This window comes from Plecotus auritus (genome assembly GCF_963455305.1).
Source record: "Plecotus auritus genome assembly, chromosome: 9".
NCBI classification, from domain to species: domain Eukaryota; kingdom Metazoa; phylum Chordata; class Mammalia; order Chiroptera; family Vespertilionidae; genus Plecotus; species Plecotus auritus.
In genome coordinates, this window is record NC_137783.1 from 95,818,920 (window position 1) to 95,891,008 (window position 72,089).

Consider the following 72,089-nt stretch of genomic DNA (forward strand, 5'->3'; position numbering starts at 1 on the left):
GGAAAGCTTACTCCTGACTTTTGACAAGTTTAGGTTGGACTGCTGCCAAAAAAGATTTTCGAAGTGCATAATACCAGTGTTTTTTATATACTCAAGGAGATGACTTTAACATATGTCATAAAGTCCTCCCTCAATACACTGGACATAAAATAGATTGTTATTGTGTATTATTAATGGTACTATTCCTATTATTATTTATTATTATTTTGAGGTTGTGTTTTAATGAACATGGGAAAATAGTATCCTAGAAGACTAAAGTGTCCCATCTCGTTATGCTTCATCTGGAGAGTTTAGCGAATGGTAGGACTAGCTTTACTTGATTTTGTAAACGCTTAGTTAATTGCTTATTTTGCCCATCGGACTGCACACTACTTGAGGGGTAATATCTGTTAAGTCTCACATTCTCAGCATCCCAGTTCAGTGCCTGTTATATTATAGGTACCTGCGAAACATTTGTTGAGGGAATGAATGCTTCTGTATATTTTTTCTATAGGTAAGTTTGTGATTAAATGCATCTTTAAAATCTCTAGGAAAATTGACAAAGATAATTTTACATGAAGAAAAAGTACTTTGTATAAAAAGTTTCTATTGTGTGATTAAACTTCAGTTAATATATCTTCTTTCCCACACCAGAATTTTTTTGAAGTCATGCATTTTTAAAATATATATATTTTATTGATTTTTTTTTAAAGAGAGGAAGGAAGAAGGATAGAGAGTTGGAAAAATCGATGAGAGAGAAACATGGATCAGCTGCCTCCTGCACACCCACCACTGGCGATGTGTCCGGAACCAAGGTACATGCCCTTGACCGGAATCTAACCTGGGACCCTTCAGTCTGCAGACTAACGATCTATCCACTGAGCCAAACCGTTTAGAGCGAAGGCATGCATTTTTTTCTGTTTTATTCAATGTCCTATCCTTAGTACCTAGATATGCTTAGTACCTCAATATTTGTTAAATACATTGATGGGTGAATTTCAAGAGGATCATTATCTGGCTCTATTAGGCATGGCAGCATATGCAGATAATACCTATAAAATTCATTATTTTGTTATTTCAACTTTATTAAAGACATGACAGGCACTTGCTGAATAATGGGGGTACATTTTTTTTTCATCCAATATTTTATTCCTATTTTTGAGGATCAAGAAACTCAATTGTGTTATCACAGTTGGTCAAGTTGTGCTTAAAATTTTCTAAATCAGGAGATTTAGGTGATTTCTCAGGAAGGGTATCATAAAATGAAAAACATACTTAGGAAAGATCTATTTGACATTGTTATCTGCTTGCTTTTTTTCAGTTTTTAATTTTTTGAGATCATGTATAAATTTTTCATTTCTAAAATTTTTATTAGAATATAGCATAATCCCTGGCATTGATGTTCACAAAGTATTTATTTAGCATATGCTATGTATCAGGCATACCATTAAGGTCTTTTTCTCACTAATGAAATCCTCAAAAATAACTGTATTTTACAGAACATTAAGTTAATCTCAAAAAGGTTAAGTAACTTGCCCAAATTCACACAGCAAGTAGGAAATAAAGACTGGATTGTAGTTGAGGCCCAAATGATCATTTTCTTTTCTTTTTCCCCTGGTATTACTCAGTAAATATCAACTTACTTTATTTGGGTTTATTTAACTTGTGAGTAATCAGAAATAATTAATATCTAAGATCTATATTTACTGTGTGAAAGACATACAAAATATTTCTTATTTAATTTTTTCAGTAATCATGACAAATATAGAGTTGTTGTATTTTCACATAAAGAAAAGAGACTTGCCTGGCTAGCATGGCTCAGTGGTTGAGTGTCGACCTATGAACCAGGAAGTCATGTTTGATTCCCGGTCAGGGCATATGCCCAGATTGTGGGCTCGATCCCCAGTGTGGGGTGTGCAGGAGGCAACCAATTAATAATTCTTTTTCATCATTGATGTTCCTCTCTCTCTCTCTGAAATCAATTAAAAAATATTTTTAAAAAAGAAAGAAAAAAAGAAAAGAGACTCAAAAGAAATTAGCCTATTTGACAAAAGGATAGAGGACTAGACTCCAATATTAGGTGTTTGACTTAAAATCCATTCTCTTTCTACATTGGTCTAGTTTTGACACCAAGAAATCAGCCAGAGCATTATGCTAAGCGAAATAAGCCAGTCAGAGCAAGATAAATATCACAAGATCTCACTCATTTGTGGAATATAATGAACAACATAAACTGATGAACAAAAACAGATCCAGAGACAGAGAAGCATCAATCAGAACGTCAAATCTCAGAGGGAAGGTAGGGGAGGGCGGGGATAAGGGCGATAGATCAACCAAAGGACTTGTATGCATGCATATAAGCCTAACCAATGGATACAGACACCAGGAAGGTGAGGGCATGAGTGGGGGAAGGGTGGCAGGCAATGCAGGGGGAAGGACCCATATGTAATTCCTTAATCAATAAAGAAAACAAATCAACCAGGAAGTTAGTGCAATAATTCAGATGTGAGAGAAAAAAAAAGTGGCTAGAATATAATAATGGAGTTGTAAAGAAAGGGAATAAGGGAAGGATGATGGCTTATGTAAATTTTTTAAGAATGTTTTAGCATGACTCAAAGTAGTGTAAGGCTCAATACATCACAATGACTTCCCAAAAGTCTAAAATACAAATTTAATTCAGAAAATCTACTTGCTAATTATTGTTCTAGTATCACTTTCCTGATTTCATTACAGCCTACCATGAACTGCAAAGCTTATTGAAACATCTGCTTAAATTCCTTAGTGGATAGCATTGCCTTTTTCATTCTCAATATTTTATACCAGAGGCCCAGTGCACAACATTGCTGCACTGGGGGCAGGGAGGTTCCTCAGCCCGGCCTGCACCCTCTCGCAGTCTCGGACCCCGCAGGGAGTGGGCCTAAGCCGGCAGTCGGACATCCCCCAAGGGATCATTAGTGCTGCCATGAAGATAGGAGAGGTTCCTGCCACTGCTGCTGCATTCACTGGCTGTGATCCCAGCTTCTGGCTGAGTGGCGTCCCCCTGTGGTAGTGTACTCACCACCAGGGGGCAACTCCTGCACTGAGCATCTGCCCCCTGGTGGTCAGTGCACGTCATAGTGACCGGTCATTCCACTGTTTGGTTGATTTGCATAGTAGGGTTTTATTATATAGGATAAGCCTATAAAAATAGCATACATATTACAATACAGGCTTGTAGAAAACAGCAAAATCTATTTAACCATTTATTTTAGGTATGCTTTAGGCATATTTCTGAAGTAGAAAGTCTTATCCTTTAATTTGATATCTCTATCATTCTAAATTTAAACTTACTCTGAACTTCACAAAAAACATGCCTACGTGATCTGTTAAGCCAATAATAATTTATCTTGTAGTAATATAAATCATGTACCTCTGGAGAAACAAAAGTAAGTAAAACACAGTTGTTGTTCATAGGAAACTGATAGTATCTTAGTCAGGTAAACAGATTTGACCTAAGGTGAGGTCTTATAGAAGTACTTAAAAGGCACAATGGAAAAAAAAGGAGAGAGGAACCAGTTGCTTCTTATTCTTGTAATCTTCATTCTTAAAACTAGAATTGGCTTTTGACTCATTGTATATTACCTCTTCTAAGTTATATCAATTTTGTACATACATTTGATAATGTCTTCCCAAGTTAAATTATATTAAAGGTTTCCTATCATATAAATTTGAAACTTTCACAAGATAGAAAATCCTAGATAGCCCTAGCTGGTTTGGTTCAGTGGCTAGAGCGTCGGCCTGCAGACTGAAGGGTCCCGGGTTCCATTCATTACCAGTAAAGGGCATGTTTACTTGGTTGCAGTTTCCCAGCCCTTGTCTGGGTGCATGCAGGAGGCAACCAATCGATGTGTCTCTCACATTGATTTTCTCTCTGTCTCTCTCCCTCCCTTCTACTCTTTCTAAAAATCAATGGAAAAATATTCTGGGGTGAGGATTTATTAAAAAGAAGAAGAAGAAGAAGAAGAAGAAGAAGAAGTAAAGAAAAAGAAAATCCTATATAAATACTGGTCTCTGACTACCTCTTCTTTTGCATTATTCTAAAATATATACCATCATGTTAACCATATTACAAAAATGTACAGTTCAACAATGTCACATACCTGTGTCTCTGACTTCACATAGCATTTTCCTTCTATTTGAAATGCTATTCCTCTTTTTTTCTATATAACTCAAAATCAAGTTTTCTTGTAACTCTTTTAGTTAATATACATCTAATTTTAGCTCAATAACTCACATTTTCCACAAATCCTTCCTGACCCTAGAATGTGATTTCAGTGTACATATCCTGTGCTCGCTAACAGTATATAAGGCTAATACTGAATTGTTGAATTAGCTTTCTATGTTTCATAATAAATTACCACAATTTAGCACTTTAAAACAACATTCATTTATCTAACAGTTTCTGTGGGTCAGGATCAGAGCACAGCTAAGCTGGGTGCCTATGTAAAGATATAATCAACATTTCATCAGGAGACTCAATGGAAAAAAATATAAGAATGCTCAGTTGATTTTTCTCATTCATTTCCTTGTGGCTGTACAACTAGTGCTGCTTACTTCTTCAAAGACAGCAAAAACAACAAGGTTCTAGAGCAGGGGTGGGCAAACTTTTTGACTTGAGGGCCACAATGGGTTCTTAAACTGAACCGGAGGGCCGGAACAAAAGCATGGATGGAGTGTTTGTGTGAACTAATATAAATTCAAAGTAAAGGAGCGGAGGGGAGAGCAAGAGAACCCTCTGCTCTTTCGGCTCCATGGGCCGGATAGAACAGCCGAACGGGCCGGATCCGGCCCTAGGGCCGTAGTTTGCCCACGGCTGTTCTAGAGCAAGTCTACTAGCCAGAAGGAGTCTTATGTAACACTAGAGGCCCGGTGCAGGAAGATTCCTGCAAGAACAGGGCTTCCAGAGGGCTTCCCTCTTGCCACCGCCACCCCTCCCGCCCCCTCTGCTTTCCTTCCCAGAACTGCCGCCCCTGCCCTGCGCTTTCCCTCCCACCACCACTGCTGCGGGGCACTTTCCCTCCCGCCGCCGCCCCGTGCTTTCCCTTCCCCCCCCGCCGCCTCTGCCCCCAACCCCGCGCTTTCCCTCCCGCTGTCGCTGCTGCCCCATGCTTTTCCTCCCTCCGCCACGCCCCCACTCCCCGCGCTTTCCCTCCAGCAGCCGCCCCTCGCTTTCCGCTTTCCCTCCCTCTTCCTTCTCTGCTGTCTTCAGTCTTCACTCCATCTGCATATGCATATTAACCACCATCTTTCATTGGGTTAATTTGCATACTCGCTCTGATTGGCTGGTGGGTGTAGCGGAGTGATGGTTAATTTGCATGTTTCTCTTTTATTAGTGTAGGCTAGAGACCCAGTGCATAAAATTCTGCCCTCTGGGTAGGGGGGGTCCCTCAGCCCAGCCTGTGCCCTCTCACAGTCAGGGAGTCCCGTGATGGATCACCCCAAGGAGAAAAGCCCCGCCTGCCTGGCGGGTCTCTGTAATGGATCGCGCCCACCCCCCCCACGCACACACACAGAGGGAGGCCCAGGCAAACCACTAGCAGCACCGCCACCGGGTAAACTGGGACTCCCTCTTTGGGGTGATCGACCATGGGGCTCCACAATTGATCACCCCAAAGAGGTAGGCCCTGCCCACCTGGCCAGGGCTCCACGACGGATCACCTCCCCTGACGGAGGCCCCGCCCACCTGCCGCAGCACCATTGCGGGTAGCCTGGGCCTCCCTCTGCAGGGCGATCATGGGGAGATGGCGGGGCCCACCTGACCAGGGCTCCACAATGGATCACGCCCGCAAAGAAAGGCCTAGGCTACCTGATCGATCACCCTGCAGCTGGTGGCTTGGGCCTCCCTCTGCAGGGTGATCATGGGGAGATGGCGGGGCCCCTGACCAATTGCATCACACCCACCTTGGCTGGCCTGGCGCCAGTGGATATCATAGCACGGTCGTCTGGACAGTCATTCAGTAGATTTGTATATTACGCTTTTATTATTATAGATGATGTAATCACACATGTCACATCCTGTCACCCTTGCTATATTTTGCTAGTTAAAAGCAATCCACAGGCCCTGCCCATATTCAAGGAGAACATATTAAACAAGGGTGCACACCAATGTGGGTATCATGGGAGCCACCTTAAAGTTTGTCTGCTATGATTGTCATCACTGATTTATAAGCCTGTTTCCTCTGCTTGCCCACAAGCGACTTAATGTCAAGGAGCATGTCTTTGTATGCCCAGTAACTAGCACTCTATGTTTGGTATATGACACTTAAAACATGATTCACTGACTGGAGGTCCACTTCTGACACACATTATTTTACGACACTTTAATCAAGGAAACATGACAAATTCATTACATAGATTTTTCCTAAAACTATAGCATTTTTGTTATAATTGTTATAGCCATTTGTAAAAATGATCTGCAATAAAATGTGTGTGTTTACTAGGAAACTAAGCAAACGTAAGCAACCTGAGCCAATGGATGAACAGAAAGTGTATGCCATATTAAGATATGGTCAATCTATTAACATATATTTTAGAAAATGCATTTTGGAATATCTTAATTTTTAATATGTCTTGGTATCCAAAACAAAAATATTGTGACTATACTAAGTAAAAGGCAATTTATTTTCCATAAAAATATTTAAAACTGTAGCATCTAAAACCTAATGAATATAACATTATGATAATAGATAGCAAAGTGTTATGGATAATATTAACCCTTTGCCCTCATTTCTTGGTTACCACTATGATAATGTTATGTCTGAGTTTTTTAGAAATGCATTATTAGTGTGATACATGAACTAAGATAGCAACAGTACTATGCATTCTTGTTAACTATTTAAAAAGGAAAAGAGATGCTGTGTATTCACTACCAGAGAATAGCTACCTGTATAATATGTAGTTGCCATAGCAATTTAGGTAATTAACAAGCTTGGTTTGTATTACCCAGATGCTATAGGAGATTCACGTACAGAAATGTAAATCGTGCTCTGAGGCTGTCCTGTACGCTCCAGAGGGGGGAGAACATTATTTTACAGAATCCCTCTCTGATAAATTAGCTAATTAAAAGTTGTGTTGATGGATTTTAAATGCTTACATATACACTTCAGGTGAAAGTGGTACCTTTTATGAGAACAGAGAGTCTACATTCTGAATTTGCATTTACAGTATAATAAAGAAGTTCAGCTTTAAAATGTAGTTACATTAAATAACATCAGTAGAGTATTGCAGCTGACACAAGAAATTAATTTCCTTGATTTGTCATTAACATTTGCACAGTGGTAGCTGTGAGTCAGTTGATGTCACTCAGCTTCCAGGCAACAGAACGGAATGTACTTTGGGCTCTAGAGGTTTCATTTATAGCTGATGGGACCACCTGACAAAAATTTTCATAGAGCTGAGAGCCTCAAATAATTGACTACACTTCTTAATAGTTTTGCTATATAAAAAGACCCACTTTTTACATTTGTTTTTATTTATTTATTGTGCTTTTTAAGACTTCATCAACATAACTGTGCTTACAGAAATACATACATATTGGCTACTAAATAGCAATTTAAGTTTAACTTATTTTATATGATTTGGATCAAAAACTTGGTACATGGTTTAAACATTAAAAAAAGAAAAGATATGCCAATCTATTTCATTTTTTATCTATTACAAATGTATATAAAATATCCTCCAAATGCTGCTAAAGTAGGCAGCAAGAACTTTGAGAAATTAATCTTTGGTTTGTCTCTGAAAAATAACACATGTTGCACTGTAAAAGTTTATTAAAAAATTGGTACAACAAAGAAGTGTTGCAATGTTTCAATGCCTTTACGAAGTTCAATAACTAATGATGGATGCTGAAAAATGTGTAAAGCCTATGTATATTATGAATAAAAAAAGCAGTTGTAGTATAAATAGCCCATTCATTTTTATTAATGAACTAGAGCCCGGTGCATGAAATTCATGCATGGGGGGGATGTGTCCCTCAGCCCAGCCTGCACCCTCTCCCATCTGGGACCCCTCAAGAGATGTCCGACTGCCTGTTTGGGCCTAAAAGGGCAGTCGGACATCCCTCTCACAATCCAGGACTGCTGGCTCCTACCTGCTCGCCTGCCTGCCTGCCTGCCTGATTGCCCCTAACTGCTTCTGCCTGCCAGCCAGATCACCCCCTAAACACTCCCTTGCCAGCCTGATCGACACCTAACTGCTCCCATGCCGGCCCAATTGCCCCTCACTGCCCTCCCCTGCTGGCCTGGTCACCCCTAACTGTCTTCCCCTACAGGCCTGGTCACCCACAACTGCCCTCCCCTGCAGGCCTGGTCACCCCCAACTTCCCTCCCCTACAGGCCTGGTCACCTCCAACTGCCCGCCCGCCCCTGCAGGCCTGCTCCCCCCACAACTGCCCTCCCCTGCAGGCCTGGGTCCCCCCCTAACTGTCCTCCTTGCAGACCTGATCACCCCCAACTGCCCTCCTCTGCCAGCCCAGTCACCCATAACTGCCCTCCCCTGTAGGCCTGATTGCCCACAACTGCCCTCCCCCACTGGCCGGATCTCCCACAACTGCCCTCCTCTGCAGGCCTGGTCCCCCAAACTGCCATCCCTTACAGGCCTGGTCCCCCCCAACTGCCCTCCCCTGCAGGCCTGGTCACCCCTAACTGCCCTCCCCTGCAGGCCTGGTCCCCCCCAACTGCTCTCCCCTGCAGGCATGGGTTCCTCCCAACTGCCTTTCCCTGCAGGCCTGGTTGCCCCCAACTTCTCTCCTCTGGAGCTTTGTCACCCCTAACTGCCCTCCCCTGCAGGCTTCATTGCCCCCAACTGCCCTCCCTTGCAGGCCTGGTCCCTCCCAACTGCCTTCCCTTGCTGGCCATCTTGTGGTGGCCATCTTGTGTCCACATGGGGGCAGGATCTTTGACCACATGGGGGTAGCCATCTTGTGTGTTGGAGTGATGGTCAATCTGCATATTACTCTTTTATTGGATAGGATAGAGGCCTGGTGCACAGGTGGGGGCCGGCTGGTTTGTCCTGAAGGGTGTCCTGGATCAGGGTGGGGGTTCTCTTGGGGTGTGGGGCGGTCTGGGCGAGGGGCCTGTGGTGGTTTGCAGGCCGGCCACGCCCCCTGGCCACCCAAGCGGAGACCCTGGTATCTGGAGTTTATTTATCTTCTACAATTGAAACTTTGTAGCCTGGAGTGGAGCCAAGCCTTCTGCTTGCTCCTTGGTGGCAGCCATTTCTGTTGGAATTTATGTATCTTCTATAATTGAAACTTTGTAGCCTTAAGCGGAGGCCTGGGCCAGCCAGGGTGTGAAGAAAGCTTGGCTTCCTCCATCGCTGGGGGCAACCCTAGCCTCCTGCTCTTTCCAGCTCCGTGGCTGCCGCCATTTCTGTTTGGGTTTATGTATCTTCTATCATTGAAACTTTGTAGCCTTGAGTGGAGGCCTGGACCGGCAAGGGCAGGCAGAAAGCTTGGCTTCCTCCATTGCCAGGTAAACCCAAGCCTCCCTCCTGCTCTCTGTGGCTGTAGCCATCTTGGTTGGGTTTATTTGCATATTTGCTCCTGATTGGATGGTTGGCATGGCTGGTGGGCGTGGCTGGTGGGTGTAGTGGAGTGGTGGTTAATTTGCATATTACTCTTCTATTAGATAGGACTAGAGGCCCGTTGCAGGAAGATTCCTGCAATAATAGGGCTTCCTGCAGTGGTCCCCACTGCCCCGCCTGTTTCCCTCCCTTCTCCACCACCCCGCCTGCTTGCTTCTCCGCAGCTTTGCTCCCTTCTGCAGCGCTTGGCTTCCTTCTACATTATCTTCAGTCTTTGCTCTGCACCTGGATATGCAAATTAACCGCATCTTGGTTGGGTCAATTTGCATACTCGCTCTTTATTGGCTGGTGGGCATGGCTTGTGGGTGTAGCAGAGGTACAGTCAATTTGCATGTTTCTCTTTTATTAGATAGAATAATAATAGCATCAACTTACTGAACACTTACTGAACTTAGACATACTGAGAGCTAATTGTGCATTGTCAAGTGCTCATTCCATTATGAGGTACTTTTTATTACAAATTTACAGATTAAATGTAGTGAATGAATGCTGTGGCATTTTTGCTTACCAGACTACCATCCTCCAATTTCCCAGATTGGCAGCAGCCATTGGGGCAGAAACCTGCATTTATGATGTGGCGCGATGAGTTAACACAGTGGTCGGCAAACTTTTAGTCAACAGAGCCAAATATCAACAGTACAACGATTGAAATTTCTTTTGAGAGCCAAATTTTTTTAACTTAAACTTCTTCTAACACCACTTCTTCAATATAGACTCGCCCAGGCCATGGTATTTTGTGGAAGAGCCACACTCAAGGGCCAAAGAGCCGCATGTGGCTCACGAGGTGCGGTTTGCCAACCACTGAGTTAACATATCTCTGGTTCTCAAATAATTATGGATCCTTATGACTGTAGCATTTAAAAACCAATGAATATAACATTATGATTATAGATAGTAAAGTGTTATCAATAATATTTGCCTTTTGCCCTCATTTCTTGGTTACCAGTTTCATGAATCAATGAAGAACTGGCTCAGAAGCTTGGTTTTATGTTCCCCCCTTCCCTTGCCTCCGAACTCTTTCAGGGTTGGAGTGACCTTTTGGCCAACATCTTGCAAAAGTATTTAAAATCAGATACTACACCCACTTGCAGCAAGGGATAGAGAGCAGATAGGGCACACAGCAGACTGGGAAGAATGCGGCTGGGGGAGAAGACACATGGGAGAATTAGGGCTTTGAAGGGCTTCTGTATCCACCAGGGAATGAGAGAGCCACATGCATGTCTGTGGATGGATATATACCCAGGAAAGACCTGAGAGAACTCTATGCTTGTACCTTTGGCTACCCTGGACAGGCAGAGGAAAAGGCAAAGGCAGAGTTATAGGCATCTTGGCTAAACATTGAAGGAATGCCATAGCTCAAAAGCAATCTACAAAGAAAAAGAGAACATATTTTCTTTGTTTTGTTGTGTTGTTGGTTTTTTTGCTCCAGAGGTCTCAGGAAATCTCTATCAGGTCATTGGCTGACTGCTAAGCTAATAGAATGGAGACTTCAGTGACCACATATGAAAAGAAACATAGTCTTTGCAAAAATAATTTGGAAAAGGTACTTAACAAATGGATGACTGCAGACAAGCAAAGAGTAACAGTGCAAAACTAGTGAGGGTGGGGAAAGGAGGATCTGATTTTTAGCATTATCACATTATAAAACGCAAATTTTCCCTGTTTTAACCAAAAAATAAAAATCTGAGACTAGGAAAGTAGAGCCTATTAACAACAAATAAAAATAATATAAAAACCACAAGACAGAAAAAAGAAGGAAGGAAGGGAGGAAGGAAGGAAGGAAGGAAGGAAGGAAGGAAGGAAGGAAGGAAGGAAGGGAGGGAGGGAGGGAGGAAGGAAGGAAGGAAGGAAGGAAGGAAGGAAGGAAGGAGGAAGGAAGGAAGGAAGGAAGGAGGAAGGAAGGAAGGAAGGGAGGAAGGAAGGAGGAAGGAAGAAAGGGCAGAAATCATCCTTGAAGAAACCCAGACATTGGAGGTAACAGACAGAGATTTCAATCAATTCTTAATTATGTTTAAAGGGTTAAAGGAAACCACTGAAAAAAGAGTCAAAACAACACAGGAGAATAATTACAGAGCACACTAATTTATAAAACACATAGAGATTATCAATAAAGAAATATAAATTATTTAAAAAGACCCAAGTAAATATTCTGAGCTGAGAAGTGCAAAGCTGAAGTTAAAACTTTATTTCAGAGTTCAACAGCAGACGTGAGCATGGGAAGAAAGAATTAGCAGCCCTGGCAAGTGTGGATTAGTTGGTTGAATGTCATCCCACACACCGAAAGGTCGCTGGTTCAGTTCCCAGTCAGGACATGTGTTTTCTCTCTCACAGTGATGTTTCTCTCTCTCCCTCTCCCTTCCTCCTTCTCTGAAATCAATGCAAATATATTTTTTAAAAAAAGAAAAATAAAGAATTAGTAGACTTAAACATAGGCCAACTAAAAGTATCCAGTCTGAGGAATAGAAAGATGAAAGAATATGAAAAAAAAAAAAGAACCTAGCCAAGGGATCTGTGAAACATCATCATAGTTAACAACATATACATTATGGAAGCCCCAGAAGGAAGAGAGAGAGAGAGAGAGAGAGAGAGAGAGAGAGAGAGAGAGAGAGAGAGAATTTTAAGAAATGATATTGAAAGATTTCCCAAATTTTATGAAATGGTGAATCTACATATCAAAAAAGTCAGGAACTCTATGTATGCTGAACATAAAAAGATTTACCCTGAGACACATTATAGTCACACTTTCAAAAGACAGAAAGAGAATCTTCAAAGCATCAAGAGAGAAGCAAGGGCTATTTAATAAAATTAGTAATCAGTTCTCAGTAGAGACCATGGAGAGCAGAAGCCAGTGGTTGACATATTTAAAGAGCTAAAAAACAAAAACTGTTAACTAAGAATTATATGTTCAACAAAATTATTTTTCAAAAATGAAGATAAATTAAGACATTCCAGATAGGAAAAATTCAGAGCATTTGTTGCTATTATACCTGCTCTACAAGAAATGATAAAGATAGTCCCTCAAGATAAAATAAAAGAACACTAGAGAGATACTCAAATCCATATCTATATATATAATCTATATATATAATAGAGAAATATGCTAATTAACCGGGACACCGTAATAGATCGATAGGACAGGAGGAGGTTGTGTGCACAGCGTTGGGGGCAGGGCGGAAGGGGCCTCCGTGTGTCTGCACTGGGGGAGGGCCTGATCAGCAGCTGCTGTGGCTGCTTCAAGGGCTGGAGAGGGAGGCAGGGCAGGACCAGCAACTCAAGGGTGGGCGGTGCCATGTGATTTCAAATCGCACACTGGGCTCCTAGTACAGAAATAAAGAATAACAGTATGGTGATTGCTAGGAGGGCAAAGTGGAGGCAGTAGGTGGGTAAATGATGTTGGATGGAGACTTGACTTGGGGTGGTGAACATACAATACAGTATACAGACAATGTGTTGTAGAATTGTACACCTGAAACCTGTATAATTTTGTTAACCATTGTCACTAGAAAGAAATTCAATAAAAATAAAATAAGAGTAACAGCAAAGGTAACCATATAGTTAAATTAAAAAGCCAGTATTATAATTTTGGCTTGTAACTCCTTTTTTCTATATGATTTAAAAGACAAATGCATAAAACAATAATTATACATCCATGTTAATGGGCACATGGTGTACAAAAATTTGTGATAGTAAGGGAGGAAACAGAATTGCATATGGGCAGAAAATTGTATGCCAATGAAGCTAAGCTTCTATTAATTAAAACTAGCTTTTTATACATTTAGGATGTTAATTGTAATACTCGTGGTTACCCCTGAGAAAATAACTAAAAATATAGAGAGAAAAGAAAATGAGGAGGAAATCAAAATGATACACTATAAAATGTCTGTTAAATACACAAAAAAACATTATTGGGAGAACTGATGAACAAAAATAGATATAAGGCATAAAGGAAACAGAAGCAAATAAAAAGAAATGGTAAAAGTAAGTCCTCTCTTATCAGTAATCACTATAAATATGATTGGATTAAATTCATCACTTAATGAATTCAAAGGCAGGGAAAATAGAATGTTTTTTAATTATCCAACTATATGCTGTCTACAAGAGAAGCACATAAAATCCAAATATACAAGTAAATTGAAATTGAAAATCAAAAGAGATATTTCATGCCCATAGTAACCAAAAAAGGATTGGCTGGCCATACTAATATCAGACAAATTACTTTAAATAAAAATATTGTTATGAGAGGCAAAGAAGGAAATTGCATATAGATAAAATTATCAGTCCATCAATAATTATAGAAAACTCAAAAATAAATTAGACTACATTAAAATTAAGTACTTTTGTGCATCAAAGAGAACTATCAAGAAAGTTAAAGACAACCCACATAATACGAGAAATATAATCAAATCATATATCTAATAATGATCTAATATTGGAATATATGAAGAACTCTTACAACTCAACAACAAAGGACCAACAGCCCAATTAAAATATAAGCAAAGGACTTCAATGACTTAAGTAAATATTGTCTCCAAAGAAAATATATAAATTGTCAACAAGCAGATGAAAAGATGCTCAACATCATTAGCCAGTAGCTAAATGCAAACAAAAACCACCATGAGAGAATATTTTACATTCACTAAGGATAACTACCAAAAACATGGAAAATATCATGTATTCATGAGGATACGGACAAACTGGAATCTTTCTACACTTGCTGATAGAAATGTAAAATGATGCTACCACTGTGGAAAGCAGTTTGGCCATTCCTCAATAAGTTAAACACAAAATTACCATGTGTTTCAGCAATTCCACTCCTGGATGCATACCCAAAAGAATTGAAAACATATGTTCAAACAAAAACGTGCACATGAATGTTCATAGCAGCACTATAGCCAAATCAAAAAAATCAAGTAAATGAACCAAGTGTCCATAAATTGATGAATGCATAAACAAAACATGGTACATCCGTATACTAGAATATCATTCAGCCATAAAAAGGAATGGAGTGTTTTTAAGTACTAAAACATGAATGGACCTTGAAAACATTAGGCCAAGTGAAAGAAACCAGACATAAAAATCCACATGTTGTATGATTCTATTTATATGAATATCCAGAATAGGCAAATCCACAGAGACAGAAAGCAGATTAATGGTTGCCAGGGACTGGAGTAGGGGAAAACGAGAAGACTGCTTTAAGTGTACAGGGTTTCCGTTTGGAATGATGAAAATATTCTGAAACTAGGTAGTGGTGATGGTTGTACAACACTGTAAATGTACTAAATGTTGCTAAAAGTAAACTTGGGATATGCATATTTTACCACAAAAAATATTTAAAGCAAGTTAGAAGAAAAAATGAAAATAATTTGGTAGTTTCTTAGAGGAATGGAGCATAGAGATACCATTGATTCAAAATCAGAATAACAAAATGAGCCCAAGTAGTTATTAGCTGGCACCATATACTTACAAAAAATTTTATGGGGACTAAGTAAAACAAAAATATGTAAAAAATTACTAGTGTAGAACTTGACCCATAGTTTATTTTCTATAAATATTGATTTACTCTAAACTTATTTAGTTAAAGCTATCTATTTTGTTATTACTTTTTGGTCATTTTTGTATAATTATCAAGTTATTTCATAAAGCATGTTAATTACAAGTGCTGACTCTGCAGTGACTGACATTGTCCAAGTTTAAATCTGGGCTTCCTTTTTTCTGTGATCTTTAGAAAATTTGCTTTAACTCACTCTGCCTGTTTGCTTATTTATAAAATTAACAATCATTTTATAAATGATTTATGAGTAATGAGCAATAGGGTAGAAAAATGTATAACAAATTTTAACACAAGTCTAGGCTCTTAAATCATCATTCAAGTATTATTATTAATAATAATAACAATAGAAATATATTTCTATTGTCACATTTTACTCCTGCTTTGTGATAAACAAAGAAAGTAATTCAAACTTTGAATGGGAAGATATATTAGTTATTTTAATTAAATTACTTATATCCTTCCTGTCTCATTCCAAATAAGAAAATGTCCTTCCTATCTGGTTTCCATACCTTCTGTTTTGCTTCCTGACACTTGTATCATCCACCCTTTTATCTCTGCTTTAGCTTTACAATCTAGTGACATAGGCTGTCCATCTTTTTATGCCCCTTGTTTTTCAGGGCATTATCTATAACTAGTAGCCCTGCACACAAATCCATGCACCAGTAGCTCACCAGTAGCTCACTGCTGCCCTCCAGTAGCTCTCCACCCACTGCCCTGCCCTCCTGTAGCTCTACCCATCCCCTTCTCCCCAACCCCCCTCATAGCTTGCTGCCCTGCCCCCTCCTGTAGCTCTTGACCACCCTCCTGTAGCTCTCCCCATGCCCCCCCGCCCCCGCTCACCCCCATAGCTTGCTGCCTTGCTCCCTCCTGTAGCTCTCTACCGCCTGCTTGTAGCTCGCTGCCCCACCCTCCTGCTGATCTGTGATCCGGTCGTTATGTGGTCAGTCATTACGCTTCATGGCATAATGACCATTTGCATATTACATCTTTATTATATAGGATTATTTCTTCTCAAGGACATGCACCAGTGATCATGTATTAACTCCATCTTGCCTGCCATAGGTTTGTAAATTACTGCTTATTTAGGAGAATGCATAAGACATGAACTAGATTTTTTAGTCATAATATTCTATGACCTTATTGAAATATGGTGAATAAAATAACTTTTGCTAAGTTCAAAATTTTCTAGTTGGGAAAAGAAAAAGAAAACAGGTATACTTCAGATGCCTTACTTATATCATCTCTACCACTAGGTCATGTAAAAGTCATGTAGACATAAAAGTAGACATGTAATGTAGAAGGAGACAGTGAATCAGAACAATTTGTTTCAAAAGCTGTGTGCATAAACTCTTGGATTGTTGAAAAGAAACTTCTCAATAGTCCAACTGGGAAAATAATTTGATAATGCTCCAGAAGTTGTTTGAAAGGCCCCTCACTAGACGCCTTGCTGAGAAGTATATACTGTATATAATTTTGAAGTCCTAAGAAAACAAAAATCTTATCAATACATACCCAGAGAAGGGCTATAATAGAAATATAAAATTTGAGCATGCCCCAGGAAAACAAGGCTGCATTTTTAATGGTTGCTAAACAAATTCTAGAGTTTTACTCTGAGTAATAATGAAAATAAGCTAAAGTGTTTACAATTGTTTTCAAAAACAGGGACATGTAGCTCTTTCCAGCCGGCAGGCACCAAACCATGGGTTTCTCTCAGGACAACTGGCACAGCGCCACAAGACCAGGGGCAAGAGAAAGCCCTACCACAAGAAGCGAAAACATGAGCTGGCATGCCCTACTGCCAGCACTAAGATTGGGCCCCTCCACGTACACACAGTGTGAGTGCGGGGAGGCAACAAGAAGTACCGAGCTTTGAGGCTAGACGTAGGCAACTTCTCCAAGGGCAAAACAAGGATTATTGATGTCTACACTGCATCCAACAAGGAACTGGTCCACACCAAAACCCTAGTAAAGAACTGCATCGTGCTCATTGACAGCACACCATACCAACAGTGGTAACAAGTCCCACTACGTCCCACTACACCCTGCCCCTGGGCCGCAAGAAAGGGGCCAAGCTGACTCCTGAGGAGGAAGAGATTTTAAACAAAAAACAATCAAAGAAAAATCAGAAGAAAAATGATGAAAGGAAAAAGAATGTCAAAATCAGCAGTCTTCTCAAAGAGCAGTTCCAGTAGGGCAAACTTCTTGCATGCATCCCTTCAAGACCAGGCCAGTGTGGCCAGGCAGATATCTATGTACTGGAGGGCAAGAAGCTGGAGTTCTATCTGAGGAAAATCAAGGCCCAGAAAGGCAAATAAATCCTCTGCCCTCCTATCTTAGCCCATGTACTTAAGGTCTTTATTCAAAAAAAAAAAAAAAAAAAAAAAAAAAGAAAGTAAAGAAAGAAAGAAAAAAAAAATAAAGACATGTAAAAAAAAATACAAAGTTTTATGAGCAAAGTGACATATGACAAATCTACTACATATTTCCTCAGAGCATCAGTAAAAATGGCTGATAATTTAAGAAAAATATATACCCTCAATAATATTCAACTGAAAAAATGACATACTATTTTGTATGATAATTACTGGCTATGATTTTAAGTGATATTATAGAGAATTTCCTAATATATAAAAATATAAAATATGAACCCCCAAGCAACCACTTCCCAGCTTCAGCAGTTACTGAGTCATACACATTGCTATTTCATGTCTACTTTCATCATCTTCTATCTCTCACATTTTATCAAAGCAAATTTTAGCCTTAAAATCATTTCATTAAAATTTTTTATTATGTATCTTTTTTTTATTATTGATTTTTAGAAAGGGAGGGAGGGAGGGAGAGAGAAACATAGATGTGAGAGCAAAACATTACTCTACTGCCTCATGCACTCCCCCTACTGGGTTTCAAACCCACAACCTGGGCATGTGTCCCAACCAGGAATCAAACTATTTGGTGCACAGGATGACTCCCAACCAACTGAGCCAAAAAAGCATAAATGCAATGCCATCATCTAACCTAAAATTAATAATCCTATCTAATGAAGAGGGAATATGCAAATTGACTGTCATGCCATAACAAGGTGCTGCGCTCACAGCGGAGGCAGGGATTCTGTAACACAAGATGGCTGCACCCACAGCAGAGGCCGAGTTCCCATAATGAGCCTTAACGAGTAATCAGCAGGGACCTGAGGCTGTGTGGCGCTGGGCCGGGACAAGGACCTGAGGCTGTGACCCCCGCTTGGTGGGGCTTGACGGGACCTCAAGCCACGCCCCCCACCCTGGTGCCAGGCCGGGGGACCTGAGGCCGCGCCCCCTGCCTGACAGGGCAGTTTGGAGTGAGCAGGCCAGCAGGGGAGCAATTGGGGGTGAGCAGGCCAGTGGGGAGGGAAGGTGGGACCTTAGGCCACACCTCCTGGCCTGGGCTGGGGGACCTCAGGCCTCACCCCCCACCCTGGCACTGGGCCAAGTGATCTGAGTTCACACCCCCACCTTGCGGGGCTTGGCAGGGGTGGAGCTGGCCTGGTCTGAATCTAGTCCAATGTGGGTGGGGCCGGCCAGGTCTGGGTTTTGTGCGATTTCAAGGAGCACATGGGTGGGTGGGGACTTGACTCTGGTACCTGTGGCGCGCCCCAGACTCTGACAGGAGGAAGATTTTCATATACATATCTCTGACACTTCTATTATAGAGAAAGGGCAAATAGCAATATTAAAATATTTCCTCTAATTAATTCCCTTTTAATGTACATGAATTTCATGCACCAGGTCACTAGTAATTATATAATAACCAGTTGTGTTCAAATTTCCAAATATCTCAGAATGTATTTTCTTAATTGTGTTTGTTTGAATCAGGCAAATAAGGTTCACACATTGCAATTAGCTGATTTGTCTTACAAGTGTTAAAATCTTTAGGCTTCCTCTCCATTTATTTAATTTCTTGAATTTATTTGTTGATACAAAGATATTAAAGCACAATGTGATAAGTAAGCTGTAAGAGTACAGGGGTTTTGTGTGTGTGTGTTTCATTCTTGAATCCCCATTTTAAAGATCCCTAGAATATAGTAAACACTCAATAAACATTTGTTGAATGATATTGAGATATACAAGCCTAAACATTGTTTGTAGGGGTATAAATTGTTCACATATTAACATTCAGTGAAAAAAAAATCATATATATTAGTATATATTATTTTTTCCTTTCCTTTTTTTTAATTTAAATTATTTGTTTAAAATATTACATTAGTCTCCTTTTCCCCCCCTCCATTGACCTCCCCTGTCCACTCCCACCCCCAGCACATGCCCTTACCCCCCTACTGTTTGTGTTCATTGGCTATGCTCATAAGCTTGCATACAAGTCCTTTGGTTGATCTCTTACCCCCTCACCCCCCACTTTCCTTCATAAGTTGGACAGTCTGTTTGATGCTTCTATGTCTCTGGTTCAATAGTATTTTTGTACATACAACTTAACAAAAGGAAGATAAACAACCCAATCAAAAAATGGGCAAAGGACATAAATAGACACTTTTCAAAAGAGGACATAAGGAAGGCCAAGAGAATATGAAAACATGCTTAAAGTCACTAATCATCCGAGAGATGCAAATCAAAACGACAATGAGGTACCATCTCATACCTGTCAGAATGGCTATCATCAACAAATCAACAAATCAACAAACGACAAGTGTTGGCGAGGATGGGGAGAAAAAGGAACCCTGTGCACTGCTGGTGGGAATGCAGACTGGTGTAGCCACTGTGGAGAACAGTATGGAGTTTCCTCAAAACATTAAAAATGGAACTTCCATTTGGCCCAGTAATCCCACTTCTGGGAATACATTTTTAAATCATATACATATGATTGTACTTTATAATTCTACCCATATTAGGACAACTATATAACCCAATTACCCAGGAAATTCCAATGTTTACTTGTCCAGTGGTTTCCAGGCAGTTTAGTATGTGTCATTATAAAAGTATCCCAGTTAATACAAATTTTACAAATATGTGTAGATTAAAGGACATGTTTCATAACAACCAATGGTTTAAAGAATAAATCAAAAGAATAAATAGTTATCTTGTGAAAAAAATAGAAACATACCAAAATAAGTTCTAAGAGAGAAGTTTATTGTGATAAAAGCCTATTTAAGAATAAGGAAAACATCTCAAATAACTTAAAATTGTACCAAAAAAAAGGAATTAGAAAAAGAAGAAATAAGTCCTTAATTGTCAAAAGGAAAGAAATAGCAAACATAAGAGTAGAAATAAATGAAAGAGTCTAAAAAGATAATAGAAAAGATCGATGAAATTAAAAGCTGATTCTCTGAAAAAAAAGAAAAGAAAACACAAAACAAAACTTTTACTAGACTTGCCAAAAAAAAAAAAGAGAGAGAGAGATGAGTCAATTAAAATTAAAAATAAGCCTGGCCAGTGTGGTTCAGTGGTTGAGCATTGACCCAGGAACTAGGAGGTCACAGTTTGATTCTCAGTTAGGGTATATGACTGGGTTATGGCTTTATCCCCAGTAGGAGGTGTGCAGGAGGCAGCTGATCAATAATTTTCATCATTTATGTTTCTATCTCTCTCTCACTCTCTCTTCCTCTCTGAAATTAGTAAAACCATACTTAAAATAATTTTTAAAATTAAATTAAAAATGAAAGTGGAGATATTGCAACTGATAGTGTAGAACTACAAAGGAAAAAGAGACTACGGTGAACAAATAAACTTCAAGTTAGACAACCTAGAAGAAATGGACAAATTCCTAGAAACATTCAGCCTACCTTGACTGAATCATGAACCATTATTAGTAAGAAGATTGAATTAAAAATAAAAAACCTCCCAACAAGAAAAAGTTGAGGATCTAACAGCATCTTTGGTGAATTCTACTAAACATTTAAATAACTAATACCAATCCTTCTCAAACTCTTCCAAAAAATGTAAGAGAAGGAAATACATCTAAACTCATTTTACAAGGCCAGCATTACCCTGATACCAAAGCCAGAGAAGGACATTACAAGAAAAATATATTATAGACCAATATCCCAGATGAACATACATGTAAAAAGCCTCAACAAAATATTTGCAAACTGAATTCAACAATACATTAAAAGGATCATACACCATGATCAAATGGGATATATATCAGGGATGAAACAATGGTTCAGCATCTACAAATTAATCAGTGTGGTACACCATATTAACAAAATGAAGGACAACAAGCATATGATCCTCTCAATAAATGCAGTAAAAGCATTGGACATAATTCAACATCTTTTCATGATAAAAACCCTCAACAGCCGAAACTGGTTTGGCTCAGTGGATAGAGCATCAGCCTGCAGACTGAAAGGTCCCAGGTTTGATTCCGGTCAAGGGCATGTACCTTGGTTGCGGGCACATTCCCAGTAGGAGGTGTGCAGGAGGCAGCTGATCAATGTTTCTCTCTCATCGATGTTTCTAACTCTCTATCTCTCTCCCTTTCTCTCTGTAAAAAATCAATAAAATATATTTTAAAAAAAACCCTCAACAAACTTGGCATGAAGGGAACATACCCTAACATAATAAAGGTGTATATGATAAGCCTGTAGCTAAAATCATACTTACGGGTGAAATGCTGAAAACTTTACTTCTAAGAACAAAAACAAGATAAGGATGCCAATCTCTTTACTTTTATTTAGCATATACTGAAAATCTTAGCATTTAGGTTAGAAAAAGAAGATATTCTAATAGGAAAGGAAGAAGTAAAACTCTGTTTGTAGATGACATGGTATTGTCTATAGAAAATTCTAAATATTCCACCAAAAGAACTGTTAGGACTAATAAATACTAATAATTTTAGTAAAGTTGCAGAACACAAACTCAATGTACAAAAATAACTTGTGTTTCTATATACCAACAACAATCATAAAGTGGAATTAAGAAAAAAATCTTATTGATAATAAATAGCATCAAAAAGAATAAAATACTTAGGAATAAATTAAACCAAGGAGTTGTGAGATCTATACAGTGAAAACTATGCAGTGAAATGAAATACCAACATTGTTATAGCTTCTTAATCTACTTTAAACTGGAGATATACTTTAGTCCTTTTTTGTCTTTTATAATCTTCACCAGAGGCCCGATGCACGAAATTCGTGCAAGAGTAGGCCTTCCTTCCCCTGGCTGCCTGCACCGGCTTCCCTCTGGCACCTGGGACCTGGGCACCCCTGGCTTCTTCCGGAAGGATGTCAGGTCTAATTAGCATATTATGCGTTTATTATTATAGATACTTGTGAAGAGTATATACATTTCATTCACAGGTTCCCCAATTTCAGTCTATCTATAGGTTTCTAATAATTACATTCATTTTATGCATTTTTAGCAGAAATATCAACCATAGAAATTATGTCGTACCCTCACCACAACATACCAAGAGGCATATGCTATCTATTTGTCCCATGACTGGTGATGCTAACTTTGATCACTTGGGTAAGGTGGTATCTGCCAGATTTTTCGCATTATAACTGCTATTTTTCCTTTTTTAAATTAATATGCATCCTGTTGGAAGATGCCTCTAAAATTTGTGAACATCTTGATTGTCATCAAACTTTCTCTTTCTAGTTTTAGCAAGCACTTGCCTATTATTACAATAGCTAGCGGTTGCCAGTCGTTGACTTTTTGAATTATTATTTCTTCTGCAATTAATAATTGGCACTCTACTGTAAAGATTTTCTTTCTCTACATTTAATTAATCAATTTATTTATATCAATATGAACTCATGGATTCTAAATTTATTCTATGAATTATGATCTATCAATAAATATAATTATTTATTGATGCTCAAATTGATCCAGATTTGATCAGTGGTATTTTCAAACTTGCTTCTGTGTGTTTTGACATGCCCATAATTTATTTCTTAATACTTCCTTACTTTCTAGAGCAAGATGTGCCAGGTTCATTGTGTACTCTCCCAGGCCCTGGCCTAGAATCAACCATGTTGCCAATGAGTTTGAATGCATTTTAGTAGAGAATGCAACTTAGATTTCAAAATCTAAGATCTATGTGTATCTATCTATCTATCTATCTATCTATCTATCTATCTATCTAATCTATCTATCTATCTATCCATCCATCCATCTATCCATCTGTCATTCTACCTGTCAATCTAAGCATGAAATTATACTGATACCTCAAATTTCAATTAAATGTCACAAAGTTCATTCTAGCCTTCTTATTTGATGTATTTGTAATTCCCTTTTCTGACAATGAGGAAATCTGATTCCTAAGAATATTTGCTCAATCCTAGAATATATATTTAAGCTAACCCATACCTCTATGAAAAAGAGATACTTATTAATAAATTTGATATTGTTTACAGTTTGATTCATTTTTAGCTTAATGGTATATTATCAAAATAATGGTTCTAGAGTTACTTGGGGTAATTCTTTCCTTCATCCTTTACAGGTGTGGCTAATTTATACATTTGAAATACAATCTTATTTCTGTTTGTAATCCCTTGTTGATTTAATTTTTTTAACAAATATAACTTGGCTCTGATAGTCAAAACTATACAGAAAGTTTCACTCAGAGAAATGAGAGACCTCCTGCCCCCATCTTTCTCCTGTTTCTCCAGCCTCTGCACTTCATTTCAACACACCTTCTGAGAAGAATCAATCTCATTAGTTATTTTGCAAAAATGAACAGGTATGTGTATATTTTCATATCCTCGCTTTTTTTTTTTTCACTTTTTCTTAAATTTAACAATTTATTCTGTAAATTACTCTATACCAGCCAGCATTTGTCTTCATTGTCTAATTTCCATTGTGATTTTTTTAACCTTAGATTTTTTTTTGTTTATCACAATTTCAAACATTGGGATTTATTTTTTAGAATACGTATTTTGTAAGATTTCTATATTCTGAAATTTCTTAAGACTTCGTTTTGTTGTGTGAAGCATATATGGTCAATTTAGAAATGCTCTTTGTGTAATCATAAATGGTGTGAACCCTATAATTGTTAGGTACAATATTCCATATATGTAAGTTAAACCTAATTTACTTATCATTTTGTTCATATATTTATATCTTTACTGAGTTTTACCTGATTGTTTAATCAGTTAAACAGGAAATGTGTTTAAACTTCCCACTCTAATTGTGAATTTCTTGAGGGAGAGCTAGAGAGACAGAGTGTGTGTATTATACATATTTAGAGTTGATATATCTTCCTGGAAAATTGGATATTTCATTATTATGAAATGTTCCTTGCAATCTCTATTAATACTTTTGTATTCAAGTCTTGTTTTAATATTGCTACACTAGCTTTTCTATGGTTAATATTTGCATATTATGCATTTTATCATAATTTTACTTTTGACCTTTGAACCTTATATTTAAAGGGCATTGCTACTAAGTAGTAGTATATAATTAGGTTTTTAGTTTTATATAATACAAATGATAGCCTCTTTTCTTTTAATTATAGTATTTATCCTACATATATTTGTTTACCAATCACACTTTACTCAGTGCTTTCTTCTTCCTTTGGGAAGACTCCTTTTTATTTTCTGTAAAGTGCTACAAGTAAATATGTGAGGATTTGCCAGCCAAATAAAGTCTCAGTTTCATATTCTTCTTTGTTTATAAAAAATATTATAACAATTCAAAGTATAAAAATCATTTGTCAGCTAGACATAAACAAGTCGTGGGCTGAATTTAATTTCCTAATCACTATTTTATAGATTAAAACATGCATCCTTTATTTGTCAAAGTTTAATAATAATTGTTTCTTTTACTTTACTCTCAGACAATTCCATTGATCTTATTTTGAATTATAAACCATCCTTGTACTTTGTTTTAATTCTATATATATTTTAAACTTGTTCCAAACATTTATTCAGTCAATATTCACTTAGATTTAATGGCATATTTAACCATGTTCTTTGTTATTTGTTTCTCTCTGCATTTCTGAACTTCAATTTCAGATCATTTTCCTTCTTGCTAAAGAAAATCCTTACTGCATTGTCATCAGTGATAAATTCTTTTTGTCTGATTCTGTCTTCCTGAAATTTCCAGGAATCATTTGCTGGGTATAGAATTCTAGATTAGTAGTTATATTTCTGTAGCAATTGAAATAGATCATTCTAATGTTATATGGTTTTCCTTATTTGATTGAGAAACTGACAATATAATTGCTGCTCTTTTGAAAGTAATCTTTCTTTGTTTGAGAATTCTTTTACAATTTTATCTTTTACATTTTTTTAAATCAGTGATATTATAATGTGCCTGGGTGGTTTTATTTTATGTTATATGTTTACTAGAGGACTGGTGCATGAATTCTGGAACAGGTGGGGTCTCTTGGCCTGGCTGGCGATCGGGACCAAAATGAGAGGGGGTGGGCAGGCAGCTGGGGGGGGGGGGTGGGGACCATGGGAGGTTGGCCTGCCAACCCCTCCCCCCCATTGGGGCCGATCAGAGGGGGAGGCAGCCGGCAGTGGGGGGTTGGCTGTAGGAGCACATTGGCCACCAGGGGACAGCTCCTGTGTTGAGCATCTTCCCCTTGGTGGTCAGTGTGTGTCATAGCAACCAGTCAACCAGTTTTTCAGTCACTTAGGCTTTTATATATATAGATCTTTTTCTTTTGAGATAATTGCAACTTACAGGAGTTATTAGAAATAACATCAAGAGATACTATAACACTTTACATAACTATGGAACAATATCATAACCAAGAAATTGACAATGATATAATTCATTCTCCTTATTAAGATTTCACCAATTTTTCTGTACTAGTTTGTGAATGTGGATATGTGTATTTAGCTTTATGCAATGCAACCACCACCATAGTCAAAATACAGGACAGTCCCATGACCACAAGAGTATCTCATATTACCCTTTTATAACTGGACTTGCTTCTTCCTGTCCCCACCACTTTCTTTCCAGTCCCTACCCCACCTAATCATTAATATTGTATTTATTTCCATAATTTAATTATCTTTATGAATGTTATATAGATGGGATCTTATCGTATGTTACTTTTTGGAATTGGCTTTTTAAACCCAAAATAATTCCCTGGATAATCCTCCAAATTGTTGTGTATATCAGTTTGTTATCAAGTTTTATTTATCTGTGTAGTATTCTACAGTATGCATGTATCCATTCACTTATAAGGACATCTGGATAGTTCCCAATTTGAGACTTTATAAATAAAACTGCTATGAACATTCCTGTACAGTTTTTCATGTGAACAAAAGTTTTCATTTCTCTGGAATAAATGTTTAAGAGTTTAATTGCTGAATCATATGATAACTGTATATTTATTTTTTGTAAACTGCCAAATCATTTTCCAGAATGACTAGAATTTTGTATTCCTACCAGCAATGTTTGAGTGAGCCACTCTCTCCACATCCTCATTAGCATTTATTTAGAGTGTCACTATTTTTTTTGTTTCTTTTAGACATACTAGTAAGTGTGTAGTGATATCTCATTTTGGTTTTAATTTGCATTTCCATAATGATTAACAGTATTGAACATCTTTTTATATGCCTTGTAAGCCACTTCATTCCTCTTTAGTAAAATGTTTATATCTCTTGATCATTTTCTAATTGTGTTTTTGAGCTTGAGTTTCTAGAGTTATAAAAAGCATATTCTATATATTAGTCATTTTTCAGATATGTGGTTTACAAATATATTCTACCAATCTGTAATTTATCTTTTAATCCTTAAAATAGGGTCTTTGCAAAGTAAAATTCTTAATTTTGATGAGGTCCAATTTATCAATTTTTATTTCATGAATTGTACCTGTAGTATCAAATCTAAGAACTTTGTAACTATTCATAGATCCCAAAGATTGTCTCCAATGCTTTTTAATTTTTTAAACAATTTTATATTATTACATAATTTACATATTTAGGTCTATGGTCTATTTTCACTTAATTTTTATTAATACTATGTAACATTTAGACTGATGTTCATTTTTTGGCCTATAGATGCCCAAATGATTCAGTACCATTTGTTTAAAATTCTATCCTTCCTCCAATTTATTGCTTTTACATCTTATAAAACCCAGTTGGGCATATTTGTATATATATAGTTTTAATTTAGTTTAATCTTTTTGATGATCTTTACATATCTGATCTGTGTGTAGGTGTTTTTCATCAGTTTTGGAAAAGTTTTCCTCATCATCTAATTTGTATATATATATTTTTTATTTTTAGTGACTCCAATTACTAAATAGATGGCCTCCTGTATTTTCTATGTGTCTTATGACCACATTTGAGTTTACCGTTCTTCTGCCTCACTATATTTTATTTTGTGTTTTTTTTTGTTGTTGTTGTTTTGTTTTGTTTTTTGTTTTTTTAATTTTTTTTTATTCTTTTTTTAATTTAATTTTTTTTAATTGTTTGAAGTATTACAAATAGTAGTACATATGTCTCCTTTTTTTCCCCCCATTGACCTCCCCTCGGCCTCCCCTACCCCCCAGTACATGCCTTTACCTGCCCCCCCCCCCCCCCGCCAGTGTCTTGCATCCATTGGTTATGCTTATATGCATGCATACAAGTCCTTCGGTTGATCTCTTAAAGCCCGCCCCCCCCCGCAACCTCCCCTGCTTTCCCGCTGTAGTTTGACAGTCTGTTCAATGCTTCTTTGCCTCTGTATCGCTTTTGTCCCCATTTCTTTCCTTTAAAAAATCTTGCCTCTGCAGACTAGAAATAAACATATAATAGCAAAAAATGTTTGAGTCCCAATTTCAATGTCCAACAGTTCTGAGTCCCATTTCAATGTCAAACAGTTCCTTATGTGTACATGTCAGCAATGATATCTGGATGGTGGGCACATGGTGGCAATGCAGGTCCAACCCTCTCTGGTTTGCTCCTGGGCAACCTGCTGTGATGCACAGCTGCTGACTGCTAGCGTGGCAAGGCGTCATAAGTGTCTTCCATCTCTGGACTGTTTCTCCTCTTGTCTTCGTGGTTGGAGCAGACCTGTCAATTCCTCTCTGTTGCAGGAATCCACATGATCTTGGAGTTGTTTTCTGAAAATATACAAACATATTCTCGACCAAAAGGAATATATCCCAAGAAACTAGAAACACGAATCAGAAAGGATATATGCACCCCTATGTTCATAGCAGCACAATTCACCATAGCTAAGATTAGGAAACAGCTTAAATGCCCATCAGCAGATGAGTGGATTAAAAAACTGTGGTACATCTACACAATGGAATACTACGCTATGGTAAAAAAGAAGGATTCCTACCATTTGCAACAACATGGATGGAGATGGAGAGTATTATGTTAAATGAAATAAGCCAGGCAGAGAAAGATATATTTTATTTTGAATATTTTCTCCTGATCTATTTCCAAACAGTTAAAAATTTTCTCAACTGTTTCTATTCCATTGTTAAGCCATCTATTGAATTACTAATTTTGATCATTGTATTTTTAAGTTCCAGAATTCATTTTGTAGTTTAATGTAACTTCCTATTCTCTGGTAAAATTATTATTTCTCTCATTTATCTCCATGAACATTTAGTATAGTTATTCTAACCCATGTAACTAATTTCCACAATAACTACAGGCCACTTGTGTCTATTTCATATGTATGATGTTTTCTGAGTTTGTTCAAGTATCTTATTAAGGACTCCTCATTTTCTTGTTAGCACTTCAGCTTTCGAACGAATTATTTTTTTTAATCTTTATTGTTGAAAGTATTATCTATGTCCCCCTTTTCCCCCCATTGACCCCTTATAGCCCCCTCCTGCTCCCCCTGCCCCAGGCCTTTACCACCCTATTGTCTGTGTTGATGGGTTATGCATATATGCCTACTAGTTCTTTGGTTGATCATGTCTTACCCACCCACCCTTCCAACACCTTCCCTCTGAGATTCCTCAGTCTGTTCCATGCTTCCATGTCTCTGGATCCACTCCATTCTTCAGTTTATTTTGTTCTTTAGATTCCAATATGAGTGAGATCATGTGATACCTGTCTTTCTCTGAATGGCTTGTTTCACTTAGTATGATACTCTCCTGGTCCCTCTATGCATTTCAAAGGCTAAGAGATCCTTCCTTTTTACTGCTGCATAGTGTTCCGTAGTATAAATATACCACAGCTTTTTATCCACTCCTCTACTGATGGGCACTTGGGCTGTTTCCAGATATTAGCTATTGTAATTGTAAATTGGGCTGCTATGAACATAGGGGTGCATGTATTCTTTTTGATTGGTGTTTTTGGTTTCTTAGGATATATTCCTAGAAGTTGGATCACTGGGTCAAAAGGCAGTTCCATATTTAATTATTTGAGGAAACTCCATCCTATTTTCCATAATGGCTGCACCAGTCTGCATTCCCACTAGCTGTGTACTAGGGTCCACATCCTCGCCAGCACTTGTCATTTGTTAATTTGTTGATGGTAGCCATTCTGATAGGTGAGAGGATACCTCATTGTCATTTTGATTTGCATCTCTCTTATGATCAGTGACTTTGAGCATTTTTTCATATGTCTCTTGGCCTTCTCTATGTCCTCTTTGGAGAAGTGTCTATTTAGGTCCTATGCCCATTTTTTAATAGGATTGTTTGTCTTCCTTTTGTTAAGTTGTATGAATTCCTTATATATTTTGGATATTAACCCTCTATCAGATGTATCATTGCCAAATATGTTCTCCCATATAGTGGGCTCCCTTTTTGTTTTATTGATGGTTTCTTTTGCTGTGCAGAAGCTTTTTATTTTTATGTAGTCCCACTTGTTTATTTTCTCCTTAGTTTCCTTTGCCCTAGAACCGTGGTTGGCAAACTGCGGCTCACGAGCCACATGCGGCTTTTTGGCCCCTTGAGTGTGGCTCTTCCACAAAATACCACGGCTTGGGCGAGTCTATTTTGAAGAAGTGGCATTAGAAGAAGTTTAAGTTTTAAAAATTTAGCTCTCAAAAGAAATTTCAATCGTTGTACTGTTGATATTTGGCTTTGTTGACTAGAGTTTGCCGACCACTGCCCTAGAAGATGTATCCATAAACATATGCAAGCAGATTTTTTATTTTAAAAAAAGATTTTGTCCAGTTGCTACAATGTTATTGACTGTATTCCCTATGTTGTACTTTACCTCCTGGTGACTGTTCTGTAATTACTAATTTGTACTTCTAAATCCTTCACCTTTTTAATTCACCCTCTCCCACCCAGCAACCCTCAAAATATTCTCTGTATCTATGTCTGTTTCTATTCCACTGTTTTGCTTATTTTGTTTTTTTTTTAGTTTCCACATATAAGTATAATCCTCTGGCATTTATCTTTTCTTTGTCTGACCTATTTTACCCAGCATAATACCTTCTAGGTCCCTCCATGTTGTTGCAGATGGCAAGATTTCATTCTTTTTTATGGTTGAATCATATTTCATTGAATACAGGCACCATTTTTTCTTTATCTACTCATCTATTGATGGATATTTAGGTTGCATGTTGCATCCATATTATGGCTATTGTAAATCATGCTGCAATAAACATATGAATGTATATGTACTTTCAATTTAATGTTTTGTGTTTCTTCAGATACATATCCAGAAGTGGAGTTGCTGGGTCCTCTTTTGTCCCTTGGAATAGCCTTTGTTTTAAAGTCTCTATTGTCTAGTATAATTATAGCTACCCCAGCTTTTATCGTTTTGTTTTGCTTTCATTGAATAAAAAACAAATCATGAAATATCTTTTTCCTTCCCTTTACTATCAGTCTGTGAGTGTCTGTCTCTTGTAGACAGCATATGTAAAAGTCTTGTTATCTGTTCAGTTGCTCTATATCTCAATTTGATTTAAAGTGATTGGTGATAGATATGTATCGTCATTTTGTTATTCAAAATTGATATCTTATTTTTTCTTCTTCTTAAAGAAGACCTTTTAACATTTCTTATAACATTGGTTTGGTGGTGATGAACTCCTTTAGTTTTTTCTTTGCTGGGAAACTCTTTATATGTCCTTTGATTCTAAATGATAGTTTTACTGGGTAGAGTAATCTTGGTTTTAGGTTCTTGCCATTTATCACTTTTAATTTTTCATGCCAATTTGTTCTGGCTGGCAAAGTTTTTGTTGAGAAATCATCTGACAGTCTTATAAGAGCTCCATTGTAGTTAAATAACTGCCTTTCCCTTGCTGCTATTATTATTCTCCTTTGTCTTTAACTTTTGACATTTTAATTATGATGTGTCTTGGTGTGGGTCTCTTTGGGTTCATCTTGTTTGGGACTATCTTTACTTCCTTGACTTGTATGTCCATTTAATTCACCAGATTAGGGAAGTTTTACATCATTATTTTTTCAAAGAGGTTTTCGATTGCTTGCTCTCTCTTCTCCTTTTGGCATCCCCATGATGCAAATTTTGGTACACTTGAAGTTGAACCAGAGGTTTCTTATACTATCCTCTCTCTCTCTCTCTCTCTCTCTCTCTCTCTCTCTCTCTCAGGGGTGGGGTCCTTTTTTCTTTTTGCTATTCTCACTGGACATTTTTTGCTTTCTTATATTCAAAATCACTGACTTGATTCTCTGCTTCATCTACTCTACTGTTGATTCCCTCTAACCTATTCATTTCAGTGAATGTATCCTTTGTTTCTGACTGGTTCTTCTTTATAGTTTCCATGTCCTATTTTTACGCTGATGAAGTTCTCACTAAGTTCCTTGATCATTCTTTTTTTTTTTTTTTTTTAAATGTATTTTATTGATATTTTACAGAGAGGAAGGGAGAGGGATAGAGAGTTAGAAACATCGATGAGAGAGAAACATCGATCAGCTGCCTCCTGCACACCTCCCACTGGGGATGTGCCCGCAACCAAGGTACATGCCCTTGACCGGAATCGAACCTGGGACCTTTCAATCCGCAGGCCGACGCTCTATCCACTGAGCCAAACCGGTTTCGGCTCCTTGATCATTCTTATAATCATTGTTTTGAATTCTATATCTGTTAGTTTGCTCTCCTCCATTTCATTTAATTCTTTTTCTGGAGATTTATTCTGTTCTTTCATTTGGGACCTATTTCTTTGCCTTTTTCTTTTAGCTGCTTCCCCATATCTGTTTCTATGTCTTAGGTAGAGCTGCTATGTCTCCCAGATTTTGTAGAGTGGCCTTATGAAGTAGGTGACCTATAGGGCCCAGTGACACAGGCTCTCTGGTTATCAGAGACAGTCACTTCAGGTGTGCTCACATGTGGGCTGTGTGCAATGTCCTGTTGTAGTTGAGTCTTGATCGCTATTGGCATGTCACTCTGATTAACCCCTATGCTGATTGGCTATGAGGACTGACTTTGACAGCAGCTGAGGAACTGTTGTGTTGGGGCCTACCCTCCGAAACAGGTCTTAGTTCAGTGGAGCTTTGGTGTTTGCCAAGTCTGCCCCTTGAGTGTTTCACTTGTAGAGGTTGTTGAGTTTTAATCTGGCATAGTCTAAAGCTTTCCACTGTGTGCACTGGCTCTGGGGCCTCTGGGAGGTGCAATGCGAGACACTGCCTATGCCCTGCCTGGGGCCACCTGGCATGAGCTACAGAGGTATCTGCAGATGGCTGCTACGTATGCTCTAATGTGTTTTCAAATTATCAGTCATGTAAATTATTGTCTTTCCAATAACAAAACTACATATTAATTACTTGAGCATTTTGACATTTTTAAGCAGTGGCTTAAGAATTTTGGATCATATAGCATCAACAATGAAAAAGTAGGCACTACATGGGAGATAGTATAAGAGGGAAAAAAAGCTGTTGTCAACGTTAAAACTTACTATGCTTACTATTTAGAATTAAGTAAGACTGCTTTTGAGTGTAGTAGTAGGCCTGGCAGTGGTGCAGAGTGGAGGGGATCAATGAGGGGGAAAGGGGACATCTATAATACTTTCAACAATAAAGATAAATTTTAAGAAAAGAAAGACTAACTGTGCTTTGTGCTTTTAGTACACCATTTATACTCACTGTGAAATCTATATTAATGTACACTAACCCTAAAAATAATAAATACTTTATATAGTGTAGCTCTAAGAAAAATATTTTGTTAAAGCCACCTTTTAAATTGTCATTATATTCTATGGGTGATAGGAATAAGAATCTCAAAATTTGTATTTATGTAATGATAATGGTTGGTTATGTTTGAAAATTAAACATATCTAAAGTAGTAGTTAAAAAAAGCAGGCCTTCATGGTGTGACAGGGGGTAGGGTAGGTAAACAGGGGAGGAAACAGCAGTGATGTTGGGGCTCACTTAGAAAAGGAATGAACAATTTAAAACTATTTTAAAGCATAAGAAGATTTATTATATAGAAAATGGTGGCCAGCTGCTCTCCTTCCCTAATGAGATACATATCAGGAAATTGGCTTAAATGGATTAGGAGGATTTAGGTTCCACATAAGAAGTGTTAGACTTGAGAGTGGAGGGAGATGAATGGTTCCTAAGGGGAATGTGGTCACCCTACTCTTAGAGAAAAGTTCTGTATCTCAAAAATCCATGATCCCTCTAAATTTATAAAAACCCTCTTTTAGGGCTTCTTAGAGCATACTTATGGAGGGTGGTCTATTAAACAAATACTTTCTTGATAAAGGATATGCTGAAACTACCTTCAGGCAAAAGAAAAAATTTCCCGAGAAGACAATTAAGCACAAGATTGGGTAATTTAAGGAAGTACTGGTATCCCTTTCACAGTAGATTTTTAAAAACAGAATATTTTTTTTTTCTGTCTGAAATTATTTACTCAACCTTTCTTAGAGAAATGCCAATCACTATGATGAGTTTAGTCTTCTCAATAAATTTTATGTAGACATTTTTACCATCATCTTACATAGGAATAACCAAGGTTTAATGACTTGTTAATATTCAACTAACAGTGGAGCCAGTACTCAAACTCCAGGAATTAAGGAATTCAAGTCTAAAACCACATTGTGAATCAAACTGAAGGCTTAGTCTTGGTTATAGTCACAGGGTCATTTATCAGTCAACACAGAGTAAATAATCAGTTGGCATATATCAAAGAATCTGACTTCACAAATAATTCAGTCAATTATCTCAGAAGTCAATAGATAGTTATCCTGATCTCTGAGATAGTAAACATTCTTTCATTTTTTTCATTTATTTAACATACATTTATGGAACGTCTATTATGCATCTATTATGTATCAATCCCTCTTCTAAGTGCTGAGAACATAGCAGAGACCACATAATGTTCTTGCCTTCATATAGTTTATACTCCAGAGAGTATAAATAGATAATAAAAGTAATAATTAGTATCAACATTTATTGCTTATATGGTCCCAGACGCTGTCCAATGAATGTATTATTCTGACAGACTCTCCTTAAGTTAGATACTATCATTGCAGACACAGAGAGAAGGAAAATGCATACTGGGGAGGTTAAAAACTTCGTCTAGGTAAGATAACTGAAAATTGGCAAAACCAGGCTTCCTGAGTCCAGAGTCCACATTTTTAACTATTAACTCATACTAAAAGTTCAGTTAATCTAAAATGGTAAGCTTTTCTAAGTATTCAACTGCCACTTGAAAAATGAAGAAATAAAAAATTAAAAAGGGCAAAACAAAAAAACAATATTTTGAAAGGGTAAATGGTAAAGGCGCTGTTAATTTTCAATTGTTTTGTCAGGAAATACCCCTGAGAAGATCACATGTAAGCTGAGGAATGAAAGACATGGAAAAGCTAGCCAGGGGAAGAACTTTCTGAAGAGCATTCAAGACATAAGGAACAGCAGATACCAAGGATCTGAGTTGAGAGCAAGTTTGGTATGTGCAGAGAACAAATAAGCTAGAGTTGCTGAAGTAGAGTAAAGGGCGAGAATGATATGAAAAGACATCAGAGAAAATGGCAGTGGTCAAATCATGTTAAACCAAGGCAACAATATTTTCATTTCTTTCAACTGAGATGCCAAGCCATTGGAGAGTTTTAGCAGAGGCAGGTCGGGCGGGGAGGTAAAATTTCATCCCCAAGGTGTAAATCAGGGAAGCTTTTGACTTTTCCCTCAAACTACCTAACAAAGCCTGCCATCTATCCTCACTCCGCAACTAAGACACATGCATTCCTTGTCTTGCTTCTCCTTTTTGAATGTCTCCATCTTTTCTCACTCCACCAGTCATAAGGGACTTCCTTACTGGTGTTTATATATGTAAATAGCTTAGAATTTTAGGAATTATGTTTTAAGGTAGATCATAGCAATAAGTGTAATTAAGCTGAGATAAGTCCTGAGTTTACACTCCTCGAACACCTTCAAATCTGATCTACTCTAAAAAGAATTCAGAATTCTCATATGCCCCAAGGAGGGAAGGGGAGGGAATAAGTAAAAGGTAGCTGAGTAAAGAACCAATGACCTTTTTATTTTACAGAATGACCATAGTGAGGGGACAGATAACACCTTATTATGTAATAAACAGCCTTGGCCAGGAACTGAATGCAAGACATTTCGATATAAATGAGTGTGTAACACGAGCAAGAGCTAAGATAGAGTCAATTAGGATAAGAAGGCCAAAGAGCCAAATTTGGGCCAAATAATAAACCCTAAGGTTGCTAGTCACATTTTAGGAACCTCAGGGCAAGAAATCAAGGGGCCAGATCAGTCGTCCCATAGCAGAGGCTGGCAAGAATTCAAAGTAAGGAGCACAGATCCCATTGCCAAGAGGTAACATAAGTAACCTCATTCTTGCCCATATAGCAAGATGCCAATTTGAGAAGATAAGAGGTAATTAAATGAATTGAGCCTTGGAACCAGTAAGACAAACTTATCAAAAGAGAATGTTTAAACTTGAACGCTCTGGTATTTTAGTTACCCATACCAATATCCTATATAATAAAAGGCTAATATGCAAATCAACCGAACGGCAGAAGGACTGCTCGCTATGACGTGCACTGACCACCAGGGGGCAGGCGCTCAACACAGGAAGAACACCACTCAGCCAGAAGCCGGGCTCATGGCTGGCGAGCACAGCAGTGGTGGTGGGAGCCTCTCCCACCTCCACGGCAGCTCTAAGGATGCCCCCAAGGGCTCCCGGACTGTGAGAGGGCGCAGGCCGAGCGGAGGGCCCCCCCCACCCCAGTGCACGAATTTCATGCACCGGGCCTCTAGTACTCTATAAACACACACCTTAAACCATCCATTAAGCATTGTAGGAACTCATGAAGTTTATTAGATAACAAAAAATTGAAGAAGATAGTTGTTGTTTGAGTAACTCTGTGACCATAAAACATGTGAATTTCACATGATGTCCCATTAAAAAGTAAGTTCCATATTCAAATATATTGGGGAAATGTTGCAAAAAAATATCCTCCTATTCTACAGGCTCATAATTTGTATTTGCATATTGAAGACTCTAAGAAACCTTTAGTAACATTAAACACCTGTACAGATGTTTTTGACTCTTGTTATAGTTTCATCTGATATCGCTACATTCCTAGACATTATTTCTCATTACAGATCTCTCCTCCAGGCATGGGAATAAGAAGTATTCATATTCCATATAACAGGATTGGTTTAGGAATGGACCTATGATCCAAGCTGGGTCAGTTAAATCCTTCAATAGCATTTTCTATCTTGAGTTCATAAGGCAGAGCCCTTTATCTTTTCTGGTTACAAATACCAAAAATGTCAGTTTTGAGCCCCCAATTGCCATTGTATGCAAGCTGTCCTGAAACAATATGTAGAGAGAAACAGAAATATGTCAGAGAGACAGCAAAAGAAAGTAAGTTGAGGATTCTAAGTCTGGTTAATCTAGCCCCTTCCTGGTTATAATAGTTTGAGTTGAAGATTTTTATTTGCCAACCAAGGATGCAAACTAACAATAAGCCACTTAGATTTTTGATTTTTAAATCATTTTTTAGTTTTAGGGTTTAAAAATAAACTATTAACAAACCAAAAAAAATGTATTTTTGGAAATGCTGATTTTAACTATATGATATCAAATTTTTAAATTTTTCTATTATAGAAGCAACAACCTGTGCTTATGTGTTTCAAACACAGAAAGGTGATCTCAGATCTAAAGTAATAAATCCCCCCTCACCAGAAAGTCATAGCACTATTTGTCTTTAAAATGCCATATTAATGAGAAATTTGAATCCAGACATTTTTAAGTCTCCATCAGTGTCCTCCATTACTTCATCATTAATGGAAATGGCAAAAAGCGCACTAAAAATTACTTCCAGAACTTGAAATGGATATTATACTGTTTAAATAGATGTCATATAAAAATAATTTGCTTTAATCATAGCACAAACCATTGCTATGATGCCATATGCATTGTGAACCTTAGGGATTTCTTCATTTAGAGTAGAATGAATTTTGACTAGGCATAAGTGCTTTTTGCAAAAAAGTAAATCCACAAACCCAAAGCATTTGAAAATACAACCAGGTGTGAGTGGCTTTAAAAAAACAAATTATGCCAAGATACATTGACCAGCTGTGTTTTAGATTTCCAGAGTTCTTAAGATATATTCAGGCATAGGGGCTCAATAATACTCAAATTGTATTTTCTTATGTCTTTTGTCTCTAATTGAAAATCTTTTTTTTCAAGAAAACTGAAAACATAGCATTTTCTAGCTACATATATCTAATTTACTAAAAAAATGTTACTTAGCAAAATTTTTACAAGATATTCATGTAGTCTTTGATATGACCATGAATTTTTTTTCAAAAGTAACTTGTTTCAACCATAAAAAATGTAAAATGACCATCAGATATTGGAAGTCCATTCTTATAGATATAGTTGAGTGGTGTGGGGGAGGAACAAACTTTCCTCTTCCCTCAAGGTTCTTCTGATTGGTCTGATAATCAAATAGACATGAGACAGATTAACAAGAGAAAATAACTAAATTTAATAGATACATATGGGTGGGAACTCTGCATACATGAGAGAGTCAGAGACCCCACATTCAGCAGAGATTCGGAGATAGAAAAAGGTCTAGGTATATAAGACATTCTCATCTAGGGATGAGGTAAGATGCCTAGGGGGCTTCAAAGAATAGTTGCAAGACTATAAGGAGAGCAGATGCTTAGTTAGTAGGTTTGCCCTGCCCTATGAATAGTTCAAAAAGAGGTTCTTTCTAATAATCACTTATTATGAGCAAGGCCTCTTAACTTAAGATCTTCTAGGTAATTAAGGAAGGAGCAGAAATTCCTTGAGCCTGCTGCTACCTATTGCCTTTAGCTCAAAACAATCTACATACCCCAGAGGCACATCTTGGGGTGACTCATTCTGAACCTCCACAGTAGAAAAGGCTTAAGTTAGGGAGTCTGACGAAACTGGGATCAAGCCTCCCTCTTGCCAATTGAGGGGTTACATAACCTTAAGGAAGTTAGTGAACTCTTCATAATCTCATTAGCTGATCTATAAAATGGGTATGACAAGACTGTCAAGCATATCAAAAGATATTATCAGTGAAACTGCCAAGTGCAAACCAGGCATTCTTTCCTCAACCGTCTACTATAGAAGTAAAAATTACAATAATACATACTTTATCTTCTCAGGACAGTTTTGTTTTTCCCTCACATTTTAAGTGATTATTTTTGTGTAATTTTTAAGTTAACCTTGCCACAATGATGTATTCTAAAACTATGTAACTGTATAAAATCACAGATCTAGAGCTAGAAATTTTAGCCAATATTTAGTAAGGATCTATTAGGTTGCAACAAAAGAATCTATACTGAAGGATTCTTATAAATGAGAAAATATAGGTATTGAGATTCCATCATGTTTCAGGGAAAAAGGAATAACCAGAATATGAGACAAACTGGCTTAAGTGACTATAAATGGATGTGACTCCTCCTGCTCTTTGGTAAAATACACCAAGGAGGTTGATATCATCTCCCCTAAACATGAGGCTGCAAGAGCAACATTATCTGATAGAAATATAAATTGAGCCACAAATGTGGGACAGGTATATAATATTAAATTTTCTGGAAGCCACATTTTAAAAAGCAAAGGTAAAGGTAATCTTAATACAATTTTCTAACAACATGAAATAACATAATAAAATATGAGCCCAATATATTTAAAATATTATCATTTCAATATGCAATCTACATTAAAAACTATTAATCAGATAATTTATTTGGGGAGAGGGATTAAATCTTTAGAACCTTATATGTATTTTGTACTTACAGCCACATTTCAAGTGCTCAGTAACCACATACCTTCGGCAGCTACAGTCTTGGACATCATAACTAAGAGCATGGATATATCATCCAGTTACAGCCAATGTGCCTGCATCACATTGATCTTGAACTTTCAGCTTCCAGAAGTACCTGTTGTTTAAGCCATCCAGTCTACAGTACTTTGTTATGGCAGCCCTAGCAAACTAATACACATTTAACATTTTATGCTGTATTTTGAAATCTGTACCTATGCTAGATGAAGAAAGATCCAAGTAATGCCAATAATAAGAATACAAAGGGAGAATAAGTAGAAATAGAAAACATTAACTAATGAGACTGGCTATAATGGCTCAGGGAAATGTGAGACTCACTGTCAAGATTAGTGATCATGTGGGGTAGAGAAGGATAGGGCCAGAGGAGAGGTGTATGCCTGTGAGAAGAGTACATTCCACATACTTTATAGTTCCCCTAAGACACAGGATGGCATCGCGGTTAAAACTACAACCATAAACACATGAGCATAATTGGCATTACTTGTAAGGGCAGAAATTGGAGCTTTATCTAGCCTGTTAAAGTTCGTTTATGATACAGTATAAATATGTACTACGGAAGGGTTGTTTAATAAGAATGTGTGATCTCTATCTTATAGTCAAATCAAAATGTGAAATTAAGTATAATTATCGTTGCTATAATTGTTTTCTAATTAAAGTTATAATTAAGCTAATATCATTGTTCACAATATGCAGAAGCTATGCAAATGAGAACGGTTGTAAATAAAAGGACTATCATGGGCCTATAGAGAGCCCTAGAATGTTATGAAATTGATTCAAACATTATACACTTGAATATCTGTATATAATTCACAAGGGAGTTAAGAAGAAAAATACACTTAGTCTATTTTAATTTTCAACATTCATGGTCTTTTTCTTTTTCAATATACAATAACAATAAAACATCTTTAGTATGACAAACATTTTACAAAATGAAAACGCAATGTAATGAAATGGGATTTTATGCACTTTAAGCAAAGCAAGTTGAATATAGAAGTAAAAAAGAGAATTTATGAGGCTAGAAAGAAGAGAAAAAAGAGGAAATCCCCTTTCCTAAGGAGAACATAAGATCATTATGCCATTCCAGTTCTTTGATACCAACCCAGAAAAGAAGCAATGAAGCATCACCAGCAATATGCTTCAATCTTACACAATTTTTAAAAATAAATCTCAGCAACTTAGGACCGATACTAATTTCCATTTGTGGATATACCGAAAACTAAATGGCATACAGGCCAAGCTCCATAATTCACAGGGGACATCACAAGATAAATAGCTGGGCCACTTGTTCAAAAATTATTCAGAATTTCAGAATGGAAAACAAGTGAGCATCCAATGCAGCGTGAGGCCCTGTGCTACTGTACAGGTCATGCTCCAAGAAGCCAGCCCTGATGATGAGTTTAGGTGTATGACTAGAGGGAATCAGGCACCCACGCATCTAGTTGGGATCATTATATGTATTTTAGGGTAAGTTCTCCTGAGATATTTTTACAAGAAGTGATAAAGACAGCTGTTAAATTTCAGGCTGTAGTTTATCAAGGGGCATTCTGAGAATCCTATTACTGTTTGTCAGCAGGATGCTCCAGAGAAATATCCATAAAGGCCCTTTTTCTGGCAACAGAGGGAGCTAGCTAATGAGCTCACACCCAAATCCACTTCCCTGGTTACTGAAGGACAATGCCATCATCATATATTGATGAGTGCTGTCTCCTCTTTACAGAATTTTCTTTCTTTCAACCATCAATAGGTATTTTACTGACTTTTATGGAATGTACTGCTAGTCATTTAATTAAAGACCTAATTTCATTCTCTGTGTTGTGCTCCCTAACCTCCTTATTTCCTGCAAATTTCCAAACTTTATTCTTTTTTCTAAAAGAAGGGCCTCAATAAGAACTTACCAAAATTTATAGCAGATATGAAAAACCTTCTAAAAACTCTAATTTTAGCTATAATGCTTGTCTACTATATGAAATATTACACAGAAGTCATGTTTCATTTCAAAATAAATGTCAGATAAAAGAAATCTGACTCAAAGTGACAGGCTTTGTTCTCATACTGAAGTGATGTCCTTGAGGTTAAAGAGTCCCTGGGGAAGCCAGTCTTATGGGAGCAATATAGATATACATTATGAGGACTTTTTTTTAAATCAATGCTGAATGAAACAAGTACTGTAAGGAAAAACACCTAAATAATGACCTCTGCTTGTATCTGGGTGGTAGGAAAATGACTAGTCTGTTCTCCCTTCTTTTTCTAATTTTTCTGTATCATAGAAATAATTTCTAATTATTTGTTTTATAATCTATACTAATAAAAGGGTAATATGCTAATTAGACTGGGAGACCTTCTGGACATCCTTCCAGACAAAGCCATGGTGGTGGGGCCGAGGCAAAGGCAATTAGGGGTGATCAGGCCAGGAGGGGAGGGCAGTTGGGGATGATCAGGCTGACAGTTGGGGCAATCAGGCCGGCAGAGGGGGCAGTTGGGGGCGAGCAAGCTGGTGGGTTGGCAGTTGGGGGTGATCAGACCAGCAAGGGGGGGGGAAATTGGGAGTGAGCAGGCCAGCATGCAGAGTGGTTAGGGGCAATCAGGCAGGCAGGTGAGCGGTTAGGAGCCAGCGGTCCCGGATTGCGAGAGTGGTTTCCCCCGGGGGGTCCCAGATTAGAGAGGGTGCAGGCTGGTCTGAGGGACACCCCCCCTCCGTGCACGAATTTCATGCACTGGGCCACTAGTATTAATAATTAATGAGGGCACAAAAATTAAAATTTCTGTTTCATTAAGTAGAATTGATTCATTGTATGACTGTTTTTTGAAGAAGCCAAATAATAGTTTCATTCTTTGAGGGGATTCACCACTTGTGTGTATAGGTACATGTATGTGTAAGGATAAATTTATCTAAATTGATCACAACTACATTGTAATGATTGCCTAACGAAAGAAGGGTAAATTGCATTTTCCTTTTGTTGTGTCTGGTTACGAACACTGACATTCTTTGTGTTTCAGTCATGAAATGCGGCACCCACATACAATGGAGGTAGCACCAAATCGTCTGATTAGTTTTCTTTCATTCTAAGGATAAAGATGTCAAGAGGCCAAAAAAATGGTGACATAGCAGGCTCCTGAATCTCCCTCATCCCAAAGATGCACCCAACGTTCAGCTACACATGAAACAGAGCCTCTGAAAGAAATCCAGTAACTGGCTGAGGGGCTTCTACATATGAGGTGAGTGAGAAAATACCCACATCAACATGGGTAGGGACGTATAGGGAAGGAAGGAACTTTCTTCTATCCCAATAATCTATCTGAGACAGATTAACAAGAGAAAATAACCAAATTATATATATTTATACATATCCAAGGGAAACCCACAAATAAAAGAGAAAGACCCCACATACATGAGAGGTTCAGCAACAGAAAGTTAAAATGAGGTATATATGACATTCTGAACTAAGAAAGTGGTAAGGTGCCTTGGGGGCTTCAAAGGGTCCTTACAGGGCCATAAGAAGAGCAGATGATCAGTAATGAGAAGTTTGCCCTGCCCTGTAGATAGGTCATAAAATATTATTTATGGTGATAACTCTAATTATGGGCAATGCCTTTAATTAAAATTCTTCTAGGTAGTGTCAATGTAAAAAACATTCAAATCTATAGAAAATTTTTTGTGAGTTTATTTGAGCCAAACTTTGAACAATTGCCGGGAAGCAAAATCTCAACGGATTGACCCAGCCAGCATGGCTCAGTGGTTGAGTGTCCACCTATGAACCAGATGGTCATGGTTCAATTCCAGGTCAGGGCACATGCTCGGTTGCAGGCTCAATCTGCAATGTGAGGTATGCAGGAGGCAGCCAATAAAGGATACGCTCTTATCATTGATATTCATCTCTCTCTCTCTCTCTTTCTCTCCCTTCTTCTCTGATATCAATAAAAATATTTTTAAAATATCAATGGATTGAGATAATGTTCCAGAGAATGGAAGAATGGCAGTTTTGCACCTTATTTTATACATTACAATCAAAAGAGGAGATGCAAGTGGATTACATGAAATCCACTGGTGATAGATTAAGGAGGCAGGAGAAAGCAAAGTGGGGAAACCTCAGGAATTGGGAAAAAAAAGTAAAATGTTGGACACATACTTCTTTTACATAGGTGGGTATAGGATAATTAATAGTCAACAATTAACTAAATAACAATGAGGGGATTTGTGGTCTCTACTGAACGGTGCCTGTTTTGAGAGGTCTGAAAAGGAAAATTACTTTGACATTCCAGGGATATGTTATTGTAGATGCAAAAAGGCAATAGAAAGGCTCAGTTAAGGTAAAGATTGACCTTTGTCAGGGAAGATACAGGCCTAGGACGTGACTACCCACCATGAAGTGCTTTTAGTTAAAAAGTTTTCATTTTAGACCATCCTTTGTGGTTATTTCAGGTCTTTGAGTTTGTAAGGCCAGCAGCAGGCCTCCTCTGAACTTCTCAGGTTTAGTATGTGGCCCCTTTTCATACACATTAGTTAAGGGGGTGGGGAGTGGGAGCACAGAAGTTTCTCTTGAGCCTACAGTGTCTTGTTTGCCTTTATCTCAATGTAATCCACACACCACAGAAGCACATCTTCCTGTGACTTGTTCTAAACCCCTACAAAAGGCTGAGACACTCTCACTAAACCTCATCCCTAGAACAGTGCCATATAATTGGAAGGTAACTCCCCACTCCAAGCTTCTCTCTGAGGAGTAAAGGGTTTGGATCTCACATTTAGCACCAGGACTTTCAAGACTCCCACTAGTGCCTTAGGCCCCTACAACATATAGGTCTGAAGGCCAATAAGATCTTGCCATCCTGAGACCCACAAGACTGTAGCAAATGAAGAGGTTAACAGGCATACAAGCACTCCCTGCAGCCAAGCCCCCCAGGATTCAGTGAAAGGAAAGCAGACACAATGGCCCATTTCCCATTCTTTCCTTGAAATGGGTTCATCTACATGCTTTGGAAACTGCTACCTGAGGATCAGGCTTATGAATTAGCACAAATCTAGGGACAGGCTGTGATATTCCTTGGGAACAATAAAACCCAAAGACTCCTTCTCCTGTCTGCATGTTGCCAGTATTTCCCCGGAAGGATCTTTACACACATCTATTCCCAGCTTCCGCAGATGCTGCCCAAGGAACACTTGGCTCTGATAGCCAGTGGAGCTTCCATTCACAAGTTCCACAGGACCACAGCAATCAAAGAAGCTGTTCCTACTGGGCAAGAGCAAATCCTCTTCCTCCCATGGCTATACACCAGGGCCCAACACAGAAGGAGTAGGCAAAAAGGTTCATTTTGTTTGTTTGTTTTTTACTGGGTGGCTCATAAGTACATGCATGCCCGCTCCCCTCCCCCCGCAAGGGTCCAGCTTCCATTTGCCCTTCATCTAGGCACCAGTTGTGATTCTCACCTTTGGGATGATGTCCAATCTTGGTACATCCTCATCTACTAGGAGATGCTAAAACAAAGGAGAGTTGGACCATCACAAAGCTTTGGATACAACCAGGAGCTCAGACAGGCTAATTGATGAGTTCAACTCCCACACAAGATGGACAGCCACATGTGAATTAAAGACTTGAACTTAATCTTAAACTGTAAAAATAGGAAAAAAAAAACATAAATGGTAAGCTCTTTGACATCAGTGTTGGCAACACTTTTTTTTTTATTTGACACCAAAAGCAGGGGCAACAAAATAAAAATGAAAAAGTGGGGCCTCATCAAAGAAATCTAACAGAATGAAAAGTCAATAGGATGGCAAAAAATATTTGCAAACCATATAACCAATAAGGGCTTCATATCCAAAATATACAAGGAACTCATATAACTCAATGGCAAAAATCAAATAACCCAATTAAAAATGGGCAAAGTACTTGAATAGACATTTTTTTTTTTAGAGAGGACATGCCAACAGTTACATGAAAAGGTGCTCAACATCACTAGTCAGGGAAATGCAAATCACAACCACATGAGATATCACTTCACACTTATTAAAATGCTATCATCAAAAAGACAAGATAACAGCCCAGCCAGTGTGGCTCAAAGGTTGAGAGGTCACGGTTTTGATTACCCATCAGGGCACATGGCAGGGTTGCAGGTTTAATCCCCAGTGGGATCGGGGGATATGTAGGAGGCAGCTGATGGATGATTCTCTCTCATCATTATCTCTTTTTCCCTCTCCCTTCCTCTCTTTGAAATCAATGGAAACATAATCAATAAATAAAAGACAAGAGATAACAATTGATGGTGAGGATGTGGACAAAAGGAATCCTTGTATAATATTGGTAGGAATGTAAACTGGTATAGCCACTATAGAAAACAATACATAGATTACTCAAGAAAATAAAAATAGAACTACCATGTGATCTAATAATCCAACTTCTGGGTATATATTTTGAAAATAGGAATTATAAATAAGAAAGCCATTTCTCTTAAGAAAATGCTCATTTGTCTCAAAAGGCTGAGTAAGAAAATATTTCAAAAGAAGGACTATGGCATTGTGTTCAGCACAGAACAGAAAGACAATAGCTTGAAAAGAGTGTAAATAATATATCTGAATTATTTAAAAAGAATATCTATAAAAATGCCTGTGGAAAATATATAATTTGTGCATGGGGATGATAAAACTAACCAGCATTTTCTATTCTACAAAAGCCAAAAGGACCAAAAAGTTGTAGTCTATATATAGGAGCAGTATATACAGTATATATAATAGCAGCCAATTTGGAGAGCCATAAAAGAAACAATTGAACAAATTATTTTAGTCCCAAGTGAGCCATCTACTATGTGGAGTGTTGAGCTAAGCACATAGAGATATCTGTGGATTTCTTTAAGTCACCATTGTTGATGCTGCCAATAGAAGTTACTAACAGAGTGCTACTTCTTTTGCACAAAGATTATTTAAGTAAACTGGATATTCCATGTTATTATATTAATAAAATATAAACTAACTAGGATCAATAATCTTCTCATTCCTAAAATTACAGTATTTGATACTTTGAAAAACAATGCCATTTTGATTTTTATGTTTTTAACATTACTCTATGTATCCACATTAATATTATGTTAGGGCCATACCTAAATAACTAAAGTGTATTAAAATTATTTTATGTAGATATGCCTTCTCTACTAGCTATGATTTCTTTAAGGGGAAGCTCTTTGTCATATTCATTTTAGAGTCTCTAGCATCTAACATGGTGCTTGTCACACAGTAGGTGTGAATAAATAAAACAATAAAGCATAATTTGACTAAATAAATAAAACAATAAAGAAATGAACTATCCTACCTGAACAACCACATCTATTTAGTAGTGAATGAATTGCAACTGCTGGGAAACCTATATTGAGCATCTACTCTATGCAGGGCACTATTACTGAGAAACAGAGTAAAAATTATAATCAAGCAATTTATACATGAGGGGAAAGCAACATACATCCATTGAGTAGTTGGCACATGGCAAGAAAATGCTGGATGTTTGCATGTATTATCTCATTAAATATATAAAACAAGTTTTGAAGTTATTTTTGAGATGACAGATATTAATAAAATCAAAATGCAATATGAGGCGTTAGCTGTGCACCCTTCTTTGTGCATTTTCAAATTTTGAAAAAAAAAAAATACTTCTCTTTGTTTTAGCTGGAAATCTGAAAGATTTTCTTCATCCAGAAATACCAGTATATCAATCACATAGTGGAATGTCATTCCAAAATATTTGACCAATTTTATAACTCTTTTTGGTATACAAGTTAGCAGTCCTAAAAATTTGAATAAACCAAATGAGCTAATCCATAATTACTAAAAATTAAGACTAATATATCATAAACTTGTATAAAAATGTTACTGCTTATAAAGACCTGTTACATTGTATTAATATAAATATTAATAACTGCCACTTATTTAGTTATTTTATAGCCAGGCACTCAATAAACATCATATTTAATCCTCCAAAGTTGATATGGGAAAGTTTTTATTAACTTTGTTTTTTAAATAAGGTAATTGATAATCAACTGGATTAATTAATTTGCCAAGGTCACACACTTAGAAAGAAAGAAATTTTTTTTATCTGCCTAACTAAAAAGTCTGTGCTTGACTGTTGTATTATACTGCCTACTATCCCTATGAGGAGGCCAACATTAATATTTCGGTCCCTATTTTATAAATGAGGAAACCAATACATTGCAAGATCAAATTCCTCACAGGTAGTAAGTAGAATCTTTGTCCTTCTAACTCTAACTTCAGTCTGATGAGATAGTCCACCAGTAAGCAGAAAAGATAATTGTTTTCTACAATTTACCCTTAAAGGAAAAACAAAAAGTGATAAAAGCCAAGAGAATCATGATTAATGATCACTTCTATAAACACCTTTTTGGGGCTACCTAAGACTTCCTTTGGAGCTCTGCATGCAAGTGTACTTAACAAAGAATGGACAGTAATTAAAGTTAACATAAGGTTCAGGTAAATTTCTATGGAATTGTATATTGTACTCACACACATGCTCTCCAAAGAGATTACTACAACTATACACACCATTTGCAATCAATCCCCTGTGTTCTCCATCTGATGAAGGGCTTCCCAGGGCCAGGAAGCATGAGAAGTCTGCAAGATCTAACTCTGCATTAGGAGCCTCATGAAAGCTAATCGTTAATGTCCCTCTTATGTTTGTGGCTCTGTTTTTTATTCATTACCACAAGCATTTTTAATATTTCATATTATCAAAAACAAAGTAAATTCACAAAGAAGATTTTCTCTCTTATACTACCTTTGGGAATAAAAATGTTTGATGGATGAAAGGTCCTTTATATGTAAAATACTTTACTACGTTGTATCAAGTCTCTCTCTCTCTCTCTCTCTCTCTCTCTCTCTCTCTCTCTCCAACTCCCTTTCTCTTATTGTCTCTCTTTCATTTCTAATATTAGCCACCACATAACTAAAACCTAATTATGGAGCATCCAGGAGCTACCAATGGCCCACAGACCTGGCTTGGCACAAGGAGGAAGGCAATCAGGCAGTTTAGAAATTTAAGCAAGCCAAAATGGTCAGTTGTAAATCCCTAACAGGAATCACTCTCCTGTAGAATTAGCAAGCCCTGACAGGTATTCCTGTTATAGAGGAAAACCAACATCAAGATGGGGGATAGCCAGCCAATCTTCCTTCTATTTCAGAAATGTTCCCAGAATGGCTCAGGCTCCCAGGGATATCCAACTTCTTAGGAGAAATAGCCAAAATCACCACCTGGAGCAAAAGCAAAACAGTTATAAAGAGACTCTAGACTCAGGGGACAAACAAGGATTCTAGTTCCATCACTTAGTAGCTAGGAGGTCTGGGGAAATATACTCACTGTCTATGAGCCCCAGTTTCCTTATAAGAAAAGTAATGTGTATGCAAAACAAATTATTTTGCAGAGATGGAAAAATTAAAGATGACATATACAAAAGTGTTAGTACACAATGTCTGTCAAAAACTAGCCTCTCAAATTCTAGCATTTTTAATTATAAAGTGGCTTTCTAAATGTTCTTGGAAGACAGATGAAAGGATGTAAATCATGGTGATTAAAGCACTCTAATATTTAAAGGTGATTGAGATTCTGAAATAATACTTTATTACAGCTGAAAATATATAACAACTCATGTTCTGTCTACAATGTACCCTTACTATCTCCCCGCACCCACAAAAGAGAATTTATAAATGCTCAATGGAAAAAAAAATAATTTGAAAACAAGTAACCTCTATAATTGGAAAAAAGGAGATAAATTAGGCAATGAGGATTATACAGTATAATATACATAGGGAAGAAACTCTGGAATTAAATTAGACTTAATTGTGGATGGAGACAATAAAATAGACTCATTAATACAGTCTGTTATTGCATATTCCAGATATATGGTTTTAATAACTATTATTCATTTAATTCCAACTTTGTAACTGAGCTATTCATAATAATTTCTTAATGTTCAATTCAGCCATATTTTTAGCCATAAATATTTTAGAGCATTCTATATGCTCAATATTTGACTAAGCATTGAGGACACAAAGGTAGGCAAGTTCCCTATTCACATTAAGCCCAAATTCCAACCAGTAACTTTAGAAAGTTTCTTGGCTTTTTTTCTTATAAATATATTACTAGATTATTAATTTTTGTGTCATCACAACCAATATGATACTCCTGATACTTGAAATATACAATAGCCACAAAGAGCTCTAATCCCTGTTCAACAATTAAATATAAAATATTAATACACAGTTTCACATGCCAAATATAGTTGACAATATTATTTTTAAATGGGTAAGACAGTATGATTGATTTTTAAAAGGGTCCAAAGTGTTAATACATGATAGCAGAGTTTTTAAGAACGTTTTATTTCAGCAGTCATAAGTGATTTTTTTAAAGATAAAGTTGTTGAAAACCTGCTTTGAGGATGCATTTTATAATGAAAATCTTTTATATAAATATGTACAATATGTTACCAACTCATAACATGATTGTTGACTTGAATTAATATTAGCATGCTCTAGGGCATAAGAAAAGCATATGATGTTCAGAATTATTTCTCTTTGAATTGTATATATATTGAAATTCAGTGAAATAAGAATGGTTTATGTGTCTTGCATTATGCATAATGCAAACCACTTTTGAGTCTGTGGTTTGATGGGCTGATGAAATACTTTCTGACAGCTTTGCCTCTTAACTTTGCCTCATGACTAAAGAAAAGTGACCCTCCATCTGGTTCACTAAGATAATCCAAACTCCTATTATATCCACCAATGTCTATAAATATTGACATAAGATTTAGATTTAAATATTCCCAGATTTACTACTTATGTCAGTATATTGTACCTATTTTAATTGTCTTTTAATATTCTTTATTTTAATGCAAATTGTTGGCGTGGTATGTTATTCCATACAGGTTGTTTTAAATCAATTCAAAGTTGGATATTTAAATTTTAAAAAAACCTAAAATACTTTCAAATTAAATTTTAGAGATTTTACAATAACAAACATCAGAAACAATATTCAAGGGCTTGAAATTTGTTATTGTTCAGGCAGGTCAGTACTTTAATATCTGCATTTTTATTGCAAATAAGTCCATCCAAAATATATTTTTAGTGTTTCAAAAAAGTAAAATCTAACCAAAGTGATATAGTAATCTCTCAATTGCCAAATCATGCTAAATGGAAATGAATTTTTAAAAAGTAAATTTTTACTTTGCTCTGTGACTTTCCTACAAACAAAATATATGAAATGAAAGAGTATTCCAAAGAAATGTATGAAAATCAGAAAGGAGATATATTGATTTCAACAAAAATGTGGACTATTAAAAAATTACTTGTACCTCATTTTTTTTTCTTTTAACAACCTGTCTTTCTGTACCACTCATCTGACAGAAACCCAAATCTTAATGAGTTCATCCATCTGCCTTTTTAGCGACTGCATCTGCACAGCTACGTACTACTCAGTCAGAAAAGGTGTGACTACAAATTATTTAAACTGGACCCTGGCAATCTTACTACAATTTTCAAGTGAGTTAACTTTCTTTCTTTGTAAAATAGCACTATTCTTGGAACCTACCGGCAGTAGATTGATCGGTAATCCCTAATAAAATATGCTCCACCATCCATTATCTCTACACATAATTATTCGATTCCGGGATACATGTAAGTGATTTCAGAATTATTCAGTCTCATCAACCAGAGCATGGTGCTTATATTCCATTCTTTTCTCTTATAGTCTCCATGCATTTCCAACTTGACTTGGATTAGCACATTTTTCCACTACCACTTTGTTGAGGTTATTTCATACATTTGTAGTATTATTCGATTCTTTTGTCATGCCTATGGGATGTGTCCACTTGACTAGGTCATAGAGTACCCAGTCATTTGGCTGACCATGAGGATATTTCTGGATGAGATTAATATTTGATCTGATAGGTTGTTTAAAGCAGATTGCCCTCCCTGTGTGGGTCGACCTCATCCAATCACTTGAAGACAGGAACAGATACAAAAGGCTGAGTAAGAAGACTATTGAGCTGGAATTTCCAGCCTTGAGTCTCATCCTGAAAATTTCTTTTCCAGCCTCGAGACTCATCCTGAACTACTGATTCTTCTTGGATATTAAGGCTGCCTGCTTCCAAACTGGAATTTACACCATTGTCTCTCCTGGTTCTCAAGCCATCAGATTCAGACTGGAAATACACATCACCTCTCCTGGTTTCCAACTTACTGATTACAGATATTGGGACTTCTCACCCTCAATAATCATGTAAGTCAATTCTTTATAATAAATACATATATGTGCAAATATAAATACAAATATATAGGAATATAGATAGATAGACAGACATATCTCCTACTGGTTCTGTTTCTCCTGAGAACCCCAATACAGTCTAAATTTCATTATAGAATCCCTTAACTTCCTAAATGATTTCTTTATTTGCATACATTAAGATTCACTCTTTGTGCTGTAAAGGTCTATGGGCTTTGACAAATGCACGGTGCCATGTTTGTCATGTGTTTACAATTACAGTATCATGCAAACTAGTTAAAAATCTTAAAAAGTAAAATCCCCATGCTTTATCTATTCAACTCTCTCTCCTTCTTAAATCCCTGGAAACCACTGTTCTATTGGTTATCTCTACAGTTTTGCCTCCTCTAAAATATCATACAAATGAAATGATAACCTTTGCAGATTGGCTTTGTTCACTTAGCAATATGCCTTTAAATGTTTTTGAATAGCTTGATAGCTTTTTCCTTTATACTGCTGAATTTTACTACAGTTTTATGCTGCAAAATGATGCTTTGGTCAAAGAAAGACCCATAAGTAATGGTGGTCTCATCTCTATATATAAAAGCCTAAACAACCGAAAGACTGGTCGACTGGTTGCTATGATGTTCACAGACCACCAGGGGTCAGATACTCAATGCAGGAGCTGCCCCATGGTGGTCAGTGCACTCCCACAGCCAACCTCCTGTGGCTGGACAACCTCCCACAGTCCCTCTCCCCGGACGGCTGGCCCCAGTGACCCCAATGAAGGTCAGTTGGCCAACCACCCACGGCCCCTCCCCCAAGCTGGCTGGTCCTGATCGGCCCTGATTGCCTACCAGGCCAAGGTACCCTACCCGTGCATGAATTCATGCAAGGGGCCTCTAGTAAGATTATAATGGAGCTGAAAAATTCCTATTGCCTAGTGATGTTGTAGCTGTTGTATATTCATAGTGCAAAGCATTTCTCACATGTGTATGGTGATGCTGGTGTAAGCAAATCTGTGCTACAGATTGTATAAAAGTATAGCACATACAGTTATGCACAATATTTAATAAATGACTTTGCTGCTAGAAAGTTTATGTATTTACTATGATATACTTTTTTTAATATATTTTATTGATTTTTTACAGAGAGGAAGGGAGAGGGATAGAGAGTTAGAAACATCGATGGAGAGAAACATCGATCAGCTGCCTCCTGCACACCTCCTACTGGGGATGTGCCCACAACCAAGGTACATGCCCTTGACCGGAATCGAACCTGGGACCTTTCAGTCCACAGGCCGACGCTCTATCCACTGAGCCAAACCGGTTAGGGCTGGTATACTTTTTATTATTACTTTCTACTCATAAAAAGTTTCCTGTAAAATAGTATGCTGTATTATGCGGCAGCAGGCTCATCCATCTCCTGTTTCTGCATCTCTTAATTGTATCATTTTCTCTTGTGCTTGAGTTAGCGTTTTATATAGCAACATGCTGTATAAGTTTGTAGCCTATGACAACAGGCTATCCTATATAATAAAAGCCTAATACGCTAAGTGTTTGGTCGTCCAGTTGGTTAATCAACCAATCAAAGCGTAATATGCTAATGACATGCTAAGGCCGCTCAACTGCTTGCTATGATGTGCAATGACTGACCACCAGGGGGCAGACAGCCGACTGGTCGATCAGTTGCTATGACGTGCACTGACCACCAGGGGGCAGATGCTCCAACCGGTAGGTTAGCTTGCTGCTGGGGTCCAGCTGATTGGGACTGAGCAAGATGGGCCAGTCATGCCCTGGAGCCCTCCTGCAGTCCCTTCCTGGCTGGCCAACCTCTCACATCCCTCCCCAGCCCCGATCATGCACCGGTGGGGTCCCTCGGCCTAGCCTGCGCCGTCTTGCAATCTGGGACCCCTCAGGGGATGTCAGAGAGCCAGTTTCAGCTCAACTGCTGAAAGACTGGTCACTATGACATGCACTGACCACCAATGGGCAGACGCTCAATGCAGGAGCTGCCCCCTGGTGGTCAGTGCACTCCCACAGGGGGAGCACCACTCAGCCAGAAGCCAGGCTCATGGTTGGTGAGTGCAGCGGCAGTGGTGGGAGCCTCTCCCGCCTCCGCAGCAGCACTAAGCTGTCAGTTGGACATCCCCCCGAGGGTTCCCAGCCTGCAAGAGGACGCAAGCCAGGCTGAAGGGACTTCCCCCCCCCCCCCGAGTGCACAAATTTTGTGCACTGGTCCTCTAGTATCATATAACTGAGGTGTGCAGTAAGCTTTACCATCTAGGTGTGTGTAAGTACACCCTATGATGTTTGCACAAGAACAAAAATCGCCCAATGATGCATTTCTCAGAATGTAACCCTGTTATTAGGTTGCACGTGACTGTACATTATTTGGCTATATCACCGGTTTGTTTATTAACTCACCTATTAAAGGACATCTTGGTTGCTTCCAGTTTGGTGATTATGAATGGCTGTGCTAAAAACTTTTTTTTATGAACATGAATTTTCAAATAAATTGAGTAAATACCTAGGATTACAATATTGGATGGTATGGTAAGACTATGTTTGGCTTTTTTAAGAAACAGCCAATCTGTTTTCTAAAGTGGCTGTACCAGTTTGTATTATGAACAGCAATGAATGAGAGCTTTCAATACATTTTGGAAAAATAATATTCCTGTAGAATAAGCCATTTAAATATTTTTATGAGGAAAAGAAATATGAAAGTTATTATAGATCTCAACTTTAAAAACATAACAGTGTCATGAATAGATTCTTGAGATTAAAATGGGAATTTCATTCAAAGTAACATCCAAAATTAAATCAACTTTTTGAATTATGTATATGCCTTAGTAATGACTCATATTGGAACAGAGCAGAAGGCAGGATTGGTTTGAAAAATAATGTATTTTAAAATTAGGGCATAATTTTCCCTTTGTGTATATTCATGTTCCTTTAAACATTCAAATCTGTCACACAATTTGAGACACTAAATCTCATTTCCTCTTTCAATGGCTTAGCTTTTTATAACAGATTATAGAGGAAGAAATAGCTAGCTTGCAATACATTTTCAAATTAGTTTTCTATTTCTAGATAAGATAAACTATCATCATTTAATTTGGGTGTCCATATCTTAAGCAACTCTTTACCGTTAAGATTTAAATGATTCATTATTGATACTAATGTGACAGAGGTTACTGAAAAACATTAAATATATGTTTTACATATTTAACATAGTATCAACATATGGATTTACAGAAATCCATATATATGCCAATTATAGCCAAAATGTATAGTCAATACACCCTCCGTATTTTTCGTATGTAAAAACCGATGCTCCTGTCATTATACATCAGCACTGGTTTGAACTGACAGTAGGTCATCTAACTGAACTATTGCTCATTAGAAAGCTAATTCTTTGTTATTTTATAATGTTGAAATTAGAACCTAAGTAATACAAATCTTAAGATAATTTGAAGAAGCCATAGCATGTAATTCTGTAAGAAAAGTATAAATTTTGCAAGAGGATTTTTTGAAATAATAGTACCAACTCATTATTCTGCTTCCATTATTACCTTAACATAGAATTAAAAATAAGTTCTCTACTCTACTGACTTGTTTGATAAATAAATATTAGAAAGTATTTCCAAAAATATTGAAAAGTATCCAAAACATTGGATTCTACAAAGAAAAGTATGACATAGGATATGGAAAAAAATCTTTATTCATTTGTTTAATGACCATCACTCAAATGAATATAGACTGTTTCTTATAATCCTATATAATAAAGAGGTAATATGCAAATTGACTCTCATGCCCTCGCATCACAAGATGGCTGCCCCCACGTTGTCACAAGATGGCCGCCCCATGTCATCACAAGATGGCCACCACAAGATGGCCTCCCACACATCATCACAAGATGGCCGCCCCCACATTGTCACAAGATGGCCAGCAGGGGATGGCAGTTGGGGGCAATCGGGCCGGCAGGGGAGCAGTTAGGCGTCAATCAGCCCTGCAGGGGAGTGGTTAGGGGGTGATCAGGCTTGGCAGGCAGAAGTGGTTAGGGGCAATCAGGCTGGCAGGCAGGTGAGCGGTTAGGAGCCAGCAGTCCTGGATTGTGAAAGGGATGTCCGACTGCCGGTTTAGGCCCAATCCCAATCGGGCCTAAACTGGCAGCCGGACATCCCCCAAGGGGTCCCAGTTTGGAGAGGGTGCAGTCTGGGCTGAGGGACACCCCTCCACCCAGTGCATGGATTTCATGCACCAGGCCTCTATTAAAAATAAAGGAAGGGAAAATAAAATAAAAGTTTAATTAAGTTACATAAAATATAGTTGACTACCATACATATTATAACATATGTTAAATACTTATAATGGATGCCTGGAACATACATGATTTTATATAATTAAATTTACTCCTCATGGCAGTTTTTTGCAGTGGATGCTGTAGTGCACTGCACAGACCCCTTGATGTGCTGCAGGGAAAGTCTGCTTTATTGAGGCTAAATCTTTATGGGAGAAATAGAAATAGTGTGAAAACATGACATAAAATTTGGATGTTTTTCAAGTTTGAAGCATGATGCTGAAAGTGCTTTATTTACTACATTCATTTGTAGACAAATATTTATTGAGCACCTGCCACGTGCTGGCACTATTCTACTTACTGACAAGTAAAACTCTGCTTTTGAGCAGCTTTACATTCTAGTGAGTTTTCAGTCTGGTGTTTAAGGGCTTTGGGAAGTAAAAAATGACAGATGTCAGGTTCCCTTAGGATTAATATACAAGTATTTCTTCCCTCTTCCTCCTGTCAAAAGCTCCCAATCATTGATACTGTCTTTCCTCAAGGCACGAATGTGTAAGCTTTAAAAAGTGGATGTATATTTAGCTTAATTTACATGAAAAAGAGCAAATTACTTGTAAAAAAAATGTTATTAACAGTGACTAATGCTAGAATAACCTGGGAAGTTCCCAAGAAAGAAGCTATGAAGAGCTAATATTTCACTAGAAAATAAGTTAATAAAACATAAAGACTTCGAAGACATTAAGAAAGGAAAATATGCCTTTTCAAATTGATATTTTTAAGATTTCACCCATTGAGATGAAATTATCTCAAATTATAAGTAGAAATTATGAAACCTTATTTTTTATTAGCAATAGGAAAATATCAATGAATAATTTGATTATCTTAGGGGCAGTGTTACCAATAGTATATAAAATGCTTTTGTGTGAATTAGAAAAAAGTGCCCTCGCCGAAACCGGTTTGGCTCAGTGGATAGAGCGTCGGCCTGTGGACTCAAGGGTCCTGGGTTCGATTCCGGTCAAGGGCATGTACCTTGGTTGTGGGCACATCCCCAGTGGGAGGTGTGCAGGAGGCAGCTGATCGATGTTTCTCTCTCATCGATGTTTCTAGCTCTCTATCCCTCTCCCTTCCTCTCTGTAAAATATCAATAATATATATTTTTTTAAAAAAGTGCCCTCTCTGGGTAGGTGAATCACAAAAGGGCACTTATTTTATAAAATTGACCCAATACCAAGTCAGGGTTCACAGAGAGATTTCACTCCTTCTTCAGGGGCTTTTGTTCAGGGAACCACCTGAATAGAAACCTAGGCAGCAGACCTGATAAATGCAACTGGCGGAGGAGGAAGCAGACAGTTAAGCATCATCAGAAATGAACCAAGTAAATGCAGCCAAAGTGAAACAACAAATACTGGAAAATATCCAATCATTCTACAGTGATGAAATTATTTTATAGTTCTTTATGTTAAAAAATGTGGTGGCAGAGGACTTCTGAATAAAAACATAAATACAAGTTGTCCACTATGCTTACAGCTCAAATAAGTGACAGGTGTCAGATTCTTTTATGATTAACAATATAAGCTCTTCTGGTCCCCATCAAAAGCTTCTAAATGTTCAGTTATTCTTTGGCTCCCAGATTGCTGAAAGCACCTTATGTTAGGATAACATTTTTCCATAACATTATAAAGAAAATGCATTCAGATAATAATGTAATGTACATGTAATTCTAACAACAAAAAATGTTGAAAGAAAGCAGGATGCACTCAATATCCTATAAGTTGTTTAAGATTCATGTTTTTCTGACAGCTTAGAATCATGCATGCTGCATCTCATAAATAATGATGCCCAGAAGATCGGGCTGAGTGTGAATTACTTAGTTTGCAAAACATAATAATTATAATAATACTTAGCTTGTAATAGAAAGCCTAGATGTAGGCATGTGTGTATGTATATGTATGGCAGTAGACTGTTTCTAATATCTGGGAGCAAAATGACATGTGGCCAGAGAGAAAGATTGAATGACATGCTTAAGACATGCTTACTTCTTTCTCCTTCCTTCCCTTCTTCCCTCTCTCCCTTCCTCCCTCCTTCCCTTCTTTTCTCCTTCCTTCTCAACTTTGAAGGGTACCTACCTTGATTTCCCCCTTTGAAATGCAAATACAAATCTGAAACAGATGCTGAGAGGGAGTTGGAAGCCAATTGTAGTTGCAATTGTGGCTATTACTGAGTTGAGTTTGTGGTAGCCTACCACTACTTACCAGTATCTATTCTCTTTCTGCAGGAGACAATCTTGTGAATAAAACATAGGTATGATGGGGACAATCATCATCAAATTCTTTAGGGACTAGCCACATACTACTCAATACTCCCATATGTTTACCCCGTCCCTTCCCACCTTCCTTCCTACACCCACCTCCCAACGCCCCCACCCCTCCAGGACACAATATTGATTTTGATTTACTCTCTGGGCTTGTGTAGGAGAAAAACGTTAGAGGTTTACAGTTGGCCTTTCTCATTATAAGAGCTCTTACTTCACAGGCTCAGGAACCAGTGTGGGGGTTGCACTATCTACTGCAAAGTAGCTATCTCAATTAGACATTTGGGGACAGAGGGGATGATAATTAGGCAGGAGATTATACACTTGGGGACGAAGGGATTGCAGCCTGGTGTATGAGTAGATCTCCTGGATCCACTGTAAGCCAGCACTTTCCTGACCTTTGTTCATCACCTGCACCTCATATGCCCTCACTCTACCTGGAAGGTAATGATGTTGCTTCAGCTCTTTGAATATCAAATATTAATTCAGATTCTATTTACAACCATCATTAAAATGTTCACTTTTGCCCTGGCTAATTTGACTGAGTGTACAGAGCGTCGGCCTGCAGATTGAAGGGTCCCGGGTTCAGGTTTGATTCCGGTCAAGGGCACATGCCTGGGTTGTGGGCTTGATCCCATTAGGGGATGTGCAAGAGGCAGCCAATCAGTGATCCTCTCTCATCATTGTTGTTTCTATCTCTCTCTTCCTCTCCGTTCCTCTCTGAAATCAATTACACACACACACACACACACACACACACACACACACACTGAGTGGCCAGATTATTATTATCTCTGAATGCATAATAATCTCAGTGTATATCCTATATAATAAAAGGCTAATATGCAAATTGTTCCCTCGACCAGGAGTTCGACCAGCAGGCAGGCCGGCCAACCGCCCATGTCCCCTCCCTCTGGCCAGGCTGGCCAGACCCCACCCATGCACAAATTCATGCACCGGGCCTCTAATATATATATATATATAAAATCGAGTGGCCAGATTATTATGCGTTCAGAGATCATAATAATCTGGCCACTCACTCAGTGTATATCTTTTAATGTTCACTTTTCCCCAGTGAACCTGAATAAAACACCATAAGCTCCTTTTAGGAAAACTGGCAAAAACATTACTGTGTATCATTGCCACAGTATTGCAGGATCCTTTCCCCAAGGAACAGCACATTTACTTTAGTCAACAGGCCTTATGCCTGAAAGCTTACCCAGGTGTAGATAATGGGCAAGGGGTTTTGACTTCTTATTTGGGAGACTCAGCCTCCCAATAATCTATCCTTGATTTCTTCTGCTGGTACAAGCTAAGACCGTGGCAGCTCTCCATCTATTCGACTCTAAGGAAGTTTTGTTCTGTTAACCATCTCCATAACTCGCTGTGGATCATCCCCTCAGCTGCCACTTTACCTTGATGCTCATTACAATTATGAACCCCTGGTTTCTGGCAATTAAGTGTCAACACTTGGTCTCTGTTATTTTAGAGTCCTGTCTTCTCCATCCTCTCTGAGAAAGGAGAGGGCCTTGGGTGCCCCGCCCCTTTCCTCTGTCAGGACGCTCTGAAAGAGGGAGTCTGCTCTAGGGCCATACCACCCTGAACGCGCCTGAGCTCATCTGAAAGAGGGAGTCTGTCACATACCCTACAAGGTGCCACTCTCCTTCAACAAGTTTAGCAAGATTACCTCCTTCATCATGAAGGCAAATTAATCAAGTCTCTCCACTTTCTTTGGACTATGAGGCAAAGTAATTCCAGAGGGCTCTACATGCTGTTTCACCGAAGGCACAAATCTCAGTCACTGGCTATGTCACAGGACATACATGGACACCAGCGATCTACACAGAGATAATAGTCATTTGGTCCCATTGTAGGAGGACCATTAGCAGTAGCTAGGGAAATGCACCCCTCCCCCCATGCTTTCCTTGAGCCCCTTCCTTGGACTTCTAATTTGATACAATGTGTGAGCTCAGCCAGGGAGTTGGGGGCTAAAGAGAAGGACCCATGATCTCCTTCAGAACTGAAATGTTTCTGGAAACAATCTTCTAGCACCCCTCCCCCAAGAAAGATTCATTGGCATGACGGGCACAGTGCCCAGTGGGACCCTCAGGCTTTTTGCTTTTCCAGAATGACATTTTGTGTAATTGAACACCCTGCTCACTGTGCCAGTTTTGTCATGCAATCAGGTGTGATGGCGGTCAATTATGACAATGAGCCAAACTAAAATTAAAAATTAAGTCTTTATTCACTTATAACAACAATGCATGCAAGAGGGGAGAGAGAGAGAGAGAGAGAGAGAGAGAGAGAGAGAGAGAGAGAGAGAGAGAAAGAGAGATATGCTGGCTCTCCCATGTTGAATTTTTCCCAACAGACTGTCACTGAGTGTCAGGTAAATGCAGCACAGACAGGGGGAATGATCTCACTGACAACAAGCTCTGAGCAAAAGATAACTACCTCTTTATGGACCCATGGGCCAGGATGGGGATAGAAGGAAGGGCTGGGTAGGAGTGGAAAGGTACTCAAAGTGGAGAAAAGTGCCTCAGCCAAGGCCTCCTAATGAGTAGGTGGAGGCTCCTTGGCTCAAGCGCACATGTGCACATGAACATGGCTAGCTAGACTGTCTGAGTCCTTGACTGCAACTCATTCCAGAAAACAGCAATGCCCTGGCTGTTCACCAAGTCTGAAATGGAGTGGGCAACTTTCCCCGTGAGCCCTGCCAGGCAAAGCTTTGCAATTGCCTTGGATCAGGCCTAAAAAATCACATATAAGAGGTTTTCTTCTCATCTACAAAATACAGATTTAACATACAGACGTAAATTTAAAAATTTTTAAGATGCAACACAAAGTTAATCCTTTTCCAGAAGCCAGAACTGGACTCCTCAGGGTATGCTGGCTTTTGATGAAGAAGGGTGGACTTTATCTACAGGCTCAGAAGATTCAGAGGATTTTAGGGTATCAGAATTTTTGAAAGTATCCTCACAGAAATTCCATACCAGATATCAGGGTCCTGGGTTTTCCCAACCAGGTCATGGTTGACATTAGAAATCTGCCTTGGGTAGGCATTTAACTGTCTTTTAAGTTCATCTATTCTTCTAAGTCCTAGGCTTGAATCTTGTCTTTCTCCATTTCATTGCCGAAGAAAATGAAGACTTCACTGTATGCAACCAAAGAGACTTTCTAGTGGACAATATCATGCTACATAGACTCAGCTATTATTATCTTTCTGTCACGCATCAGTAACACAGTAGCCATTAATACCAGTGTCCTCATAACTACTATTTCTTTTATACCTCTTGAAAGCCTAATGCATCACACCCACAAGTATATTTTCTTCCACTGTTATATCACCATCACAGCTCACCACCAGGGGTTGTCTGCACTCTACCTACTACCTATAAGTCATGCGGACTTTGTCAAAAAGACAGTGATTGATCCAACTCCAAAATTCCTCCTTATCGTTTGCTTGCCTAGGCCACTCCTGGTATCACCTGTCACAAACTGGGTTTTCCAAAAGCAGATGCAAAATGGTTTATTGGGATTCAATACCAGGTTTAGGATGCAAAGTGTTTACTGGGAATCAATACCTATGGAATAAAGCTGAAGAAAGCAACAATTGGCAAAAGAATTTGAGCTGTGATATACTTGCCTCACCTTTCTTATGTAGCTCTCTGCAGCTTACACAGACCACGAGGTTGCTGATAGCTGAAGGCTATCGGCTGGTGGCCCTCCCCACACCTGGACAGGAAGGAGGTCTGACAGCAGCATATCAACATGTCTACCACACTCTTCTCTGTACAGCTTATTTTAATATATTGGACAGAGGTCCAACAGGTACAGACAGTGTCAGCCAGTCATTCACAGTAAGCACCTCAATCATTCACAAGAGGCAACACGGCATCAGGCATGGAATCAGACAGACCTGGGTTTGTATCTCAACAGTGCCTTTTGAAAAGCTATGTGATGTTGAGCAAGTCACACAGCCTCCTTAAGGTTCAGTTCTCTCATCTACCTTATCCAGATTCAACAGCCACCGTAAAGAGCAGTTGTGGTGTGCCATGGCCCATCTGACTCAGTGGTTAGAGCGTTGGCCTGCAGACTGAAGGGTTGTGGGTTTGATTCTGGTCAAGGGCACCTACCGAGGTTGTAGGCTCGATCCCCAGGCCTGGTCAGGGCATGTGCAGGAGGCAACCAATTGATGTGTCCTTCTCCCATTGATGTTTCTCTCTGTCTCTCCCTGTCCTTTCCACTCTTTCTAAAAAAAAATAAAAATAAAAAAATCAATGAAAAAATATATCCTTGGGCAGGGGTTAAGAACAACAACAAAAAGAGCAGTAGTGGTGTAATAAAAGTTAAAGATGAAACACAATATTAATTCCTAACCTACCTCCCTTCATTTACTAACTTTTCTCAAGCATTTATTTTGTTTGTGTGCTCCTTTATTTGTCTTGGTATGCATTGTTTGCTTTCAATTATATTATTACCACCCTAGTCAAGATTATCCCATGAAAGAACTTTGTAAATTCTAAGCTTCCTAAAAATATAGGGCTATTTTTGTTTGGTTTTATGCGAAAGATACATGGTAGAGTACAAGGAGCACAAAATTGCTGGCTTCCCACCCTGTGAACAAGGCATGTTGTTTAATTTATTGAGAACCAGTGTTCCTATCTTCAAATGTGAGGTAAAACTCTCTGAACTGCCTGGATCATAGTGAAGGATTCAGAAATAAATAACTTAATGTAAATGAGAGTGCTCAATAAACTTTATAAACACCATGCAAATGGAAAATATCAGTGTTATCACAATTCCGATGGCCCCTAAATGAGTTTCTCAATATTCCATCCCACTCTAACACACAAAAGCTAAATAAGTTAGCTAAAAGCAGATCTCAGGTTATATTATTTCCCTTCTTAAAATTCATCACTAGTATCCCTTTGCCTCTCAAAAAAAGGTCATACTTCTTAGCCTGGCATTTAGAGCCCTCTTAATTTTAGAGGATTATCATCATTATTCATGAGCACAAATGATAAATGCTCCTGGAAAACTGCACAATTTTTTTAATGTGAAAGAATTTCAACCTAAAATGGATGTGTACTTTGTTCACTGGATTCCACATATATAAGAGATCTCATGGTATTTGTCTTTTCTTTGACTGACTTATCATAAAATAGAAACAGAGACATGAACACAGGAAATAGACTGACAGCTGTCGGAGGGGAGGGAGGTTGGGGGACTGGATGAAAGAAGATGAAGGGGTTAAGTAAAAAAAATATACAAAACACATAGACATAGACAACAATGTGGTAATAGAGGGAAAAGGGGGTGGGAAGTAAGTAGAGGTGGGAAAAGGGGGGAATGGGGACAGAAAGAAACTTTGGGGTGATGGGCGCATGATATAGTGTGCAGATGATGTTTTATTTAGTTGTGTACTTGATACCTGTATGGTTTTGCTAACCAGTGTCACCCAATAAATTCAATAAAATAAAATGGACATGGATGATATAAAATTAAAAATTTCACACACGTGCCTTTATTTATTTTTATTTTTGTAAAACATGTTTTCATTGGTTTCTACAGAGAGAGTAGGTAGAGAGATAGAAACATTAATGAGAGAAGAACATCATTGATTGGCTGCCTCCTGCAAGCCCCCCGCTGGGGATCAAGCCTGCAACCCAGGCATGTGCCCTGACCAGGAATTGAACCAGTGACCTCTTGGTTCCTGGGTCTATGCTCAACCCCTGAGCCACACCAACCAGGCACACATGCTTTTAGAAAAACAAAATTTAAGGACTGGGAAACTGATTTCCAGTAAATGCCTGATTTATGGAAAACTGATAATATTGGAATATTCTTAAATGATAGGGAGTTGTTCGGGGATTGACTCATAGGGAGATTAGAAAGTTTAGCCTTTGGTTTCCAGAGATATAAATAAGAAATGACCTCGGTTGGGTTGGTCTCACAAAAGAAGCTGAATTGAGTTTTGTTTCTATGACTAGACTGGTTTTATCCCTTGAGGGGATTTTCAAAGCTGGTCTCCATTTGATTTTTAACAGACTCTCCTCTATTCCCATTCTCTGCCTATAAATACAAACTAGCTCAAATCCTCAACAGACTCACCTATAGCTGGCTACTGTTTGTATGCCCCAAGTCATAATTCCTATCATTCTCATATAAACACATTACTTTTACAACCTTGAACATGCCTTTGTTTACATCTTTGTTTAGAGTGACAAAAATAATAAGATAAGCAATATATGCTTTTTGTAATAAGGGAACCAGCACAATACAAAAGTATGCCAAACACATGCAATGACCTGTGTTAACGATCTTATGAGCATTTGGTCATTCCAGTCTTCTTCCTTAGAGAAAGATAAGTACATATACAAAGAGACCTTTAGTTTCTCTAGTTTTTCCCCTTTTTATTCCAAGATATAGTCTTTATATAAAATTGATTAGAACTTGTACTTTGTATTGCATTTTTACTTTCCAAAATATCAATGTGATTCTGATATGCAAAGAACTTGGATGTCATTAATTCAGTCTCTACAATTACAGTAAAATTTACACAGAGGTAAAATGAAAATTAATAATTTATTTTGCTCTTGACAGGGAACTGAGGTTTTAGAGCAAACTGCCACTGCAAAACCATAAAAAGACAGCAACTGTGATCTGTTTATCTGGACCAGAAGTTGCTGGAGCCATTGAGTAGTAGACATACTTAAGTGGTAATTTTGATTAAATTTTGGAGGCTGAGTGGACTAGCTTAACAGTGAAAAACTAACTTCTGGTGCCTCAGTCATTTTGGTGCCCAGAACAACTGCTTGGGCCCTCTCTAGAAATTCACCAATTTCTCAGAGTGAGATCTGAGAAAAATCTCAGAAACTTAGATCTGTGTTAAAAAGAATGAAATATCAGAGAAGGAATAAGTGATGGTAAATAAATATATTATTATTCTTATTTGTAATTGAACTAAAACATAACTTTGTTTAAAGTAATAAATGCACTGAGTGATTATTGCAGTTGGATAAGTGAAACGAATGACAACCATTCACAGAAACTGGAGGGAGGAATGAGGTATACTGATTTGTCTGTGACACCTGGGAAGCAGAATAGTATTATTTAAATAAGGATTCTATTAGTTTAAAATGTATATTGTAAACTCCGAGGCAACCACTAAAATGTTTTAGAAGTATAAATGATATGTAGAGGAAGGAGATGACATGGAATTACGTAAAATGCTTGATTAAAGCTAGAGAAAGCAGCCTGAGCCGATTTGGCTCAGTGGATAAACCTTTGGCCTGATGACTGAAGGGTCCTGGGTTCGATTCCAGTCAAGGGCATGTACCTCGGTTGCAGAATCCTAGCCCTGGTCGGGGGCAAGCGGGAGGCAACCAATTCATGTGTCTCTCTCACATCAGTGTTTCTCTCTGTCTCTCCCTCTCCCTTCCACTCTCTCTACAAATCAATGGAAAAAATATCATTGGGTGAGGATAAAAAAATAAATAAATAAAATATAAAAACTAGAGAAGGCAGGAAAAGGGAGGAGCGAGGAAACAAAGAGCAAATTCAATGAATAGAAAAGTTGCAAAGATGGTACATATTAATCTAAACATATAAAGAGTCACTTCATATGTTAATGGTCAGAACACATTGTGGGAACCACGCCAGAGAAGCCTGGTAGTCAAGGCCAATTAAAGCACAGAGGCCTTGTTGTCAATACACTGGACTGTTCAAGGCTACTCTGCGCCTAGGCACACAGCTGCAAGGCCACAGTGATCTCCAGGTGTGCTGTGCTTTTCTGTAACCCAAATGATTGATGTCACTGTTGGCAACTAGCCTTCTTTGTCTCTAGAGTAATGTACAGGTTACTGACCAGCTAGTGTGAGCAGCAGAGGCAGTAGGCACAGAGCATGTAGGAAATGGCTAGAGAGCTCAGACGGAGCTGAAAGCTGGGACTGCCACGATATAAGCCTAAGAGCTCACAGAGAGCTCAGATGTAGCTACCATGTTAATCAGCGAGAGTGTGCTGGGCAGGAGAGACAGGAGAAGCTGCTGAGCCAGAGAGGCTAGAGAAGCTGCTGAGGTAGAGAGCTTAGGTACTGCTATGATGTGAGGGGATGAGTCTAGGGGAAGCATGCAGCTGCTCAGATAATAGCTGTGGGTACAGAGACTGCTACTACTTTGTGGAAAAGATGTATCCAGTGTACAGCTGCCTGCCTGTATGGACTTCACTGTGATGAAGGACTGTTTTCTCTGATAACTATGTGGCCACTGGTTTCTGCAAGACTCATTCTTATATACCCATAACTTCTCATGGCTTCTCCAACTAAGACCTGACATCCAAAAAAGTCCACCCAAGGCAGGGAGTGGGGGGTGGCTCATACCCAACACCTGTAACTAGTGAGCAGAGGATAAAGGAAGAATTTGGACTAAGTTCCCAACAGTTAGTACAGTGGGAAGGGTTCAAAAAGGAACCTGCCCTGGCATCATCAGGAAGAATTTAGAATAGCATCAGAGCTTGTGCAAGGCTCCTGTTGGCTCTAACACACATCAATACAAAACAAACACAAGAAAACAGACAAGTCTAGTATTACAGTTGGACTTCAACACACCTCTTTCAGTGACTGATAGATTAAACAAGCAGAAAATCAATAAAGATATAAATGATATCAATCGCACTATCATTCTTGATCTAATTGACACAGAATACTCCATCCAACCACAGCAGAATCTAAATTAGTGTCAAACCCTCATGGACCATGCAACCAAAATGGACCACATTCTGAGCCTTGCCCATCTTAATAAAATTTATAAATCATATAAACTATGTTCTTCAACCACATGGAATTCAACTAGAAATCAATAACAGAGAAATAGCCGAAGAATCCCCAAATATTTGAAAATTAAACAGCAAGCTTCTGAATAACCAAATTGTCCTGGAATGGCCCAAGGCTCCCACTTCAAATTCAGGGATCTGAACTGGAATACTTTCAGTTGGCTGAGGGCAACAGAGACCATTGCCACCCCTTTGGAGCAGTACTCTCTCATCTCTAAGGACAGACTGACCCATGTTCAACTATTGTTCAAATAGAACCTTCTCCAGTTCTGTCTTTATAGTACTTGTTTGAATATTTGCTACTACCACCAAGATCTGCACCTGCAGTGTTTCACCCAGGCCCATGCCCTAGGCCACTGGTCAGCAAACTGTGGCTCGCGAGCCACAGTTTGCCACTCTGTTGACTAATGAGTTTGCCGACTACTGCCCTAGGCTTTAAGGCTCATCCCAGTGGCATCCCTGCCTTTAGGGCATAGCATTCAGGGGTTGGGAATTAGGAAAGGCCCTTCCTACACTTACCTCTCTTGCCTGCTACTGATACCAGCAATGGCCAGACATGAGCTAAATGTTCCAGTACAATCTATTTTCAGGGTAAGTTGATTTGATTATATATATATATATATATATATATATATATATATATATACACACACACACACACACACACACACACACACACACACACACACACACTAGAGGCCCAGTGCACAAAATTTGTGCACTCAGGACTCAGGGAGCGGGGGATCCCTCAGCCCCACCTGTGCCCTCTCACAGTCCGGGAGCCCTCGGGGGATGTCCAACTGCCGCAGAGAAGCTCCTGCCACCACTGCCACGCTCGCCAGCTGTGAACCTGGCTTCTAGGTGAGCAGCGCTCCCCCTGTGGGAGCGCACTGACCACTAGGGGGCAGGTCCATAGCAATAGGTTGTTCTGCTGTTCAGTTGATTTGCATATTAGCCTTTATTATATAGGATATTTTATTGATTTCAGAGAGGAAGGGAGAGAGAGAGAGAGAGAGAGAGAGAGAGAGAGAGAGAGAGAGAGAAATATCAATGGTGAGAGAGCATCATTGATCAACTGCCTCCTGCATGCTCCACAGTGGGAATCCAGCCCACAACTGGGCATATGACCCTACTGGGAATCAAACCGTGACCTTCTGGTTCATAGGTCAATGATCAACCACTGAACCACACCAGCTGAGTGGCATATGAGTTTTTAAACACTCCTTTGTGAGTCCGACTTCCATGGCCACCACCCTGCTGGCATCAATGTTTTCTTTAGCTGAAAAATTCATCATATTATAGTCTTTGTCTGCATTTTTCATATTTCTCTTCATAATATATCTCCCATAATATTCATGATATGAATATAAAAGACTAGTTAAATATCTCTCCACAATATCCAAATAAATGTGGGGAAATTATGTCTGCATAATTTATTCAATCATTTTTTATTGATGATGATTCATTTTTGTTGTTGTCTTTTCTCTCCAAGAGCAATGATTCTTGAAAACTTTTTGGAGGCATAATTTTATATGTCATGTTTTGATTTTTATAGGATAGATTCCTAGGAATGGGGTTGCTTGGTAGAAGAATATAAATTTTTTTAAGTATATGATACCAGATTGTTTTCTGAGAAAGCAATAAAATGAGAAAAGTCTTTCACCAATGATAAATGATAGAGTTGCTTCACATGTCTTTGCTAGCAGTTGGTTTTAGAGTATATTTTAATTCTGGCAGCTTAGTAGAATGAAGTAGTTTTTCATTTTTGCTTTGCTCTTCATTTCTCAGACTACTAAGTTGAGCATATTTTCCGGGTTTTGCTATCCATATAGAATTACTCATTCATATTTATAGTTGCTTTGCATTTTATATTTAATTTTTTCGTATTTAAGTATTTTTCTTCTAGTCCCACTTTCTCAGAGTTCTAATTAGGCATTTATTTTTAAAATATATTTTCAGCATTTTAGTGATAAAAACGTATCAAGTTTCCTCTAATTTGTTAAGAAAATGAATTATACTGAAAGATCAATCATTAATGGAACAACTCCAGTTTTTTTAGAATAAATTGCATTAGGGCCTGGCAAAATCCTTTGAAATAATGAAGATTTTATTTGGCAATGGTTTTAGAACCTTTGCTTTTATAATAATAAATGAGGTGTTACTATCTTCATAGGTTTTAATATTCAAGTTATGATGGCTTCATATAATGAATTGGGAGGTTGTACATTTCCTATGCACTAGAATAATTTAGATAGCATTGGAATCATCTTTTATTTATAGATTAAGATAGCTTTCATTTTTAATGCTTTTTCTTAATTACCATTTTAATCTTTTTTTATTTTTTTCGTAATTGGCCTATGAGTTTTTCACTTCTCTTGAATTTATTTTGTTAACTTATACTTTGCTAGAACATAACCCATTTCCTATAGTTATTTTATTTTTTTCATACTTTCATATAATACTCTCTAATGATTCTTTGCAAAATTTGTATTGCCATTTGTATTCTAATAATATATTGAAAGATAATTGATAAGTAGCAATATAAAGCTTTCTGATCTGCTTGCAAAGTTAAAAGACAAACACATTTGTTCAAATGTTACTATTTCATGTTTTCTAAACAGAAATTTTTAGAAAACTCAAAAAGTAACATTTGGTGTTCATTGATATTTTTTTTTGGGGGGGGGTAATTATATTTGGAATCCTTAAATTAGAAATTTTACCACCACAGAAAGCCATTTAACCATTGATGATTTCATAGGATTTTAAAACATTTCTAAAGCATACATTTGCAGCTATTTAAAGTGAATAGTAAATGTGCTTTCATACTAAGCTTAAACAAATTTCATTTATAAAGTTAGCAGTAACAAATCTTTCTATGGCTTGAATAAGAGAGTTGCATCCTTGTATTTGAAAGAGGCCTAATAAAGAGCCCTCTTATTTTTTATCTGACTTCTGAACCAACTGAAATACAACATACAAGCCAGTAAATGGGGTTTAAAAAATCACCTTTATTACTGATAAAGCTGACACTGGAAAATCTGACTAAGATATGCTGATAAGCAGGATTTCTAATAACAAACCCCCAAATTAGACAAACTTGGCTGCTAAGGCATGAAAACATTGGAACAAGGAAAGTCTCTCCCAGCATTCTTTCCCCTCCACCCCCGCCCTCCACCCCCCAGAACAAAGAGCCAGCCCAAGGAGTCAATCCTGGTGTCAACTGAATCCAAGAGCTATAGAGAAAATTAGTACCACAGCTTTTTTATCCACTCATTTACTGATGGTACTTGGGTTGCTTATAAATCTTGGCTAATATAAATAATGCTCTAATGAACATAAAGGTGCATGTATTCTTTCAAATCAGTATTTTGATTTTCTTCAGATATATCCCCAGAAGTGGAATTGCTGGATCATAAGGCTGTTTCATTTTTTTAAATTTTGGGGGGAACTCCATACTGTTCTCCACAGTGGCTGCACCAATCTGCATTCCCACCAGCAGTGCACGAGGGTTCCCTTTTCTCTGCATCCTTGCCAATACTTGTTTGTTGATTTATTGATGATCGCCATTCTGACAGGTGTGAGGTGATATCTCATTGTGGTTTTAATTTGCATTTCTCTAATGGTTAGTGATGGAGCTGTGGTACATTTACACAATGGAATACTACTTGGCCGTAAAAAAAAAAGGGGGGGTATGGATAGAACTGGAGAGTATTGTGCTAAGTGAAATAAGCCAATCAGAGAAAGCCAAGTACCATATGATTTCACTTACTTGTATAATCTAATGAACAAAAATAAACTAATATACAAAATAGAAACAGATTCAGATACAGAAAACAGACTGACAGCTGTTAGAGGGGAAGGCATTTTGGAAATGGGTGAAAAAGGTGAAAGGATTACTAAAAGAAAACACACACACAACAGTAGGGTAATTACCAAAGGGAAAGGGGGTAAGTGAGTTAGAATAGGGTAAAGTGGGGATAAATGGTGATGGAAGGAAACTTGACTTTGGGAGGTGAGTACATAATACAATATACAGATGGTACATTATAGAATTGTACAGCTGAGACCTAAATAATTGTTTAACCAGTCACCCCCATAAATTCAATAAAAATTTTAAAAAATAGAAAAAATTAATTAGTTAGGCATTGTATGCCTAGTTACTGCTTCAAAACTCACCAATAGTATAAGTTACTCCTTGTCTTCTAACAAGGAGTGGGAGAGATTGGATAGAGATACTAGGAGTGTTAGGCTACTTTGGTTTCCTCCATAGTTGAAGAAACATTCAGAACAGAAATATTCCCACTCTACACCTTAGAATTACTGTCTTTCATTTATTTATTCATTCACTCTAGGCCATTAAGAAGAACAAATCTTCAAACATTACTCTAGAATGCCCTGATAGTTCACTCCCCAGAACAGTATTAATGCCATTTTCAAAATTGATAAAATCTGAAGATAATTTATTGTCTACTTTCTAGATGCCAGTTCCCTTTCCCTCCAGGTTGACTAACACAATGTGAAGAAAAATACAGTGAATGTATACTGCTTTTTTTATTCTTTATTTTGGTATTGAAGTAGATATTGGTGCTTCTGGAATACCCTGGAGAGAGCTGTGTGAGTATGGGGACAGCAAATAGACCTTACTTATACTGGTAACACCATGTTTAGTCCAGATATCACAGGTGGTAGATGCCTATACCACAACAGTATGTAGACTTTTCTGTAGTATTTTTCCTGCCATTCCTAAAAACAATAAAACACAGTAGTGTCATCTTCAGAAAAATATAAATAATAACCTTCTATCTTCAATATAAATTACTTAGCCTTATGGTAAAGCACTCTGTAACCCGGCTCTTGCCCATCTCTCTCAAGTTTTCTCTCATCATGTCCCTCCTAGTATTCACTAATACAGATCTAATAAACTATTTTCAGTTTCTTAAACACACCGGCCTCTCTCTCACCAATAGATCTGTATACACATTGATTGCTTTGTTGCAACACCCTTACCCATTCCCATTCTTCTCTCTTTTATTCCTAAATAACTTCTCAATTTTCTGAGAGGCAGTCCATGAACTAGGGAGGATATTCAAAACATTTAACAAGTATGGCTCAGGCACTAGTGACTAATTAGAGTGAACATAGA

General features: G+C 38.0%; 1 pseudogene across 1 annotated transcript; it reads left to right on the top strand.

Moving 5' to 3' along the window:
* The first annotated feature begins 16,850 nt into the window (after positions 1 to 16,850).
* Positions 16,851 to 17,466, top strand: LOC308233273 (small ribosomal subunit protein eS8-like; annotated as a pseudogene). Its single transcript has one exon. The product of its transcript is annotated as a small ribosomal subunit protein eS8-like (transcript).
* The last annotated feature ends 54,623 nt before the right edge of the window (positions 17,467 to 72,089 follow it).